Here is a 72,089-nt window from a genome sequence, read left to right on the forward strand (position 1 = left end):
TTTCTTTTTCTTAACAACAACATAGTACTAGAATCTTGGAACACTGCTAGGAGCCAGGAGAGGCCCTTGAAAAACTAGAAGGGGGCTGAAGTCTAGTTGTTGATGCATTTGTTCCTTTGATTAAATGAACACAACTTGTTAATATTTGCAAATGCCTGTCTGACTGCCAAGGCTACCAGCCAGACTTCAAAAGTACTTGCTCCATTGGTTAGTGCAATTGCAGTCTCTGTTCCCCATCTCAGATGGGGAAAATTGGTCCCCTTCCAAAGATCTTTGCCTCCAAGAAACCAAGCATCTTTATTAATTTATTTGTTTATTTTGTTAAATTTATATGCCACCTTCTGCAAAGAGACTCTGATGCCTTGCATTAGTGCGTTGTGATGCCTACATGTCTTCTAATACTAATCCAGTCAAGACCATAGGAACTTCTTGATTGATCTGTTTTCTGTGTGAGATTTAAAAAACAAGAAGACTAGGATTCATAATCATATGCAGAAACTACATATTCATAAAAGCAGAGATTATGCCTTGGTCATGAAGAGTGGAGGTCTCAGGCATAGGGTTAATTCTCTTCTGTCACCCAAGTTCTCTCTTTTTGGGTTGTAAAATATCTGAAGGGGCCTTAGAAAATTACTCTGATTACTAATTTCAATCATATCTTTCCCTCTTGCTCACACAATTAAAATAATGTGTATTTTATACAAATTATACTGTATATTTCCAGAACTTTAATTTCTTTAAATACTTTGTCTTCTATGAATAAAAGTTAGAAGATTTATAGAGCAGCTGGAATTTAAGCCAAATTTCCTTTGTGATTTTTTACAGGTTTTTAATTTGGAGAAAATTATATAACATTAATAAATAAAACAAATCAGGGATGGGGAGAGGCTTACTTTAAGCCAAGATGATAATGAGTTTAAGATAATACTGGCTGCATCCCAGTGAGGAATAGAATAGAATAGAATAGAATAGAATAGAATAGAATAGAATAGAATAGAATAGAATAGAATAGAATAGAATAGAATAGAATAGAATAGAATAGAATAGAATAGAATAGAATAGAATAGAATAGAATAGAATAGAACAGAAGCTGGAAGGGACCTTGGAGGTCTTCTAGTCCAGCCCCCTGCTCAAGCAGGAGAACCTATACCATTTCAGACAAGTGACTGTCTAGTGTCTTCTTAAAAACCTCCAGTGATGGAGCACCCATCCTCCATCAGGGTAAATGTCTTTTTTGCTTTGAAAGAGGTAAATACTCTCATGAAGAGAAGTTACTAACACTGATTTTCACAAGGAACTATGTACTTTGCCATTTTTACACGAATTAATCTTAGATGGTACTGAAACCAAATCATCAAAGCAAAACAATACCTGGACTATTTGAGGCTGATTAGATTAACATCTCAGAGTGGGTGTGTTGGGTTTATTAAGGGAATATCATGCACTGTCCCATACATGAACAGGCCTACCATCTTATCTTTTTACCTACGGTATCCCTGGGAATGGAAGTGGACCCCAAATAGGGAATAAAGCAATGATTGTCAACCTTTCCTTTGTGGTTGCTTCGCCTTAGCAGTGAAAAGAAGTTAACCAGATGCTACCCTAATGGAAGAACATTAAATATTACCATGGATCTGATTAAACTCAGGTGTTAAAACAATAATTGCACCCAGGTTGTGCTTTTCTTAGTAAGAATACCAACAGTTATATGCTTTCTCTGTAACAGCAGTACCCTGTCTTTTTCCTCAAACCAGCTGAACTTTCATAAGATTTCACCTCTAACAAGATACAGCAAGGTTTTTACAAAATTGCTGCAACGCTACATAAGATTTGTGACATTTCAGAAGGGGAAAGGTTGGGGCACTTTACCATTGTTATAGTACTCAGACTATTTAGCTAATCTGATTAACAGCCATTCATCTATATTTAACCCTTTATCAAAACCAACTAAGTTTGTGGCCATTACCACACATTCTGAGTTAGTTAGAAAAGGATCAAAATTCAAAAAAGGATCAAATGCTTTGTGGATTTAGGTTTTCATACTTAATTTACAGCATGGCCATTGTTGTTGTTGTTAGTTGTGAAGTCGTGTCCAACCCATCGTGACCCCATGGACAACATTCTTCCAGGTCTTCCTGTAGATCTTCTGGAGTCCATTTAAGCTCCCGCCTACTGCTTCATTGACTCCATCCAGCCACCTCATTCTCTGTTGTCCCCTTCTTCTCTTGCTCTCAATCTTTCCCAGCATTAGGCTCTTCTCCAGTGAGTCCTTCCTTCTCATTAGGTGGCCAAAGTATTTGAGTTTCAACTTCAGGATCTGGCCTTCTAAAAAGCAGTCAGGGTTGATCTCCTCTAGGACTGACCGGTTTGATTGCCTTGCAGTCCAAGGGACTTGCAGGAGTCTACTCCAGCACCATAGTTCAAAGGCTTCAATTCTTTGGCGCTCAGCCTTTCTTATGGTCCACCTTTCACAGCCATACATTGCAACTGGGAAGACCATAGCCTTAACTAAACACACTTTTGTTGGCAGGGTGATGTCTCTGCTTTTTGGTGTGCTGTCTAGATTTGCCAGGAGCAAGCGTCTTTTAATTCCCTGGCTGCAGTCCCCATGTGTGGTGATCTTGGAGCCCAGGAAAATAAAATCTGTCACTACCTAAATTTCTTTCACATCTATTTGCCAGGAATTGAGAGGGCCGGATGCCATGATCTTGGTTTTCTTAATGTTAAGTTTCAACCCAACTTTTGCACTCTCCTTATTCACCCACAATGAGATGCTCTTTAGTTCCTCTTCACTTTCTGCCATTAGAGTGGTATCATCTGCATACCTTAGGTTGCTGATATTTCTCCCAGCAATTTTAATTCCAACTTTTGATTCATCTAGACCTGCCTTTCTCATGATGTGCTCTTATAAGTTAAATAAGCAGGGCGACAGCCTTGCCGGACTCCTTTCCCAATTTTGAACCAATCAGTGGCTCTGTGTTCAGTTCTCACTGTCGCTTCCTGACCCGCATATAGGTTTCTTAAGAGACAAATGAGATGGTCTGGTACTCCCATCTCTTTAAGAACTTGCCACAGTTTGTTGTGATCCACACAATCAAAGGCTTTAGCATAGTCAATGAAGCAGAAGTAGATGTTTTTCTGGAACTCTCTAGCTTTCTCCATGATTCAGCGTATGTTGGCAATTTGATCTCTAGTTTCTCTGCCTCTTCGAAATCCTGCCTGGTAGTTCTCAATCCACATACTGCTGGAGTCTAGCTTTTTTTTTTTAATTCCATTTATATCCTGCCCTTCTCCGAAGACTCAGGGCGGCTTACAAGCTTAGCAGTAGCCTTCATTCTATGTATAAGAGCCTTGGTGGAGCAGTGGGCTAATGCCTCCTTAAGTAACACCAGCTGCCTGCAATTAGTGCAGGTTCGCATCCCACCAGGCTCAAGGTTGACTCAGCCTTCCATCCTTCCGAGGTAGGTAAAATGAGGACCCAGATTGTTGGGGGCAATTAAGCTGACTTTGTAATAATGCCGCTTGGGTGTGTGTGTGTGAAAGCCCTAACAAGCAGGCATATACATAGAATGAAGGCTACTGCTAAGCTTGTAAGCCGCCCTGAGTCTTCGGAGAAGGGCAGGATATAAATGGAATTAAAATAAATAAAAATAAATAAATAAATAAATAAATATATGCCTGCTTATTAGCATGTGAAATGAGTGCAATGGTGCGATAGTTTGAACATTCTTTGGCATTGCCTTTCTTTGAAATTGGAATGTAAACTGATCTTTTCCAATCTTGTGGCCACTGTCGAGTTTTCCAAATTGAGTGTAGCACTTTTACTGCATCGCATCGTCTTTTAAGATTTTGAATAGCTCAGCTGGAATACTGTCACCTCCACTAGCTTTGTTGTTGCTCAGTTTTTCTAAGGCCCACTTCACTTCACATTCTAGGATGTCTTGCTTGAGGTCAGTGACCACCTCATCGTGGTTATCAGGGACGTTAAGTTCATTCTTGTATAGTTCTTCTGTGTAATTTTGCCACCTCTTCTTAATCTCTTCTGCCTCTGTTAGGTCCCTGCCATTATGGTCCTTTATGAACTGAGATCATTCTGTCATTTTGGGGATTGTATTCCAGTATTGCTTTTCCTACTTTTTTATTGAGTATGAAGGCTACTCCATTTCTTCTGAGGGATTCTTGCCTGCAGTAGAAAAGTGACTGTGTAGACATTTTTAAAAAATCTCCAGTGAAGGAGTGTCCATGATTTCTGGGGGCAAGCTATTCCACTGATTTATTGTCCTCATTGTCAGGAAGTTTCTCTTTAATTCCAGGTTGCTTCTCTCTTTGACCAGTTTCCAAACATTGTTTCTTGTCCTGCTCTCTGGTGCTTTGGAGAATAATGTGACCCCTTCTTTTTTGTGGCAGACCCTCAAATACTGGAACACTGCTATCTTGTCTCCCCTATTTCTTCTTTTCCTTAGACTAGCCAAACCCAAGTCCTGCAGCCATTCTTCATATCTTTTAGTCTCCAGGCCTCTGATCATCTTAGTTGCTGTTCTCTGAATGAAGCTAAGATCTACTTAGCTTCATTGAGAAAACTGCTTCATGAGTCCTTGGCTTAGACCATTCTACAATACACCAGTGCATTTGCCCAAAAAGAGAAGCCCAACTAAATCTTTAAGTAATTTCAGCAAAATCTACTTACAAGTCTAGGTTGAAATTACACTTTCCCCCAATAATATTTTCCTATTAAATACAGTGAACAGATTAAAATTGCAGAAGTTGATTTTCTAATATTTCCAGATTAGATTGTGTATGAATGCCTACATTAAATTTAATAAATATTAAGTTGAATAAATGAACTCTTCTGAATGAAACTTTACAACATAATAATAAGTAGCTATCTAAAATTTAATAACCTTTTTAAAAACATAAGCCTGAAAATGCCAAAGTTTATAAGATTAGATAGGCTCAAGGTACTGGAAATAAACTAGGTAAAACCTGAAAGTTTTACAAAATGAACAGTTTCATTGTGATTAAGAATGATCTATGAAACTGTTTCAGAATCAGAGGGAAGATAAAGAAATGAAGTATGGTATATAACAATTAATGACTGGAAGGATGGGATTGCATTCTTGCCCTGTTGCAATTTGCCAAAAGGCATAGATTAACCAAGAGAAGACAATTATGTTGAATACATCTCTGTCTGCCTGTCTTCTGGATGAAATGGTTGGGTGTGTATATATCTATACAAAATTATATGCTGCACAGTTCTATTTTCCCCTTTCCCATATCTTTTAGTTCTCTGTTGTTAGGGTCTAAATAGATTTGGATTCTCACTGGAATTCATAAAATGGATTAAGACATTATATGAGTAACCTACAACTAAAGTGTAGGTTAATTGCATATTTTCTCTTACTTTTCTTACAGTTCAGAGGAACTAGACAAGGATGCTAGCTTTTATCCTTGCTTTTTAATATCTGTGTGGCTTGTGCTACTAGATAAAATAGAGAGATGTATGAAGTACATAACTCAATTGAATAGGTTTCTTTAGCAACTCTGTTAACTGGTCCAAATTGGAATCGATGCCAATGGGAGAAAATTATGTTTCCCATCCATTTAAGGATTATCAGTTCAGTATTTATACCAAATCTAGCAAGTATTTTTGTAAGTATATAACAAAGGATATAAATCAGTAACATGTAATATCAATGATATATTTTGGGGAAAAAATTGCTCTATTTGTTAAGGACTTCTAACATACTATGATCTTTTTCAATGCCAGAATTAAACAGAATCCCCAAAAGGCCCACCAACACGATGTTGTTTAAACAAGGTGTCAAAAGGGAAGATTACAAAAGAAGCCATAAATAGATATATAATATTGTGGGTATACATACATACATACAAAAATGTGATGGATGGATGGATCTAGAAAGGAAAATGAAGAAAAACCTTTAACTCTCTTGCCATATAGAGTAAGAAAAACTGCCTTGTATGACTAATTTCCCAGTTTGAAGCTCTGCAGATGTTTGACTACCAGTCGTTGGAGGTTATGGAAACTGTTCTACGGTACATCTAGGCACAGCTTCAAGAGGGTGAATTTATAATAGAAGACTGTGTCTCAGCTCCAAAAACAATACTTGCTCTGCTTTCATGAAGTTGATGTAATACAATTCATGCTAATTCCTAAGGGATGCCTTAATCATAATTAATTAAAATGTCCTCAGGAGTTTGTTACAAGCATAAAGGCTGAAATTATAAAAATAAAGGTTCTTCCAAATCTGTCAAAAGGCTTTTTTTCCCCATCAATACAGAAGCTGTTGACATTTTAATTCACTTCTACAAGTGCCCATTTTAGGTTTTCTTACCAGTGCTATTGCTTTTTTAAAATAATAATAATAATAATAAAACATCAGATGCTTTTAAAAGTATCTCTGGAAATCTAGCCCTCTCTTCAGATTCATTCATCAGATTCTATAAAAAGGAGACACACTTCTTGTTTTATGTTTTCAATATGACAGAACTTCAAAGGGTTTGCATATTAAAAAAAAACTTAATTACAGATGATAGCTTGCTTTTTTAAAAAAAACCAAAACCTCTTCTGAAGTTAGTTAAACAGGAATTACTGCTCTGTTCCGTTGGATAGTTTGCAGCAATTACTGTAACCCTGAATATCAAATTATTACGTTTGGCAATTGAAGATAATACTTTTCTCACTTATATACTTACAAGATACAACTTCAAATTGCTAGTTTCAAGACCAGTAGTTTTATAGCACTTGAAAATTATGCCTCGTGTCAATAAATTTAGCACTGACTCTTACTTTGTTTATGAAGCTACAGCAGTTTTAGTGAGCATGTCTTTAAAAGTCCTATCTTACACTCTACAAAACCAATTTTCCAGACGTGAGCACAAATATTACCCACTTGGGTTTGAATGTTGTCAATAACATTAGGGGAAGGGACACAGAGGTATTGTGGGATTGAATGAGATATCTGCCTATGGCAGGTGAGTGTATGTTTGGACTTTGGGAAGGAGACATTGTAGAAGGAAGGAAGGAAGGAAAGAAGGATGGATGGAACAAGGAAGGAACAAGGAAGGAGAAAGAAAGAGATCTCCTGCTATTTCTCCAAGAAATCAAGGTGGCTTATAAAGAGCTTCCCTTTCATTTTGCCCCCAGAACAACTATATTAAAAGGCTGAATTGGGAGAAACTGACTGTCAGAAAAATCACTCAGTGGTGTTTCTATGGCTAAGGATAGATTTGAACAAGTATCTTCCTAGTACTAATCCAACTCCTTGGCCATCACATTCCATTTGTTTTCATCAATTAAGACTAAATATTTCAAGGAAGATTTTTACAAGGCAGCATCAGAAATAAAGTTTAGGGGGTTGGTAAAATCCATCTGAATAATGGATCCAAGCCTTTCTCACTTGTCTTCATTATTCCATCCCCATCATTCCCAGAATACGTGCTCATTTTCTCTTCCTTTTAATTAGCAGTTGTTAATGCAATATGCTGGGAAAGATTGAGGGCAAGAGAAGAAGGGGATGACAGAGAATGAGGTGGCTGGATGGAGTCACTGGAGCAGTAGCATGAGCCTAAGTGGACTCCAGAACATGGTAGAGGACAGGAAGGCCTGGAGGAACATTGTCCATGGGGTCACGATGGGTTGGACATGATTTTGCAACTAACAACAACACAATGCAATATCAGGACTGCAAGACAGAAAGATTTGGAAGAGTTTTCTATTTTTTCTTTCTTCCTTCAAACCATGAAAAACTCTGAGAGATACATTCTGTCATGGGCTCTGTTGACTTTCCTTTGAATTGACATAGAGAAATTATCCTCTTCCAATATCCTCTCTTTCTGAAAAAAAGAATTTGAGGTATTTCCAAGCAATTCAGAGAACTTGCCCATCATCTAACTTTGGTATATTTCTTTACCTGACTTCCTAAAACTTAACAATTGCTAGATGTTGCTGCTGTATGCCTTCTAATTAAACCAACATCCAAAATGTGTTTTCTCTTCAGAAAACAGAAATTATAGTTTGTAAAAGTGATAGATGAAGACCAACATATGGAGATCATTTTGTTTTGGTCTACTTGGTCAAGAAGAACACAACAGAGCAAAGGCAGGAGTAGCTCTTGGCCTGTGAGCTAGAGCAGGGCTTTTCAACCAGTGGTACGGGTACCACCTGTGGTACATTGGCACCTGGCAGGTGTTTATGCGACCATCCTAGAAAAGTGGTAGCAGGGGAGGGGAATGAGCTGAACTGGTGGCAGCACCGCACAAGGCTGGAGCTGCAGGGCTGTCAGGGCTCAGCGGAAGTGTGCAGATCAGCCCTTTTATGGGGCTGTCAGGGCTCAGTGGAAGTGCCAGGACTAGCGCCAGGCTCTAGCTGGAGCTTGGTGCTGATCCTGGCACTTCTGAGCCCAGAAGAAGCACCAATCAGCTGGAATGTTGCAGCATCTCCAGGGTCTTGTGATTTACATTCAGATGCTTGATTCATATTTATGATGGTCACAGTGTCCCAGGGTCATGTGAAGTGACCAAAACCTGCTGCAACCACCCAGCAGACAGGGGGAATAAAAACCAAACATCCCCCACCCCACCCCCACTGCCAATCCTCAACAGAAATGCTCACAACAATGAAAACCTCGGACAGGAGGAAGAGTGCCACCAGGCAGGCAGGCAGGTGTCTTGCTCAGCTGTGGCTTGGGGGGACTTTTTTCCGTGCCATTGTAACTTTGAACAGTCACTAAGTGAACTGTTGTAAGTCAAGGACCACCTGTACTTCATCACTTTTTTCCTTTCTTTTTTTTTTGGTCATCACGTTTTTGACACCTTGCTAGGTGACTGGTGGTACCAGATGTTGCCATATCCTAAAAGTGGTACAATGGGTGAAAAGGTTGAAAAGCCCTGAGCTAGAGTGTGATGCATGGACCCTCCTCATCTTGTCAAGGTACACTGCAGATATTTAGTCACTTGTGATTAGGCATAGTAGTTTTATTAAAATAATTGATTGCCTCTATTTCCCTCATTCTACAAATGCTTATCTGTTGTAGCAATATATTGCTATGTGAAAATATTTTCTAATATTCATTCCTTAAACAAATGATTAATATGGGACTTAGGAATAGAAAATAACTCCCAAAACTGAGCAAGTTTAAGAGAGAAGGATAAGCGCAAAAATGCTTAAAATGCAGTTCTAAATCCAAAACTTGGATTGCATTTTTGTGATCCATGCAGAAATCCAGAGTCTGTATTGAAGAATGTGACATGAAACCTCTTTTTTATAATTCTTTCATATACCTACAAGGCCTGGAGAAGACTTCAAATGAAATGTATAGGAATCTGGGCAGGAATAAATAGATCGAATGAAACTGATTAACTGTATCAGCTGATTGAAGGAGAAGTTAGTCATTACTATCCTATTGAACTGAATTGGTTCAATAGTTCAACAAACAAAGAAAGCAATTCTTGAGTAGCAGCAATTAGTACACAACATAGCTCAAAAGTACCAAAGGAATAAAACAGGGTAAAGGCTTGTATGCCTCTGACTCATTAGTTATCTAGGCTATCCACCTTTTAACCTGAGATGTCAGAAGTGAAACATGGAACTTTCATCATGCAAAACATGTGGTCTACCACTGAACTATGGTTCCCTCTCAACTGTTTTTTATTTGTTAAGTAAATTCAGACTGTATGTATAGTTCTGCTGACCAGAATTGCTATCATGCCACTCACATTCAATATCAAGGTCATTATTATGGTTTTGTATCCATTATTGTAGAAGGAGCTTTGCATCTTGTCCTGGTTTGCTGGCACATAACCATGAAACTTTAGCTATAGAGTTTGAGTCAAAAGTGTTCTGAGGTTTGGAAAAAACTATCTAATTCTTGCCATCCTAATTTTAGCTGAAATCATATGCAGGAAAGCTGTCCTACAAATGTCAAGATGTTCTTATGATTTTTCCAACCCTGATGAAAGAAGAAATTGTTGATTATTCCTGAAAGGATTCTATTCTCAGCCTGATAAATGCTTGCAAAAGTATTTTAAGTGGAAATACTTAAATACTTCTGATGTTGTTCACTACTTCATATCAAATGTTCCAACTGTTTTGGAGTTGCACTCTGATTTTTTATTCTGAACTTTAGTAGCAGAAATAGTGCAGTTGGGAAACAATGATGAAGAATCATTCAGAGATGAGGTCTGACTAATTATACTTGCGTGTGACAATAATTACTACCTAGAGCATTTAGCACTGAACTCAGGAATTACTGAAATTTATACAAAGTAGACAAGTTCAAGAGGACCAATCTGGTTTGGAGCTTCTCATGAAAATGTAATGAGTAGCTATTCAAGGAGACATGATTTTTGCCTTCTTTAATCCTAAATATGGTTTGAAAACATGATTAATCAACAGAGCTTAGATCATACAGACTGCAACAGGAGCAGTCAAGAGTTCAAGTTTCCTCTGTAGCATACATAGAATGGCTGCAGAATCTACCAGGAAACAGGTTCATCTCCAGTCCCTTAAAATGCACATATTTGTTTGGAAGTACATTGCAGTGACAGAAACTATGTTTATAGTTTATTAGCAAGCATGTGTAAGAATTCAACCTTATGGTAATTTTGCAATTTTTACCAGATGCAATACTATTTGGCTATTTGGAAACTAATATTTAGTTTCTTTCCTTATCTATGTGTGATAAACAAGACTCACTTACTTCTTTTTAGGACATTTCTCTAAACAAAAACAACAACAACAACAACAACAACAACACCATGTCAGATGTAGCCAGACCAAACTTTTTATCAATAGGGATCCCAGAAAGACTTCCCTCTATCTCAGCCTTATGCGAGTACTGAAGAAATCACCTAGGTGTACCCTTGTAGATCATTCAAATTATTTCTCCCCCACACACACACACACTTTGTAAAGGATCTTGTCTTCCCTTAAATCCTTTCTTTAGTGAATCTTTGTTTTCAACTGGCTGCAAAAAGAAAAAGCCTAACAAGCTGTGAAGGCATAGGGAGCAGGCCTATAATTGTTCTGTGTGTGCTTGTCTGTATGAGAGAGACTGTTATTAATAATATGAAATAGAAAAGTTATCCACCCTGGGGGCTTGAGGGGTGGGGGTGGAGTAGAAAATGTCAGAATATTAAGGTTTATAGTATTATTACGGTACTATTTATTTATTTTAATTCCATTTATATCCCGCCCTTCTCCGAAGACTCAGGGCGGCTTACAAGCTTAGCAGTAGCCTTCATTCTATGTATATGCCTGCTTATTGGGGCTTTCACACACACCCCAGTGGCATTATTACAAAGTCAGCTTATTGCCCCCAACAATCTGGGTCCTCATTTTACCTACCTCGAAAGGATGGAAGGCTGAGTCAACCTTGAGCCTGGTGGGATGCGAACCTGCACTAATTGCAGGCAGCTGGTGTTACTTAAGGAGGCATTAGCCCACTGCTCCACCAAGGCTCCATTATTCAGCATAGTGAACATAGTGCCATATTACCAAATAGCCATGTGTGTGTAAATAATTCTTTTGCATCTCCAATAATATTGTCTGTTACAAGCGTCCTGCCTGGGAAAAATTGCAGGTTAGAGGGGTAAAAATCCTATTTTAAAAACTGAAAGGAATTCAAATATAGTTTATATTTAAAAAAAAAAGAATGAAAAGAAAAGCAGGGGGAGAAATCTTTGAAATCACTTCAAGGAAATCTTGAACTGTCTCAAGGTATTCATTCTGCAATATTATTAGGACATTTATTTATTGTAACATTAAGCCTTTGTTTTAGCATATATTGAAACAACTGAAATTTTGTTTTTATCTATATGCAGCCTAGTGAGATGCAGCATAACAGAAAACAAAGTATTAGTAAAAGGGATTCTTGCTTCATTCAAGTTCATTACATCTTTTTATTGCAAGAATAAAAGGCTTAATGTTATTATGAAATTTTAAGTTTCATAATGGTTTTTCTTAAATTGCATCCTCGCATCAATACTTCGAAGTGACTTGGTCTGACAGTGACTGCTCAGAGATTTCTTAATGACCAGCAATTATTCTAATTCCCCTGGTGGACTATTATATATCACCCTACCTATCATCTCAGTCCTGGAGTGTCAATCTTTTTTTTCACACCACAGCTTTCTCTTTAATCGTGTTTCCACTAGATAGAAGGCTATTCCACATGTACTTTCTTTACTTTCCTTGTTCTATTCAAAAACTTGAAAGGGTTCTGTTATGTACTGGGCTTTTGGAATATCACCACATGCATTGCTGGAGAACTAACGGTTTTCCAGCAACCCAGTCTCCGGTCCTGCCATTGGTCAACTTTGGGTGGCAAGTATAGCTTCAATCCGATTGGTTAATACCATAGGGCCTGGCTATGTATTGAAGCAGGGTGACTCCAATCTCTCAGTACAGTTTCTGCTTAAATAAAGTATGAGTTTGTCTGTACTCATCAGCGTGTTCTCGTTCCTGCTCATCAGAGCCCACAACATAATAGTGGCGACGAAGGTGGGATCCTGCTTCTCCGCCTGAGGGCTGAAGTCACGAGGGAATGGCATTACTTGCTGGAGGGAAGAGGCATCTTTCCCCCCCCCCAGCTGGCTAGTAAACTACGCTAGCGGCCGTGTGCTCAGAGGAAGCGTTCCCTGAGACTAGAAGCAGGATTCAACAGCAGCGCAGGAATTGAGGAAAAATGCCAAAGGTCAGCAAACTCAGAGAATTTGACATTAAACACCCAGAAGATTGGCCGTCTTACTTCTCACAGGTAGAAAATTACCTACGAGCTAACCAGATAGCAGAGGAAGGCCTTAAAGCTGTGGTGTTGCTGTGTGTATGTTGGCCAGAGACTTTCGATCTAGCTGAGAACCTCTTCACACCAACGCCCATTGAAGCAGTATCTTTTGCTGACCTGAAGAAGAAGCTGACCAGGAATTTCCAGCCCAAAATGTCAGAGATGGCCTGGCAGTTTAAATTCAACCAATGAGTGCAGCTTCCCGGTGAGACAGCATCCAAGTTTATCGTGGGCCTAAGGCAGGCCGCACGTCTCTGCAAATTTTTGAATTTAGAGGAGCGCCTGAGACACCAACTCGTCTGTGGACTGAGAGACAGAACCTTGCAGCAGAGATTATTTGCCAGACCAAATCTCACATTTGCTGAAGCACAAGACGAGGTCATGGCTGACGAAGCAGCTGGAGGTGCAGTACAAACAGTACAGCCCACCAAAGCCCCAAAGGCAGAAGATTCTGTCCACCACGAGGTCGCCATTTGCGGCGGAGAATCATCAGAAGAAGAGGAACCCGAAATCAACAAGCTCCAGAGACAGTCAAGCACACAAAACTGCGGAAATCAACAAAGAGAACAATTACAAGGCAGTTCTCTTACCTAGATGTAAAGGGTGCGGAGGCAACCACTCCCGTGCAAACTGCAGATTCCGTTTGGCCACATGTAGAGCTTGCAGTAGGACCGGGCACATCGCGGTGGTATGCAGAGCTCACCAGAGAGACAGGCCACCCAAGCACCAGTCGGAGGAACCGACTAGGAAAGGTACTGGGGCCCTGGGTCCAGTCAGTGTGGGGTTCTTCAGGAGCCGGAGAAGCATTTGTTGCACCAGGGCTCGTCGTCCCCTTAAGCCTAAACTTAAGCTCTCAGTAGAGCTACAAGGAATTCCAAGCAAAATGGAATTGGACTCTGGCTTGGCTGTCTCAATTATTTCACATGACACATTCAACCTTGTGTGCAGACGCAGCAGACAGCGGGCCACATTAAGACTGTCAGACATTATTTTAACAGATTTTCAGAATGCTCAGGTTAAAGTTAAGGGTGAAGCCACCTTATTGGTGAAATTTAAAGAGTTTTGGGGGCACCTGGATGTCATAGTAGTAGAGGGCCCAAGAACAAGTCTTATAGGACTTGATTGGTTTGAGGCTTTGGGCATTCAAATAACAGGCATTAGCCAGACAGACAGCAGTCCTCAAGGTTGTTTGTGAGGAATTTGCTGATGTTTTCGAGTCAAAACTAGGAACTTATACTGGGCCACCCATCTCTTTTAAATTAGATCCTAACATTGTTCCGATAAGAGTCAAAACTCGCAGAGTTCCTTTCGCCTTAAAACATAAAATCAATTCTGAAATCGATAAGTTAGTAGAGCAAGGTGTATTGCAGCCTGTTGATGGGGGGAGTGGAAAACTCCTATTGTCACCCCACTAAAGCCCAACGAGGAGGTTCGCATTTGCGCAGACTACAAATGCACATTAAATAAAGCCTTAAATCAACATGCATACCCGGTCCCGATAATCAGCCATATTTTAGCCTCTTTGCAAGGGGGAACCATTTTTGCTAAACTTGATTTAGTTCAGGCATATTAGCAGCTGCCGGTAGACGAGGCCACAGCTGCGGCTCAAACTATAGTGACTCATAGAGAAGCATTCAAAGTCAAACGCTTGCAATTTGGGGTTAGCGTTGCACCGGGCATTTTCGAAGGAATTATGGAGCGCACACTTAAAGGAATTCAGGGTGTCTGTCCTTACTTTGATGATGTTCTCATTGCCGGGGAATCCCCAAAAGTATTGGCCAATAGGCTCAGGGCTGTGTTACAAAGGCTACACGATGCGGGCCTCAAGTTAAAGAAAAACAAATGTAGTATTGGGGTTTCTTCAATGGAATTCCTAGGTTTCCATATCAATGCTAGTGGGATTCACCCCGCTGAGTCAAAAGTTAAGGCCATCAAAATGGCTCCTAGCCCAAAATCAAAAGCAGAGCTGCAAGCATTTTTGGGCCTCCTGAATTTTTATCACACATTTCTACCTCATAAGGCTGCGATAGCTGAGCCCCTCCACAGGTTACTTGATAAAAAAGCCCCTTGGAAGTGGACTGAATTACATGAAAAAAGTTTCCAGGATCTAAAGGCCCTCCTTTCAGAAAAGTCCACTGTAACTCATTACATTGAGTTTAAACCTGTATGTCTTGCATGTGATGCATCTCCCTACAGGGTAGGGGCAATCTTAAGCCACATAGAGAAGAATGGGAAACACGTTCCTATTGCATTCTATTCTAGAACCTTATCTGCTGCTGAGCATAATTATGCACAGATCAATAAAAAAAGCCTTAGCCATAGTGGCTGGAGTCAAAAAATTTCATGATTATTTATATGGCAGGGATTTCACTGTCTTCACTGATCACAAACCCCTTTTGGGCTTATTCACCACAGATAAGCAAACTCCCCACATACTGTCTCCAAGAATGCTGAGATGGTCTATATTTTTGGCTGCATACAAATTTAAGTTAGTTCACAAACCTGGAAAGGAAATGGGCCATGAAGATGGCCTCAGCAGATTACCACTGCCACTGATGGATCCTGATCCAGCTCCTGCTGCTAAAATATTGTCTATTCAGGATTTACCTGAGTTTCCCCTCCATGCTGGGGATATTGCTGCTGAGACTGCTACAGATATAACTCTGAGCAGAGTATTGTCATGGGTACACACGGGCTGGTTAGAAAAAAGTCCAGGCCCTGAGTTCCAAAGTTATTTTGTCAGGAGACATGAATTGTCTGCACATAAGCAATGCATATTATGGGGCAACACATCATTGAGAGACATTCCTTACATGAAGGCCATCCAGGCATTGTACGGATGAAATCTTTGGCTAGAAGCTACCTTTGGTGGCCTGGCCTGGATAAGGCTGTGGAGGATCAAGTCCATGGTTGCTATACCTGTCAGAGGTCTAGGCCTGAAATGCCTCAGGCCCCAGTTCATAAATGGGAAGAAACACATACCCCCTGGTCTAGGGTTCATATTGACTATGCTGGGCCCTTCCAAGGACAGCTTTTTATGATAGTAGTGGATACCCACTCAAAATGGCTGGAAGTAGTTCCAGTCCCTAATATGACTACTGCTAGGACCATCCAGGTGCTGAGAAAACTCTTTGCAAAACACTGATGTTTTGGTTTCTGATAATGGGGCTCAATTCACTGCTGCTGAGTTTCAGGCTTTTCTCAGAGCTGACCTCATCAGACATGCTACATCTGCACCATTTCACCCCTCTATGAATGGACAAGATGAATGCATGGTGAGGACAACAAAGGAGGCACTCAAGCGCATCATCACAGGTGACTGGCACCATAGACTGGCAGATTTCTTGCTCTGTCAACACACTACACCCTGCACAGCCACAGAAAAAAGTCCTGCTGAGCTTCGTTGGGGAAGACAATTAATTACTAAACTAGACAGGTTGCATCCAGACAGAGTGGCATCCGAAGCCTCTAAACCAAAACCCCGAGGGGACTGCAAACAGGTGATTGGGTTTGGGCCAGGAACTATGGGCCTGGAAACTTGTGGGTTCCTGGTCAGGTGGTCAAAGAATCCGGACCCCTATCTTACAAAGTGGGGTTGGAGGGAGGGTGACTGGTCAGAAGACATATTGACCAACTTAGAAAATGATTCCCAGAGCAGTCACTAAGTGAGGACTATGGCACAAGTCCCTCCCGAGGTCCTCAAGCTGGCATCCAGGCCAGCTCACACCAGTACCACTAGGGTTTTCCTTCTTCAGTGGAATTTGATCCAGAAGAGGAACATGGCAGCTCAGAAGTACAACATGAAACCCCTGACCAGGCAAACCAGCCGAATCTCAGTGACTGTTGTGCCTACTCTGCTAAACAGTCAGACTCTGGGGTGGGCCCACCGGAAGAGGCCAGCCAGAGGAACTCAACTCCCCTGGACATAGGAGCTACCCAGCCCACCGGGTAAGCTGGTAGACCACAAAGTGACTGGAACCCCAAGGCGTTCGTCCAGACCACATAAACCCCCAGCATATCTTAAAGACTATGTTGAAAAATAAAGTGATGTGTAATTGTATGACATTTTGCCACTACCTACAGAAATTGGGAGTAAATTGTAACTGCTGTAAGGCATGCTCACTGAGACGTTGTTTTATCCCTTTCTAGTATATTGCATTGACATATTGTTCTTTAATTTCATTGTAGTCCACTCTACAAGGCATGTCTGAGAAGGTCGCGTAATGACTTCTAACTACCTTGGCTTAACAAAACATCACATTTATTATTGTTTAATATTATTTTAGTTTTGAGCCTTGACAATTGTCAAGGGTATTATAGCCTGATCTTAGGAGGGAGGGGTGTTATGTACTAGGCTTTTGGAATATCACCTCGTGCATTGCTGGAGAACTAACGGTTTTCCAGCAACCCAGACAGGACGTCTCCGGTCATGCCATTGGTCAACTTTGGGTGGCAAGTATAGCTTCAATCCAATTGGTTAATACCATAGGGCCTCCAAGATTGGGTGACTCCAATCTCTCAGTACAGTTTCTGCTTAAATAAAGTATGAGTTTGTCTGTACTCATCAGCGTGTTCTCGTTCCTGCTCATCAGAGCCCACAACATAATAGGTTCAGTAGTTGCAGATCTGGGTAACACCACAGATGTCATTTAGCTACAAGCCTACCACTGTGTACATTCTGCAATGAAAGATAGGAATTTTTTGGCAGAATGTAAATTTCACCCAGGATAGAACTTTTTCATAGAAGGTAAATTACACTCCCATACCATAAAGATACACATGCTTGTTTTGTTAACTTTTTAATATTTTTTAAAATATATTATTTATGTGGGAGTGCACTTTTAACTATGTATAGTTCTGATAATAGTTTTGCTGGCTGATGATTACACATGGACAACAAAAAATAACATTTTATAATACTCTTGATGCTAATGACTATTTTGCCCATTTTAATTGGTTGCATGGAGTTTTAATTTTGCTTTAAAATTATGCATAATATTAAACATCTGAACATTTGGATGCTCAAAACCACACTGACAAAAGGAAAAAAAGGTTAATTATAACAGCATATAGCTTTTTAGATTGCATTGGTGCATTTCCATTGTAATATAATCCACAAGGCTCAGCCTAGAGACAATTAGGTGTGCTTATGTCTCATTGAAATTACTGAAAATAAATGGCATAGTAAAATACTTCCTCCATTGATTTCAATGTAATGTTAATATGTTTAATTTTCACTGGATTGCAACTAAAGTCTTCCTTGAGGCAATAACTATCTAATTTCCACAAACAATGCCATTATTAAAGACATATTCCATAAACTGGAGCTGAGAAGGCAGGCAGAAATCATAGGATCACTTTTACAACAAAGTAAAAGAAAAACCTCTTGTGGCCTGGAAGCCACTCTCAAGGGAAATGTTTTCCAAGTTCAGCTGCTGATCAAGTTTTGCTTAGTGCCCTGTAATCTATCTGGCTGTGCTGTGACCAAGAAGCATCAACTTACCTACTTCACAAACCAACAAGGAAAGGAGGTGACTGCTTTCCAATTGATGGAAACAGCAGAAACACAATGTCCTAGCAGTGTATAATACACAGAAACATTACATACTTGTTTCATCCATTTCTTTAAAAAAAGAAAAAGAAGAGTAGGTAATTGGAGTGCAGATAAAATGTTATAACTTTTCCCAATTGATCCCCTCCAAGGCACCAAGAAATAGAATGGAAATTGAATATACTCGGAAAGGTCAGCATTGGACAAGATTGAACTAGACCTTCCTTTCTCTAATTTAAATAACATTGGTAAATTGGACATAATCGTTTGTGATTAAGACAGAATGGGGAGAGTAAGTCACAAGTCGGCATTCACTAGCTCTGCTTTCCCCACACCTAGAGAAGCATCATTTCCTTCTTACCCCACATAGTCATATTCATGCTAAACAGGGAATCCTGACAAGAGTTACTTCTTTTACAGATTGTTTGTCTCAGCAACTTCTGCATAAGAATATAAGAGGGTTTCTGCTAGACTAGAACCAGGTCCAATCTTGTACAGAAGCTTTTTTCCCATCAGTCAGAGTTTAAGGAAATGGACCTTCCTTATGTTTTTTTTTCTCTCTCAGCAAATAGCTTTACTTAAATGTTTTTGAATGTGTAGATTTTATATAGGACTTGAGGTTTAGACCATGGAAAATTAGCTTGAATGTCCATATTACTTTTTTTAAAGGGTGGTGGAGGAGGGTAGGGAGAGATTTAGCATTTTTCAATAGTAGGTATAATCACAGAATGGGCAGACGACAGATCTCATCAAAATTCCTTGTATATGTTGACCATATTCCCTTCCCTTCCCCATCTTCTTCAAAGCTCCTGAAATCAGCAATGTGTGATGCTCACTTGTATAAGGAATGTCCTGAAAAAAGTTGAAAACAATTGCTTTAATAGGAAAAAAAACATTTATTAGAATGCTTTACTCTATAGGAAAGAAACTTTGTTGACAACAATAAGCTTTAGAGATCTTATTGCCAGACTTTGCCAGGGGATTTTAGTATCTTTTTTCTAATCAAAAAATATCCAAACATTACCACCTTGGAGAAGTTTTAGCTCACCGTAACCAGCATTAACAAATGGTTGTAGGAGCATGGAAGACAAATAATTAGTTGGCATTTGACATTTAGATATTCAAGAGTCATGGGAATAGCATGAATATTGCATAATTTGATTTCAGCAAAGTATTTGGAGCCAAGGAGCCAAATGAACTAAAGTTCATCTTGTAAATTTCTTGCTCTAGTTTTGGTACTTCAGGCTAACCTACAACTTTGGAATAAGGTGCAGAATAGATTCCATTTCCCTTGACTTGGCTGATCTGCTTGGCTTGGCTGATTTGGCCTTGCTGGCCTACCTTCTTTTATGAGATAAACCTACCATAATATTTTTGCCTACCATCTCCAAGATCTGTCTACCAGCACATTTTCATCCATCTGTTGCTGACCTTTGGATCCTTGCATGGCTATTGTAGAGTCTTTGTTGTTGTTAGCTGCGAAGTCATGTCCGACCCATCGCGACCCTATGGACAATGTTGCTCCAGGCCTTCCTGTCCTCTACCATATTCTGGAGTCCAAGCCTACTGCTTCAGTGACTCCATCCAGCCACCTCATTCTCTGTCGTCCCCTTCTTCTATTGCACTCAATCTTTCCCAGCATTTGGCTCTTCTGCAGTGAGTCCTTCCTTCTTATTAGGTGGCCAAAGTATTTGAGTTTTAGCTTCAGGATCTGGCCTTCTAAAGAGCAGTCAGGGTTGATCTCCTCTAGGACTGACCGGTTTGATCGTCTTGCAGTCCAAGGGACTCGCAGGAGTCTTCTCCAGCACCATAGTTCAAAGGCCTCAATTCTTTGGCACTCAGCCTTTTTTATGGTCCAACTTTCACTGCCATACATTGCAACTGGGAAGACCATAGCCTTGACTATATGCAGGGTGATGTCTCTGCTTTTTAGTGTGCTGTCTAGATTTGCCATGGCTTTCGTCCCCAGGAGCAAGCGTCTTAATTTCTTGGCTAAAGTCCCCGTCTGCAGTGATCTTGGAGCCCAGGAAAATAAAATCTGCCACTACCTCCATTTCTTCCCCATCTATTTGCCAGGAATTGAGAGGGCCGGATGCCATGATCTTGGTTTTCTTAATGTTAAGTTTCAAGCCATGTTTTGCACTCTCCTTCTTCACCCGCAACACGAGGCTCTTTAGTTCTTCTTCACTTTCTGCCATTAGAGTGGTATCATCTGCAAATCTTAGGTTGTTGATATTTCTTCCAGCAATCTTAATTTCAACTTTTGATTCATCTAGCCCTGCCTTTCTCATGATGTGCTCTGCATATAAGTTAAATAGGCAGGGCGACAGTATACAGCCTTGCCGGACTCCTTTCCCAATTTTGACCCAATCAGTGGTTTCATGTCCAGTTCTCACTGTTGCTTCTTGGCCTGCATATAGGTTTGTCAAGAGACAAATAAGATGGTCTGGTACGCCTATCTCTTTACGAACTTGCCACAGTTTGTTATGATCCACACAATCAAAGGCTTTAACATAGTCAATGAAGCAGAAGTAGATTTTTTTCTGGAACTCTCTAGCTTTCTCCATGATTCAGCGTATGTTGGCAATTTGATCTCTAGTTTCTCTGCCTCTTCAAAATACTGCCTGTACTTCTGGTAGCTCTCGATCCACATACTGCTGCAGTCTAGCTTGTAGGATTTTAAGCATAACTTTACTAGCATGAGAAATGAGTGCAATGGTGTGATAGTTTGAAGATTCTTTGGCATTGCCTTTCTTTGGAATTGGAATGTAAACTGATGTTTTCCAATCCTGTGGCCACTGTTGAGTTTTCCAAATTTGCTGGCAAATTGAGTGTAGCACTTTTACTGCATCGTCGTTTAAGATTTTGAATAGCTCAGCTGGAATACTGTCACCTCCACTACCTTTGTTGTTGCTCAGCTTTTCTAAGGCCCACTTCACTTCACATTCTAGGATGTCTGGCTCGAGGTCAGTGACCACCTCATTGTGATTATCAGGGACGTTAAGCTCATTCTTGTATAGTTCTTCTGTGTAATTTTGCCACCTCTTCTTAATCTCTTCAGCCATTTTGCTTTCTTGCATTTCTTTTTCTTTGGGATGGTTTTAGTTGCTACCTCTTGTACAATGTTGCGAACCTCTGTCCATAGTTCTTCAGGCACTCTGTCTATCAGATCTAATTCCTTAAATCTATTTGTCACCTCTACTATATATTCAACAGCGATATGATTTAATTCATACCTCAGTGGCCTAGTGCTTTTCCCTACTTTCTTCAGTTTAAGCCTAAACTTTGCAATGAGAAGCTCATGGTCTGAGCCACAGTCAGGTCCTGGTCTTGTTTTTACTGACTGTATAGAGCTTCTCCATCTTTGGCTGCAGAGCACATAGTCAATCTGATTTCTGTGTTGACCGTCTGGTGATGTCCATGTGTAGAGCCGTCTCTTGGGTTGTTGGAAAAGAGTGTTTGCTATGACCATCATATTTTCTTGACAAAATTCTATCATCCTGTGCCCTGCTTCATTTTGTACTCCAAGGCCAAACTTGCCTGTTATTCTGGTTATCTTTTGGCTTCCTACTTTAGCATTCCAATCCCCCATGATGATAAGGACATCGTTTTTTGGTGTTAGTTCTATAAGGTGCTGTAGGGCTTCATAGAACCAGTCAATTTCATCCTCTTCAGCACTGGTGGTTGGGCATAGACTTGGACTACTGTGATATTGAATGATTTGCCTTGGATTCAAACTGAGATCATTCTGTCATTTTGGGGATTGTATCCCAGTATTGTTTTTCCTACTCTTTTATTGACTATGAAGGCTATTCCATTTTTTCTGAGGGATTTTTGCCCGCAGTAGTATACCTGATGGTCATCTGAATTAGATTCACCCATTCCTGTCCATTTTAGTTCACTGATTCCTAAGATGTCGATGTTCAGTCTTGTCATCTCTTGTTTGACCATGTCCAGCTTTCCTTGATTCATGGATCTTACATTCCAGGTTCCTATGGAGAAAAAATCTTTACAGCATCGGACTTTCCTTTCACCACCAGACACATCCACAGCTGAGCGTCCTTTCAGCTTTGATCCAGTCGCTTCTTTCTGGCACTACTAGTACTAGCCCTCTGCTCTTCCCCAGTAGCATATTGGACACCTTCCGACCTTAGGGGCTCATCTTCCAGCGTCATATCGTTTTGCCTTTTGGTACTGTCCATAGGGTTTTCATGGCAAAGATACTGGAGTGGGTTGCCATTTCCTTCTCCAGTGGATCACGTTTTGTCAGAACTCTCTGCTATGACCTGTCCATCTTGGGTGGCCCTGCATGGCATAGCTCATAGCTTCATTGAATTATGCAAGCCCCTTCGCCACAACAAGGCAGTAATCCATGAAGGGGATTGTAGAGTCTACTAGTGATCTATTTCCAAACCTGTCATCTCTAACTTTCCCCTTGACCCTTGTCTGCCTTCTTTGGAACTTCCCCCATAATCAGATCTCATGTGAAGTTTGGCCACGTCCCAATGGATTGTTGGTAATCTTAGGTTATGAGGCCTTTGACACAAAGTGTGCATCATATGTGCATGCTACTGTGCACATAGAGTCCTTCCCAGCATAATGAAAAATATTGTGCTTCAGATGTGTGCTGGTTTAGCTATGAGTCATTCATCCAATTGTTTTGTTAGGAATATAACTTGTGATTCCCTGAATCACAATTAGAATTCTAAAAGTACTCGGAACCAAGAGCATGTTGACCTTCACAATCATCTTGTGTTAGCTTTGGCTCCTGCCCAGTCGACAAGTTTGCCAAGGAAGAAGGTAAGAGAATGGTGGTCAGGCCTTGTTGAGGCAATCTTTTTGAGGGAAATGGAAAAAAAGGGGGGTATGTGTTAAGGAAAGTTATATCAGCAAGAAATGTATTCCTTTTAGCTCGAAATAAAGAAACAACTCCTGTTCCCCTCAAGTCAGATAATCATATCTTATGTACAAATATCCACCAAATTAGATTTCCTTTTACATTTACACAATGTTTGGTGATAACTTTAAGTCTGAGATCCTGCCTGAGATTCTTGTGGCTTCCAATTCAAGTTATTGTGTAGGCTTTGACCTGACCAGGAACCAAACAATGATCGCATGATAGATTCAGTGCTTACTATGGATACCAACAGCACCATGAAAACCACTGACTCTATTTGCTTGATGAAAGTCAATTAACCCATTATGTTGGCAAGCATCTCTGTGATGGTTCACTAAGATTTAGGGCCAATTTAGCAACCACATACTGTATACTGTAAATCTGTGATCTGACAAAATGAATTGGTAGTCCTGAGGAAGTCACTTCCCATGGAATCCAGTTGGCCTATAGTATGGAATTATAATTCAAATGTTACAAGAGCTATGAAAAAGACTTGATGCATGAAAATGATTTTTGCAAGACTATACTATTCAAATTGAATGCAGACTGATAGGCAAGCATGTTTTCGTTTTGGGGGAGAAATTTCTGACTCACTAAATTTTTGATACTGTACATTTTGTTATTGCTTACAAAGGATTCAATAAAAATGGATCATATTTCCCTACAGATCTTTTAATATACATCATAGAAAGATCAGTCTTAAGTACAATTCACCCATCCACATATATCCCTTGATCTTTCATTATGCATCACAAACACATGGGTGAATGTCTCTTGAAAACAAGTATGTTTGAGATAAAATGAGGAGTTGCACCTTTCTTTGTGAAGTCCTCTTCACATATCCATATCATCATCAGCAGCATATGTGAAAACAATTAAGGAAAATACCTACTCAATGTAACAAACCTCAATGAGAAACTCATAGTTTTGAGCTTAGGGGTTTTTATGAAACCTCATTTCAAAAATTTCATTACCTTTGAGGATTCACAGCATGAACCAGAGTCTGTGGGCCATCAACTGACCGATCGCGACTAAGGTCCTTTACGAGGTCTTATCTCGCGGTGTTGAGGAGGGCAAGGTCTAATTACTTTGCTACCCTTATCGCGTCCGCAGATAATCGCCTGACCACCCTGTTTAGGGTGACCCGCTCCCTCCTTAATCAAGAGGTGAAGGAGGATCCCTTACAGTGTCGTGCCGAGGAATTTAGCCAACATCTGCTGGACAAAATCGCTCGGATCCAGACCGGTCTGGATTCCGACTGGGCAGAATCTGACGATGAGAACATGGACAGTCTTGTTGATGTTATCTGGCAAGAGTTCGATCCTGTGACTCTGGACGAGGTAGACAAGATCATGAGGAAGCTGAGCTCCACTACATCCTTATTGGACCCGTGCCCCTCCTGGCTGGTTTATGCGGCTCGGGATGGGACACGAGGCTGGATCCATGCAGTGATAACTGCTTCATTGAAAGAGGGCAGTTTCCCCGCAGCCTTGAAAGAAGCGGTGGTGAGACCCCTCCTCAAAAAGCCTTCCCTGGACCCAGCTGTTTTAAACAACTTTCGCCCAGTCTCCAACCTTCGCTTTCTTGCGAAGGTTGTTGAGAGCGTAGTGGCGCATCAGCTTCCTCTGTTCCTTGAAGATACTGATTATCTAGACCCGTACCAATCGGGTTTCAGGCCCGGACACAGCACGGAGACGGCATTGGTCGCTCTGATGAATGATCTCTGGCGAGCTCGGGACAGGGGTTGTTCCTCTGTCCTGGTCCTATTAGACCTCTCAGCGGCTTTTGATACCATCGACCATGGTATCTTACTGCGGCGTCTCAGGAGATTGGGAGTGGGAGGCACTATTCTCCTACCTTCTGGAACGTTCGCAGTCGGTGTTAGCGGGTGGGCAGAGATCGACCCCGAGACCTCTCATTTATGGAGTTCCTCAGGGGTCGGTCCTCTCACCTCTCCTGTTTAACATCTATATGAAGCCGCTAGGTGAGATCATCCGTGGTTTTGGAGTGGGATATCATCAGTATGCTGATGATACCCAGCTTTTCATCTCGACCCCAAACCACCACAGTGATGCCCTCGACGTGATGTCCCATTGCGTGGAAGCGGTCCGGGTCTGGATGGGGAGAAACAGGCTTCAACTCAACCCGGACAAGACTGAATGGCTGCACATACCGGCATGTCAGGAAATTCAGATTATTCCATCTCTTAATATTGGGGGTGAGTTATTACCCCCCGTAGATAAGGCTCGCAATTTGGGTGTCCTCTTAGATTCACAGCTCTCCTTAGAAGATCATATAGGAGCTGTGACTAGAGGGGCCTTCGCCCAGGTTCGTCTGGTGCGCCAGTTGCGACCCTATCTGGACCTGGATGCCTTGCGTACAGTCACCCATGCACTTGTGACCTCTCATCTAGACTACTGCAATGCTCTTTACATGGGGCTGCCCTTGAGAACCACTCAGAAGCTTCAGCTGGTACAGAATGCAGCTGCACAAGTTCTTTTGGGGGTCTCCCGATACTCCCATATTACACCTCTGCTCCGTGAGCTGCACTGGCTTCCAGTTGCCTTCCGGGTGAAATTCAAGGTGCTGGTGATGACATACAAAGCCCTACATTTCATGGGTCCGGATTACCTACGGGAGCACCTACTGCCGGCGTCAACTTCCCTCCGTCCTGTACGTTCCCACAGAGAGGGCCTCCTCAGGGTACCACCGGTCAGAGAATGTCGGCTGGTGACCCCCAGGGGGAGAGCATTCTCGGTGGGTGTACCAATCCTTTGGAACCGCTTACCGGCTGAACTCCGGATGGCCCCCGACCTTCGCTCCTTCCGGCGTGATCTAAAAACTTATCTATTCGAACAAGCCGGACTGGCCTGATGGGTTTGGGTTTTAACATTATTTTAACTAACCTACAACATTGGGCAGAATCATTTAACTTTAAATCTTGTAACCTGTATTCTTATTTTTATTGCCCTGTACACTGCCCTGAGTCCTTCAGGAGAAGGGCGGTATATAAATCAAATAAATAAATAAATAAATAAATAAATAAATAAATAAATAAATAAATAAATAAATAAATAAATAAACATACTTACTAAAACTGATTAAACCATTCAGAAATGATTTGCCTATCTTGAAATCATCCATGGTGCCTGAGAAGAGCACTTTCTAGCCATGTCTCTAAGCTTCAGAATTCAAGGTTGTCCTCCTGGACAGAACAGGACAGGAAAACAGGTAGAAAAGTAGTGTAACAAGAAATTTAGGCAAAACTATGGGATCCCAGAGTGTTCTGCTGCTACCAGATATTCTAAGAATCCTTCACGTTCAAGAGGTATCACAGCATCAACCAATGACTATGCCAGTTAAGCCACAATTACATTTTGTGTATTTCTACCCATCTATCTAGGATTTTCATCTCATTTACTGTAAGTTAAATGGTTTCAGACTGAACTGGTCATACAAAATCAATTTATCAATTCCTTATTTTCACCAGATCAGAATCCTTCCTTCCTTCCTTCCTTCCTTCCTTCCTTCCTTCCTTCCTTCCTTCCTTCCTTCCTTCCTTCCTTCCTTCCTTCCTTCCTTCATAAGCTAACAACAAGCATAAAATGTTCACTTTAAATAACACTAATATGTAAATATAATAATAAGCCAACTATAGCAATCAAACAAAAAACAGACCAGAAATTCCAGTTACTTTCAAAATGATCCCTGGAAAAGCTCCATTTTTGCCAATTTCTGGAATGCTGTTACTGTAAGAGATGATTTGACTTCCATAGAGATACTGTTCCACAAAATTGGTACCATCACTGAAAAGTAGTGCTCCAGGACCTAGACCAGGGGTAGGCAACCTTGGCTCTTTTATGACTCATGGACTTCAACTCCCAGAATTCCTGAGTCACCTGACTCAGGAATTCTGGGAGTTGAAGTCCATGAGTCATATAAAAGAGCTGAGGTTGCCTACCCCTGACCTAGACCCTCTCATCTCATGAAAATAGTCAATTATTAGTAGCTTCTTTCAGAGAAAGATAGGTCCCTTCTCATTGGAGGAAATAGTTTTGAAGGTACCTGGGAGCCAAGCCATGTAGGGCTTTATAGATAACCAACCCTTTGCATTTATACTCAAAAACCTATTTTAATCCAGTACAGAGTCTGTGATATGTGTGTTTCTTATGATGGCTGTAACCCACAAAAATGAGTCACTATATTTTGCACCATGAAGTTCCTGAGTGGTCATCAAAGGTCATGTAATTTAATAATGTAGATGGGTGATACGGTCATGAGTTATCATTACTAGGTTTTCCACTCCAGATAGGACTAGAACTGGCTTCGTATGATGAGGTATGATAAGGTTTGATATATACATTTAAACTGGTTGAACACAATAAAGGAGGTCCCTCCCTCTGTTATCATATGACTTCAGTCATAATAAAAACAATCAATCACCTACATTATATTATGGGAAACTAGCAAAGTTGTAAACACTATGCATAGAATATGTATATAAGATATATTAATAATGTCCTTGTTTTATAAAATGATAAAATGTATTGGTTTAAATTTGTGAAATGTTATGATTGGTATATCTTTTAATATAAAATAATCTTCCCACAAAACAAACATTTGGAAATGGAATCCAGAGAAGGCCTCTTAAGCACTGGACATACCATTGCCCCATCTAAGGCTACTAACATCCCCCTTTCCCTAACAAGATGTTGGCTCCCTTCCAGACCCAATCAGTCACATGCTTCCAACCCACAGGAGCCAGGAAGGCATGGGGTTATGCAATGTCGCGTGGTCGCACAGAGAGACGGACACTTGAGCTGGGTAGTAGTTCTTTAATTGGATCGTGAATGAAGCTGGGGAAAGGGGGTTTACCTGGCGTCTCTTATACCTGCCCAGGTGAATGGTGACCAATAGATTTGAACCTGGGCTTCCCGCCAGTGCAGGTGGCCAATGGATTTAAACCCTGGCTTCCCGCCAGAGCTGACCATGCCTGGGGCTGTCAACGACTCGCTCTATTCAGGCTTTCCCGCCAAAGCGGTTATAGCCTGGAGCTGTCCAGCCCCCTGCTGTGCTGGTATTTCCTGTGTGTGCTTAACAGCATACACTACACCCCTTCCCCCATAGTGAGGACTTTCCTCCATCATTCAGTTTCCATAACTATATACACTTATTTACAATATTTACATACACAGGGTTACAATTGACAAACCTTTATTGTTCTGCCACCCCCCTAAGAACGCACATAGTCTGCGAGGTAGCTTGGCTCCTTGTGTGGCCTGCTTGATCTTCTTGGGACTAGTTCTCCTGGTGGTGTGGTGTTGTGTCTCTGCTCTCCTTCCTGTGGCTCCTGTTGTGGTGGATTGTTGTGTGTCTGTGTGTGTGATTTACTGGGTTCAGGGGACTGTCTGTTTTCTCTGTCATTCTCCTGCCTGGGGTGAGGTTGCCACTGAGCACCTCTGGTAATCCTCCTAGGTGCTTGTGTTTGTGTTGGCTCTTGTGTTGGCTCTTCCTCCTCAGCCCCTAGTGTGTCCTCTACCACCCTTTCAGGAGCCCTTTTCCTCAGCTGGTCCAGGTGCCTTTTCCAAAGGAGTCCCCCCTCCACCCTTACTCTGTAGGAAAGGGGTCCTGTCTGTTCTAATATCTCCCCTGGCACCCATGGGTGACCTGTGCTGTAATTCCTAGCCCAGATGTGGTCTCCTGAGTTGAAGCGTGTTTTGATGTTGGGGTTCCCGGTGTCTGTGGCCACCCTGTCTGGGTGGAGCCTGTCTAATGTTGTTATGAGGCGTCTCCCCCATCTGAGTTCCGCTGGGCTTTTGCCTGTGGTGGTGCAGGGTGTTGCATGTTGGTGAAGAAGGAATGTGGCTAGTCTTTGCTTCCAATTTCCCTGTATTATGCGCTTGAGAGCATCTTTGGTTGTCCTCACGAAGTGTTCTGCCAATCCATTACTGGCAGGGTGGAAGGGAGCCGAGGTGGCGTGCCTAATCCCCAAGGTCCTCAGGAACACCTGGAAATCCGAGGAGGTAAATTGTGTTCCATTATCTGACACAATTACATCAGGCAACCCATGTGTAGCAAACATTCCCCTTAGTGCTTGGATGGTTCCTGCTGAAGTCATATTGCTCACGGGCACCACCTCCAACCATTTGGAATGGCTGTCTACAGCTACCAAAAATGTGTGACCTTGGAAGGGGCCTGCATAGTCTATATGCACTCTGGACCATGGTGAGTGTGTTTCCTCCCACTTGTGGACTGGTGCATGTGGTTGTTCTGGCCATGTCCTCTGGCATGTATAACACCCTGCTACCAGTGCTTCTATCTCCTTGTCCAACCCTGGCCACCACAGGTAGCTCCTTGCCAGAGCCTTCATTCTTACTATCCCTGGGTGTCCTTCGTGTAGCGATTGGAGAACTCTTTCTCTGAGCCTCGTGGGAATGATGACTCTATTTCCCCACAAAAGGCATCCCTTGTGTGTGGACAGTTCATGCCTTCTGGTAAAGTAGGCAGTGAACTCTTGCCCTGGTGATTTGTCCTGCCACCCACTGCTCACCCATGATTGTACCCTGCTCAGAACCTTGTCCTTGGGGGTCTCTGTGGCTATATCCCTTGCATTGAGGGGGCATTCTGGCAGCTCCTGGATTGCCAGTATCTGCACAGCTGGAGCTGGGTCTGGCTCAGTGTCCTTCAGGAGAAGTCTGCTGAGGCCATCAGCGTGCCCCATCTCCTTCCCTGGCCTGTGTACTAGTTTGCAAGAATATGCAGAGAGGAATATGGACCATCATAACATCCTAGGCGACAGGATCTGTGGTGTTTGCTTCTCTGTTGTGGATAATCCTAATAGTGGTTTGTGATCAGTGTAAATTAGGAATTCCCTACCATAAAGGTAGTCATGAAATTTCTTTACGCCAGCAACGGGCTGCCAGTACATCCATTGAGCTAGCTGCGATTAGGACGTCATCAAAATAAGGACAAACCCCTGGTATTCCTTTGAGAGTCCTTTCCATCACCTCCTGAAAATTTCCAGGAGCCACGCGGACCCCGAACTGCAACCGGTCTACCCGGAACGCTCCCTTTTGAGTGATAATTGTTTGTGCTCTAGCAGCCTCCGGGTCTACCGGCAGTTGCTGATAAGCTTGAGCAAGATCTAATTTAGCAAACACCGACCCGCCTTGCAGGGACGCCAGCATGCTGCTGACCGCGGGGACCGGGTAAGAGTGGGCACTCAGCGCTCGGTTGATTGTCCCCTTATAGTCAGCGCAGATCCTAATTTCGCCGTTTGCCTTGAGCGGCGTTACGATGAGAGTTTCCCATTCTGCTCCATCGACTGGCATTAGCACCCCCTGGTCTACCAGCTTATCCAGTTCCCGCTCTATCTTATGCTTTAGCACGAACGGAACCCTCCTTGCCTTCATCCTTATAGGTTGCACCTGGGGGTCTAACTTAAATGAGATTGGGGAACCCGTGTACCTTCCCAGCTGCCCATCGAACACGTCCGCAAATTCCTTGCAGACAGCTTCGAGAGAAGGGCGGCTCTGCGTATTGTGAATCCCCGTGATTCCGATGCCCAGTGCGTTATACCATCCTAACCCAATGAGGCTGGTCCGCTGGCCCTCGACGACCAGCACATTTAATTTACCCTCGAACCCCTTGTACTGAACCTTCACCAACACCTCCCCCCGGACATTAATGGATGAGTTTTGGAAATCAGAGAGGGTCAGTCTGGATGGCCTCAAGGGAACCCGTTGGCCGCTCCGCTTGCAAATTTCCTTAAACGTTCCGGCGGAGATAATGGACACGGCTGAGCCTGAGTCCAACTCCATTGTGCAGGGGACCCCTTGCAGCCTCACCCTCAGTTTTATTTTTGGGGTTAGCACCGCAGGAGCCCCCATTAAGAAAACGCTCGGCCGTCCCGCCGTGTGGCTAACAGTCAGTCCCGGCAACCGCTTCCCGGTACCTGTAGCGCACTGGAACTCAGCTTCCACCTCGTGTAGACTGTCCCGCTGCTTGCTTCTGCAGACCGCCGCAATGTGCCCTGTTTTTCCGCACGACCGACACTTTGCCGTCTTGAAATGGCAGGGGGTGTTGTCCTCTGCAGCTCACACAGTGGGTAGACCGGGAGCTGTTCGTGCCGCAGCTAGAACACTGGGTAGACCGGGGTTGTCCGCAGCCGCTGTGCTGGGTAGACTGGGGACCGCAGCCGCAATGCTGGGTAGATCGGGGCCGACTTGCGCTGCTGCCGTGGAGCTGAGTAGACCGGGGGCTGTTCGCTCTGCATCTGCACTCCTGGCCTCTTTCATCCGCCGCGGCTGGTCTTGGCTCCCTCACGTTGTCTCGGTTGGTATTGAAGGGTCACTATGGTCGGTGGATGGTGTCCACTTCCAGTTCTGCCCCATCTGCGTCGCTGTACCCTCTCAGCTGGTGAATGGATCCTTCTCTCGCATCGGACTCCTCGGCTTCGTCCCAGGCTAGGAATTCTTCTTGGACATCCCTCAGGGACAGCTTCTGTTTGGCAAAAATTTTCTGGCACAGCTTCCTGTCCCTCAACCCACAGACGATTCAATCCCGTAGCCGGATCTCTAGGTTTTCAAAATTACAGAGGCGAGCTGCCTGCCTCAGGGCTGCCATGTACTGTTTGGCAGACTCACCCGGTCGCTGGTCCCGCTTCTCGAACCAGTACTGCCAGGTGATTTCGGACGTCTCGGGCTTGAAGTGCTCCGTTAGCTTCGCCAGTAGCTCGTTGTAACCGACAGAGTGGATGTCGTCGGGTGCGCAGAGACCGACCGCCAGCTGGTACGTTTCCATGCCACAGCTGCAGAGTAGCGCCACTGCTCTCTGCCGGTCATCCTTCACCCCGTTCGCCCGTAGGTAGCACTCGAGCTGCCCCACGATCGCTTCCCACTCCTCCGGGTGGTTGCTGTGAAAAAGGGGATACTGACCCAGTTGTGCCATTCCGCCGTCTCGGTCGTCCTGCGTCTGGGTCCGGGGCTGCCGATTGGATTCCGTCCGCAGCTAGCGTTGACCGGTGCAGGATCCCACCTTCGTCGCCAGTGCAATGTCGCATGGTCACACAGAGAGACGGACACTTGAGCTGGGTAGTAGTTCTTTATTTGGATCGTGAATGAAGCTGGGGCAAAGGGGTTTACCTGGCATCTCTTATACCTGCCCAGGTGAATGGTGACCAATAGATTTGAACCTGGGCTTCCCGCCAGTGCAGGTGGCCAATGGATTTAAACCCTGGCTTCCCGCCAGAGCTGACCATGCCTGGGGCTGTCAACGACTCGCTCTATTCAGGCTTTCCCGCCAAAGCGGTTATAGCCTGGAGCTGTCCAGCCCCCTGCTGTGCTGGTATTTCCTGTGTGTGCTTAACAGCATACACTACAGGTTATGTTATAGAATACTCTATCCACTTCTACAGACTAAAAAAAAGTCCTAGATGAAAACTACTTGCAGGCCCTCAGCAAAATCCAACACTTAACTATTGCTTTTTGTAAGCTTTGGGTGGCGTCATGGATGATTGGTTCCATTCATTGAGTTGTTGTTCAATAATAAAACTTCATGTAAAGAAACTTTTCCATCTCTGCATGGTAGCCAAGCATCATTTTAAGAGTCTTTCCACACGAATAACCAACAGTGGTCAGTGGCTTATTGCTGTGATAGTTAATGTTCTAGGATTTATCCCACTGAATGAATACGACATTGAATGGCTAACAATCTCCACATGTTCAATTATCTGGAACTTTACTATAGAACTTTTGCTAGCTATGTTTAGGGTTAAGGAACTGAGTAAAAGGAACTAACTATTGGTTTTAGTGCGAACCTTCCAACTTCACAGCAACACTGTGGAATAAAATCATGGAAAATGATTCCCATATAGCCTTGGTAATTTGAAATTAGTTGTACAAGTTCTCTAAATAAATCTCAAAATGCTCATCTTCAGCAGAATGAAATGTCACTTGTTATCTACAGGAAGTTTGTGGTTCTTCACACCGTGCGTAGTTAACCTAGGAGATTCATCAGCACAGCATAGGATGATAATCAGCTTGGGCTACTTTAAAAAGCAGATTTTTAAACCATGAACTGGAAGGTAAGATTCTCAATAATAATCTTGCTATCAAATCCTGGAAAATGTTGGCTAAAATGCACTATTGCCTTCATGTACAACTCTGAGGTTCCTGCTGGCATCTGGTGGGCCACTTGACAAAAGAATGTTAAGCTAAATCCACTATGGCTCTTCTTTTGATTTTAAATGAACATCTGTTTACTATTTATGGAGAAAAAGGATCTTTGTAATACAAATGAAAACTGTAGCCAACGTTTTATAATATTGCAAATCATTTGAAGAAAGAACCATTTTTAGGCTCCAAAATAGTTTTGGAAATATTCAATATGCCAGACCCCTAGGATTATTGCTAGCTTGGTTAAAAATTAAATATGCCACAGGAACTTTAATTACTCCTTCAGGAAAGAACCACTGTTTTATATCTCAACTGGAGAATTATATTTCAGACTTTCAGGGACAACAAAAATATCTAAGTGATAACAGTTAATAAAATATTTACATCCTCCCCCTCCCTCCCCCTCATTGTTCAGATAATTCTGGTTACACAGCTGGGATTTTTGCTATATATGTGATTAGTTTATTTCCAAATATTCTGGATAGAAGCTTTGTAGATCTTGGTGACTATTATGACTACAGTAAACTTCCTCAAATTTATTCTTTTCAGTTGGGTTGGGACTTCAACTCCCAGAATTCTTGGAGCCTGGGGAAGTGATAACTTGGGAAAGGAAGGTGTAATTGCATTGGAACAATTATGATCTACAAGCATGATTACAAAAGGAAAACAAAGGTATTGGAGGAATAGAGCAGAAGTATGGTTGGTATAGAGTGTATAACCTTCTCTTATCTCCCACTGTTTCTTGGCTTTGTCTAAAAACAGCTCCTCACTGTATCAGAAATATTGGGGAACAATACTCAGTTCCATTCAAGAAGGTGCAAAACTGGGGTTTTTTGTTTGTTTATTTCCCCATTAAAAGGATTGGAATTAAGTACTGCCTTTTCCTGAGCTTCAGGTCCTGTTTTAATGAGTTGCAGAAAATGGTTGCACTCCCATAAGGTCCAAGCCATATCTTCCGAATAATTTTTGAAGCATGCACAGCCCTCTAATACTGCTTATAGCCAAAATAGAGTGAAAGAGCTAATGGTATCAATTATAGTTCCACAAAGATAATTCAGGAATAAAGAGTTGGGACAGTGCTACAGAATCTGAAATGTAGCCAAGGAGCACTCAGTTGTGAAGGCAATGCCTTAAAGGTACTAATCTAGCAGACTTCTCCGGCACTGCATGTGAGGGAACATTTGAGTCTGTCATTCGGAGACAGTTGCATAGCTGTTCCTTTTATACATTGGAGAATTTTAAAGTTTGGGCTAGGGGGCTCTCTAACAGCGAAGCACAGAACAGGAAGTTAAGCCAACCAATCAGCAAGCAGGGCACACACCTCTGTTCACCACCATTTTCAGGAATGGTAAAAAAAAGCTATAATTCAAGAACTATAATTCAAGCCCTATCCTTTTGTATGTATATTGGTTGACCTTGCACACAGTTTCAAAGTAGTGGGGTTTCAATTGGGTTGTTGCAGCTTCCAGTCTCTTTTTTGGACGTCTCCTGTGGATACCAGTGGTCCTGTTTCATTCAGATACTTTTATATAGGATTTGGATATTAAAAACTTCTATTTATAGCAACCCCATGTTTTCGCACATTTTCTGCTAAAGTCAGAAAGACTAGCTGAACAGGATCTTTTGAATGGTAATCATCTGTCCAGCAATATCCCAGAAATTTACAATTGTTTTGTTTGTTTTAAAAAGACAAGCAATAATATTATTCAGTATCCAATATTGTTATCAGGGTGATTACTGTCAGCCAAAATATCAGATGCAATTAAAAATACATTTCTCTGTGTATTTGGAATAGGAAGCTGGAAGCAATTTCTGGCTGACTCATTCATTTATTTGGCTTGGATCCAACAGCGCTCTTCTACCAGCAAAATGAACACAACTGCCAGATTAATTTCCTTCTTCCATTCAACTGCCTCCATGCACTCCAATTCTATTTCAGATTTGGGATCCAAAGCATATTTAGGAGGTCAGTAGAAAAACAAAGATAAAGGTCGCCCTGCTGTACCCTTGAGATTAGCATAATTCAGCCTTCAGTACTTGCAGCTGTCTCAGTGTGTTGGACTATAGTGCTGATAACTGTTTTTTCCCCCTGGATGTTTGTTAACTATGCTGAGGGATTAAGGGAGACAATGTTCAAAAATCTAAAGACATCTAGTTGTAGAAAGCTAAAGTTCCATTTTAGAGAGGTTTGGTTCTTGGTTGGCTTCAGCCAACAAATATCCTTTGCTTTGTACCTTGTAAATATCCAAACAAAAGGGAAACAGGGAAGGAATATAATCTAAAAGTAGGCATGAGTGAATTCCAGACTAGAGGTTTTTCCAAATACAAAAGAATTATTTGGTAAAACACAGAATGAATGAAATTTATAGTGCCATTATCATTGGAGACTTGATATCAGATCTCAACTGTGATGAGGCACTGGAAGTTCATTTGTATATAGTGTTTTGTGATTTACTTATTCTGCCCATCTCCCAGCTCGTTTATTAAATTTATATGACCACCCATCTCAAATGCATGATTCTGGACAGCTAATACTATTCAAAAACAGAATAAAAATAACCTAAGAAAACTATAAATAATATAAACAGCAGCTCAAAAAAACCCCGAACCAATAGCAACAATTGATATAACCATGAAACAAGATCTCACATGTCTTCAAGACCCCAAAGTCAAGAGCAAACCTAAATCTTCAGGGCCTTACAAAAATGACAAGAGAATTAGGGCTAGTCTAGGAAAATGGTAGTCTCCATTCTGTTCTCTAGGAAGAGAAAAAGCTCTCTTCCTAGATCCTATTAGATTCTACCAATGCCTAGCAGATAAACCAGGGAATGCCTATCCTGCCAAATCTAACAAGATTGACCAATACAACTGGGGAGAGATGGTCCCGTAAATAGCACCAGTGTTCTGGGCTTCATAGTATTTACTCTTGGCAGCTCTTCCACCAAATGACTTCCACCAAAGTCATTTTCTCATTTTCTTCTCTAATCTTCAAACTGGGATGTAAACTCCTGTCATCCCTTAACTGATGACTTTGTGGGAGGTTCAAATTATTATCTCAATTCTTCAGGCAAGAGAGACTATGAGGAAAGCATTTATCATTATAATTAAGTCACACCTGGCATTGTTCTACCTTGCATAAACAGACTGTCAGCTGACTTTATATTGTAGTTGATGTTCAGATGATACCTGTACATGCAAATCTGAACAGGTGGGAGGCAACATGCAGCCTCTTCCCTCTCCAAATCATGTTCCCAAAGTCAATTAAACCAACCACCCATGAATCGATTGTTGTTGTCTATAGAAGGGGGCTTTTACAAACATATGAAGTCTATTATGAGACAAGAACCTTAATTGTGAAGAGTAGAACTTTCAGTGACATCACCAGTACAATTTGGTAATATTTCAGCTACCGTTTTTAGCTAATCTTTAATTGCAAGTACTATGCTAACCAGCATCATTCCTTGCTAATGTGGAACTAGATTAAATATAAACCTAAATTTTATCCTACCTAGAGGATGCCCCAAATAATAAATGGTGTATGTATATTTATGTATATATGTTGTATATATAGACTAGAAATTTAAGGAAATACTTGATTCCTCAATAAAATACGAGATAAAACTTTCCTAACATTTTTTTAGGTGGGTGTTTTTTTCCTTCTTGGGTCCCTTATTAATTTGTGCAGCAGCTAATTATGATCCCTGCAGGCTAAGTAACTGTGCAACTGTAATAGATGAGTGGGTACACTATGGCAATAAGAGAGGCTTTTTTCTGTGTGCTTATTACATGTATTGTTTTAGGTAATTAACATCCACTTTGTAGTGGCAACAGAGACGCCTTGCTGTCTGTACAGTTTCTTGGCACAAAGCCTTTAAAATTTTGCTGGTGCACTCCTTGCTATTCATGTTATATAATTTCCCAGGTTGAAAGCAGTTGTGCCCATCCAGGTTCAACGAAAGTGTGCATAGGTCCCTGTGTATACCCAGGGGCTCACCATTTTTCCCTATTTGAAGCTGAAAAGTTCTAAGATTTTGCCATCTTCCAAAAGTCTTAGAAGTGACATTTTATTCATACATGTTGTAGAATTCCATATATGCCTTCATGAAAATCCAGGATAGTATGAATGCTACTGTAGGGAAGTTCTTATAATGCACACAAACACAAATGCTGAATAATTCTCATGCAAGAAACCAGTGCCCTATTGTAGAACCAGGAGGCGTCTAGTGAATATCAGAATAACAGAGTTGGAAGGGACCTTGGAGGTCTCTAGTCCAACCCCCTTCTCAGGCAGGAAACCCTATACCATTTCAGACAAATGGTTGTCTAATCTTGTCTTAAAAACTTCCAGTGTAAGAACATTCACAACCTCTGGTGGTAAGTCATTCCACTGATTAATTGCTCTGTCAGGAAACTTCTCCTTAGTTCTAGGTGGCTCCTCTCCTTGATTAGTTTCCATTCATGCTTCTTGTCGAGCTTTCAGGTGCTTTGGATAATAGCTTGACTCCCTCTTCTTTGTGGCAATATTTTAATCCAACTCCATGATCCATACATATTATAAAAGGTAAAGGTTCCCCCACACATGCATGCTAGTCATTTCCGACTCTAGGGGCCGGTGCTCATCTCCGTTTCAAAGCCAAAGAGCCAGCGCTTGTCCGAGGACGTCTCCGTGGTCATGTGGCTGGCATGACTAGACGCCAAAGGCGCACGGAATGCTGTTACCTTCCCACCGTAGTGGTCCCTATTTTTCTACTTGCATTTTTACGTGCTTTTGAACTGCTAGGTTGGCAGAAGCTGGGACGAGTAACAGGCGCTCACTCTGTTACGCGGCACTCGGGATTCGAACCACCAAACTGCCGACCTTCTGATTGATAAGCTCAGCGTCCTAACCCACTGAGCCACCATGTCCCTCTATACATATTATATCTATCTATATTTATCATACCCCATGCATTCAGTTGTTATTGAATGCACAGGCTAGAAAACATAAGAAAAATCCTGCTGAATGCTAATTTAGTCCAGCATTCTGTGCCTGGTAATCAGAAACTTTCAGGAATCTTCTTCTTCTTCTACCATCCTTTTATGACAGCCAATATCTAAGATGTGTTATTGGTGATGCAAGATGTAATATATGGCCATCAAGACTAGTAGCCATTTTTATTCTGACCTTCCATGCAGTTCCTTTTAAAGCTATCTAACTAGTGGCCAGTCTTCTAGCACTAAAGATGTTATATAACTGGGTAATGAAATGTCTGCATGAAAACAACTAAGCAAGCAGCAAGGACACCACAGTTCAAACCTGAGCTACATACGTCTCACTTGTAACTGAGGGCAAGACTAGGTATTCAAGAACCTCCTGGCTGTTTGAGCTATCAGCTAATGGAAAAGGCTGCCATGTGAATTAGCGACTTATTTTTCACTGTAGATCTTCAAACACCTGTCAGAAATGATCTAGTGGATGCTGCACTAAGTATGTGGTTTGACTAGATCATCTCTAAGACCATTTACAACTCCATAATTCTTCTAATAGAAGAGACTATGTAGCTCAGGTTTTAACTGTGGTGTCCTTGCTGCTTGCTTAGTTGTTTTCATGCAGACATTTCATTACCCAGTTATATAACATCATTAGTGCTAGAGGAGAATGGGGTTTGCTCACCGTTTATGTTCAGTAGCTTGCCCTTTCAGTTGGTGAGGTATATAGTTTTCTCCTTGCCAATTCTTTAACTAGGTTTTTGTTTACAGCTAGATTGTGTATCTAGTGTTAATCAATACATATCTGGGTATCTATTACTGGTGATGAAATATTCAGGTTGTTTTCTTTCCTTTTTATCTTGTTTATTGTCTCTGTTTAAAGGTATGTAGATTTTGCAGATCTCTATGTAGCTGCTGATGGCAAATTTGTCTGAGTGCCAAGCTTCCAGGAATTCCCTAGCTTTTATGGATTTAGCTTGGTCTAGGATGCTCATAGTTTACCAAGTTGAAACTATGGTGAGGTCTGTCCCTGTGTGGTGAAATTAAGGAGTTTTCATAATGTCTTCTGACTGATCATGTTTATGGATGTGCTCTGTTAATCTTCTGCTTGTCTTTCCTATACAGTGGCTATTACCATCCTTACACTGTATGCATCTTGGTTGTACATTGTAAAAGCAGTCTGTTTTCTCTTTCTGGGATTCTGGGTTGCTGGGGGTATGTGTACTTTTCTGAGTAATGTTCTTTCACAGGTCATCTTGTGGAAGGTTGGGCTGTCACTTTGAAAGTGGAGCATTTGGTTAGTATGGGTGGTTTTATGATAGACTTATGTTTCTTATTTGCCCCCATTTCCACTGCTGATGAGGATGTCCTGGAAAGATATTTTGTTATTGGTTTCTTCTTCCATAAATCTGTCATCCTATGCGATCTGCTGTGCATTGTGTAAAGCGGGGCTTCCTGAATCTCCTGCATATGTTTTAGTGGACAGTTTGAAGTTCTAATATTACAAGACAGTCAGAAAGATTCTTTGTCTCTATACTTTCTATGTGATGCATTTTTATAAACCTTTACTTTGGCTTCCTACTTCCCTTCGATCTCAAATGACATAGTTTTTCTTGGGGGGAAAAGAAATTCTATTTCATTTCTTCTCTAATCTCAATTTTAATCAACGCTAGAATTCTTATTTTTCTGTCTCTCTCATACCCAGAGTACCTCATTGCAAGGCTCCTCTTGAATAATGCCCTAGGACCTACTGTGTGTTCTGGGAAGCCATGTCATCCACCTTTTTCTTGTTGCAGAAGACTACTATCCAGGGTGCTCTTCCTCGTTCTAAAAGAAAAAAAGGCATTGAGACAACATGTGTCTTGGAGAGCTTTCCACACAACCCATACAACTTTATTATTGAGGTTACAAGAGAGAGTTACCCCCTCACCAGATAGTGGTTCATGTATTTCAGAACCCACTTTGGGTAGGGTGCCTAATTTTGCTGTCAGGAACTGAACTCTCTTCATGTACTGGTATAATAAATAATAAGGGAAACTGCCAGGTCCTGAAAGGTGCTGATCAGAATGCAGATTCTACATCTACCATGCCTTCTTCAGGGGACAAAGTGGGCTGTGGCCAGTAGCATAGTGACATTGTCATAGAATTTTTGTGGACATTTTTGAAAACATTTTTAGAAGAATAGATGCATTAAGGACCAACATAAAATAAAGAGTTAAACTTTGCAGTGGAGTAATTTAATGATTTTAGTTCTGATTTCTGCAAAAAGAAATAAGAGAAGAAAGGGAGACTGTGCTGCCAAAAATGGGTAGTTATGCTATTTTCATAACATAATTTCAACAGTGTGATTTCATTTTGGTGTGGGAGGTACAGAAATGAGGCTGGGTGAGTGTGTGAATTAAGCCATTGTTCTACAATAAATTCAAGTGACTGGCAGCGGTTTCCAGGGTTTCAGGCAAAAGTCTTTCTTACTCCTACCAGGAGATAATTGGAATTGAAATGGGTACCTTAAGTATTAAGAAGCCACATTTGCTCCTGAAGTTGCTCAAGGCACTGTACATAAACTTCCTCTTGGTGTGATTTTTCTCACAACAAACCTGTGAGGTGGGTTGGGCTGAGAAAGAGTAAAAGACCCTATGCTACTCCCTGACATCCCATAATTAAGAATGAATTTGAATCTGAACTTCCACATGCCCAAGTCCACCTTCTTAACTGTAACATGTGACTGACCTGTTAGTATTTCCAAAGGGAAAGATAGTCAAAGCAGAATTTTTAGAAGGAGTAAATCAACAAAGCCCATAGAATTATCCTCATGTCTTAAAGAAGAGAGCGGTGACTTCAGAGAAAATGGGAACAGACCTTCAAACATCTTTAAGGAGAAGGCATTTAATTAGGAGGCTCATTCTAAATCTGGTTAGTGGCATATATTACTTTGGGTTTTTTCCCCACTTGTTTTGCTTTTTTTTTTTAAATGGCTGGAAAATCGCCATCAAGCAGACAATAATAACTTGCAGTCCAAATAGGTGAGCACACCTAACCAACTGTGCCTAGTCCCTCCAAAACTGAGCAGAGTTAGTACTTGAATGGGAGGCCAAATCCCAAAAAGTTTAAAATGTCCAGAAAATGTAGTGCTAAATTATTTCTGTATTATTCCCAAGAAAACTACATGGATAGCTAACATAGTCAGTGGAAGTTGAACTTCAATGTAATATGGAGAAGTCTTTACTTTTTCCTAATATATGATTTATAAGCAACTTTGTTGTTGTTACTTGTGAAGTCATGTCCAACCCATCGTGACCCCATGGACAACGTTCCTCCAGGCCTTCCTGTCCTCTACCATCTTCTGGAGTCCATTTAAGCTCACACCTACTGCTTCAGTGTCTCCATCCAGCCACCTTATTCTTTGTCATCCCCTTCTTCTCTTGCCCTCAATCTTTCCCAGCATTAGGCTCTTCTCCAGTGAGTCCTTCCTTCTCATTAGGTGGCCAAAGTCTTTGAGTTTCAACTTCAGGATCTGGCCTTCTAAAGAGCAGTCAGGGTTGATCTCCTCTAGGACTGATCAGTTTGATTGCCTTGCAATCCAAGGGACTCGCAGGAGTCTTCTCCAGCACCATAGTTCAAAGGCCTCAATTCTTTGGTGCTCAGCCTTTCTTATGGTCCAACTTTCACAGCCATATAAGCAACTTACCCTTGTGCATAACTGATTCAAATATATTTAGCTTATACCCAATCTTTTTTCCTAAATGCTGTTTCACAAGTATCATTTTTGCATACAACTTCCCAAATGTACATATCTGACACATATTTTAAGAAGAGAATGACAGATGTTAGTGAACTCCATTGATTGTCCATGCTCTGAGAGGAATTTGTGGTTTGTGCTATTTTAATCCCATAATGAAACCCATGATCTTTTACATCCTAGACATAATCCTTTCCCACAGCATTGTGTCCCTGATCTAATACATTTCCTGATATTTGCTCCTCTCAAGAAAAAAATGATAATGACATATTGTGGGCATTTGTGGGAACTTTGGATGGAAATGAATTAGATCAAGATCAAGTTTTTTGGCTTTTAAAGAAATGCAAGGTCATGTAGAATAAAGTGCATCTTTGGTTTACATCCAATGGTGGGATTCAAATATGTGAACAACCAGTTCTCTGTGTGGATGCCACTTCCAGAAGTCCATTCTGGGCCTGGGCAACAAAAAATTAGCTACCGGTTCTGCTGAACTGGTGCAAACTGGCTGAATCCCACCACTGTTTACATCTTTCTCTTTAGGACTTCATTGTATATGTATGAAAAAAGCTAATAAACAGAACAAATGACTTGATTACACTTAATATTAGTAAGCTAATTTAGCATGATAATTGGCAAATCATGTCTCAGGCTTACCAGAATCATGACATATGGATGTGAGGTCTAAAATAGAGTTTGGTATGAATTAGAAGAGAGTTTGTCAACCTCGGCAACTTTAAGTTGTGTAACTTCAGCTCTCAGAACTCCTCAGCCACATTGTTGAGGTTGAGAAACACTGGATTAGAATATTTAGAAGAATGAAATGACATTTATTTTGGTTTCAGTTTTAGTTTTAAAAATGACATCATGCCTCTTGTTTCTGCAGTCCTTTTTTATCACAGTGTGTTAAGTCACCAGCTCATACATTTGGCAGGTTTTGCAATTGAAACACATGTAATCTTTGATAGCATAATTATTTCACAGCACTATTTCTTAAAGTGTGGTCCTAGCACCCCTTGGGGTCCCCCAAGAGCCTCTCAGGGTCTGTGAAATCTAAATTAGCTCCAGCCTATGTTAAAAAATAATGCAGTATTAATAGCTCATCAAAGAGTCCTAAAAACAATTAACCACAATGAAAGCATCACATTTAATTTTTAATATGGTAAACAAAAGCTCCTTGGGATCCTACAGAATTTTTAAAAGTGAGAAAGAGTCCTGAGACAAAAAATTAAGAACTACAGATAACTCATCTCCTATCAGTTGAGACTCTGATCTCCCCAAATCTTGCATCTTGAAAATTTTGTTTTTAAGATTTCCCAGTGGTACATTATTGGACTTCAAAGTTCTTCTAGTGACAGTCTGGAGAAGACTAGACAACTGGTTGTGCCATCAATAGTAGAAAAAGAAAAGGAAAAAATGTATTTGGAATTTTTAAAATAACTTCCCTCCAAACAAAGGTGGAGAGAGACCAGTGGAGCATCATTTTTTCCCATTAAAATTAGTCAGACAAGTATTTTTCTACATTGTATTTAGATTGCACTATTTGAACATGGTTTTTGCTAGGATAATCCTGCCCATGCTTTGGGTGCTTCACCTCCAATGAAAGGTGTTTTTTTAAAAAAAAAATTTAAAAAAGCTGGAACAATATCCCTATTGTATCTCATTCTAACAAGGTTTTGTTCTTCTATATGCCAGGATGAGGCAGACTTCCTTGGTAGTATTGTCTTCAGTTCATCCCTAAAGGCAGCAATTAGCCAATTATTTAGTTTATTATATTTACATTTATGCCATCATAATTTAGATGCATACCAAATTAGAATGCTGTCATTTGGATTTTAATTCTGGACACTAAAATATCTTGTAGTGACTCTGAATTAGACTTATATCCCTTATTTTCAGAATGTTTCCTACTTCAGTGCATTGCATCTCAATAGATGGAATGTCCCTCTTATTCTAAGCCATCATTCCCACCCTACTCCACCCCTCCTGCCATAGAATTTCATAGTATACAAATATATCTTCGCTCTTCCTCCTTTTTGAAATGGAATGTTGGCAGACATAGTAAAGACTGAGTAATTTGGCTGGGAGCTTTTTGAAACTGGAAATTAGGCAGATCAGAAGGTGAAAAGCAGAACAGAAGGGTCACACTGGCACAGAGTCACTCTGACAAATCCGCAGTATAGCTTTCTACTCAAAAAAGCATGTAGTAATTATTCTACAAAGAGCTGCCGGAGTTTTAATATATATTTATTATCTAGGAAAGAAGCTTACCTCTGTGGGGAGGACTCCAAGCAAAATAAAAAAGGATACAAAATTGAGAACTTGAAAAGTTTATAGAAGTAAACATTTATTTGGAACATGAACAGTTTCCAAAAATAGAACAGTAATATCTTGAATTTCGCTGAGTATATCTGTCCTGGAGTGCTCATTGGTCATTTCACCCTTCTGATCCAGAAGATGTGGGAATTCTTTCTCATGCTTGTCCTTTAATAATCCTAATGTTGGGCAGTTTTACAACCAACCAAATCTTTAATAAACTCACTAATATACCATGAAAAATTATTCATTGATTCTTTAAGTACTTGATTGCATCTCACTGAACTGAGATTTGAGGAGGGAAATTTTGCAGTTGGAGCATGAGAAGAAAACACATGGACAAAGTTTAGAGAACATAGAAATAGAGTAGCAGAGAAGATATTCCAATCCCAAAATTGAGAAGGCAGAACTGCCCAGCATTTAACTCACTTGTTGATTATCCCACCTCCCACATGAACTGTGACTCTTCAGGGACATAATGAATCTGTTGGATTTGCTGGAGATATATGCTGATTCACAGTTTAAAGCAAACCTGTCCATTGCTAAATCTGTATGCATACTCAACTGCTCTGAACATGCACATTTTGGAATTTTTTGTGATACAATTTGTGTGTGAATGTTTGTGTTTATGCATTTATATGCATGAGGAAAATGTGCTCCAAAACAGTATCTATCATCCATCTCTCTCTCTCTCTCTCTCTCTCTCTCTCTCTCTCTCTCTCTCTCTCTCTCTCTCTCTCTCTCTTCCATCCTAGTTTTATTATTTTTACTCAAAGCAGTGAACACGCACAATGTTCCTTCATCCTCCTATCTTTCCCACAACAATAATCCTGTGAGGTAATTGGACTAAGAGGGAGAACGACAGGCCCAGCAGCTTTCATGCCCAAAGTAGGACTACAATTCATAGTTACCCAGTTTCTAGCTGGATGCCTTAACTATTAGACCAAATTGGCTTTATATTAAAGAAATTGCTTACACTAGGTCAAAGCTGTTCAAGGAATAGCATTGACATGCAAGTTTAAATATAGTAACTGATGTAGAAATGGACGAAAATTAGCCAAATACTAAAATAATGGGAACATATGTTTTCAAGAAAAGGAAAAAATAAAGGTTTCCCCTATCCAGTCATATTTGACTCTAAGGGCTGGTGCTCATCTCCATTTCCTAGCTGAGGGAGTCAGCATTTCTGTGGACATGTGGCTGAGGCACACAGAATGCTGTTATCATCCAAAATGGTACCTATTTATCTGTTCGCATTTACATGCTTTCAAAACTGCTAGGTGAGCAGGAGCTGGGGCAGGAATGGGACCTCACCTTGTTGTGTGGCACTTGGGCCTCGAATCCAGGCTGTCAGCTTTCCAGCCGACAAGTTCAGCATATTTAACAGCTGAGCCATCATGCCCCCTTTTATGTTTTGAGATATGCCCACTCTTATCTGAATATACAGAAATAAGGTATTAACTAGGCAAACAACAGACAGTACACGAACCTGACCAGGTAGGCTGCCTTTAGCTTGCAGGTCACAAGTTAGAATGATGTGACCTATTTGCCCATGAATAACTCAGGGATGCCTCTGCATTAGTCATGGGCAGGGCAGTCTCCTCAGACCAGTACTTCTTACACCTCCTTTAGGGTGTAAGAGCCCTTCCTTCTGCCGCCTACATTTTAGGCACAAATCTTTGCAAATGACTTTTTACTCAGAAGCACTTGCTTTTATACATGCCACTACATGATAAGGCTGTTGGCAGAACCATTTTCTCAAATCTTGTGTCAGCTTTTACCATGGACATGTTTTGTAGGGGGTGATATTATTGTTTCAGGGCTGCAAATCCTTGGATAACTTTCAGATGCCAACATATTTAGAGTTAACTCTTTATTTCTCTCTCTCTTTTCTGATGTATAGTGGTCATCTAGATTTTTGCTATCCAGATTTGGTGTGGTTAGCCTACAGTTGGGGGATGCAGCTCCTGTCATATTGTCAAGGTAAGGCTGTGAACAGTGTACAGCCTTCGTTCTTTGAACCTATGCCACAAATAGAGATATACTGTAAATAAGATAGAAATTCGATATGCTATATCTGTTGGTGTTAGAGTAACTTCAAAGTTGACTTTACTTGTTAATCATAACTTCCTCTTCATTAGGAGCTCAAAATGGTTTCCAGACAATTGTTTTTATCTAGGAATTTTAAGGCCTGCTCATATTTCATTTCAACAACATATCAGGGGAGACATGCAAATCACGCAGTATTACTTTGTGGTCATGCCCATTTCTGGACAATGTTTTTATTATTCCCACAAATTTACAAGTCTTAAATTGATGAACAAATTGCAGTTTAAAATTTTCTTCATCTGATTTTTTGCTACTTTTAGGCCAACACAATAACAAAAAGCATTCAGTAAAATGGGATGAGGATCAAGAGCGAGAAAGGTTTTCTTTTCATTTACTTTTACTAGCTTTCATCTTTCAATTTGTTTCATGTGTTTCCATTTCTTTTCTTCTTCTCTTTGAATACTAAAGAGGTTCCTTTTTTCTATTTTCAGAATTACAATGGATACGCTAAATTTATTTCCTTGATGAAAATTATTGCAAGGCTGCTTTTTAAAAAAAAACAACAACAACAGCTAAAACCTCTCTCCCTTATTTTGTTTATGAGCCTCCTAGTGGTTTTGGCCTGCTTCCTAGAAGAGCTACTATGAGAACCATGTAACCTCAGAGAGAATGATGAATCTGATTCGAAACATCTTTCCAAGGTAGGAAAAAATGTACCAGACAATTTGGATACAGGAGAGGTTTACAGCATATTTTTATAGCTAAGTATTTAGTGGTCAACTACTTCAGATATATTTCCATATGCCACACTGTTACAATATGATTACTATACACTCAAATAAGTATTTATGTATTTATTAGATCTTTATCCCACTTTTATTACTTTATAAGTATTTCAAGGTGGTAAGCATATACAATAGCTTATAAGTTCTAGTCCTGCCTTAGGCATGAAAGCCAGCTGGGTGACTTTGGGCCAGTCACTCTCTCTCAGCCCCCATAGAGTTTTTATTGTGGGGAAAAGAGGAGGAGGAGGAGGAAGAGGAGGAATAAGGTATATCAATACAGAGTTGTATATACTGAGCCATCCTTCTTTAAGAGAACATGAGTAGAACTTATCCTAACAAACAAGATCAACATTCATGAGGCAGGGCCAAAACCAAAACTAACCCATGGAAAATGGGATGGAAGAGGAAACTAAATATATAGTTTCCTATTCTTATGCAGTTTTGTAAGACAATATATTGCACCAGAGACTCAGATATACCTGTTATGAAAACAGAGATGCAAGGAATGAGATTTTCTGCATACAATCCTTTCAGGATTCAGAGAAGTCATAGAAAACAAGCTTAAGATCTCTTTCTAGGAAAGAGAAGCTATTCTAAAGCTTCTGAAGAATCATGGGATTATGGAAATTAGTGCTGTGCAGAAAAAAAATATTTTATGGAGGAGGAGGAGGAGGAGGTGGTGGTGGTGGTGGTGGTGGTGGTGGTGGTGGTGGTGGAGGAGGAGGAGGAGGAGGAGGAGGAGGAGGAGGAGGAGGAGGAGGAGGAATGAAAAGCAATTGGTGAAATTTCCATGAATGAAGTACAGTGTTATCACACTTAATGTTTTTTTAAAAAAATGTGTGTGCATGTCCATTAAACACCAAATAAAGACATCATAAGAGAATTCTCTTATCGCAGACCCAAAGTGTGATGAGAAAATTCCTCTGGAAATGGAAAGAAAATGGAAGCCAAGTAACACTTTGTATAAACTGGAGAGGAGATTTAGCATTACGGGAAGAATCTGACCATGGAGATCAATTGGATCACCAGGCATTTAGAAGTGCTTCTTTCCTTATCTGATAGCTTAGTGTCAGAGGGCAGCACTAGAGATTCTGCTTAAATTTCCTAAACTTTGCTCTTTAAGAGTTCACATGTGCCCTGAATTCTTTCATCCCCCCCCCCCATGAAGTTACGAAGATTTTTCATAGGTCTAGAGTGCAGTGTCAACAATCACTGAGCAACATTTCTTTAGTTACATCCAAGACTCTGAATGAAAGTTTGGTTATGTCTAAAGGTTGAGCAAGATCTAGGACCTGACAGTTAATGCAAAAAAGGGAAAAAAATGCTTATATTGATCATCTTTATTGCCTTTGATGGACACTTAGCCTAAGAAGTGAAGTTAGATCATCTGGGACAATAGCAGAAATGGCCTTTGTTAGTCAGTTTTATTCATAGTTTTCTAAGAATGATTTGAGTGCTACCATATGTTTTTTTGGTAACTTCTCTCAGCACGCTTTATTTGGAATTGCATTTTAAGATTATTTGAAAGTGAAAACTGCATAGTTATTCACTTCCTGAGTTGGATCCTAAGAACCATATTATTTCTACTTTGATTCAACTGTTGGAATTATTAGTTTGTACACCAGACACAAAAGTTTGGGTGAAATCAAATATAATTATAATTAAATCCTTATACAGTATGGTTTCTCTAGGAATGCAAGACACCACATAAGGGGATTCTGCCTACTTTTATCCCCATAACAACCACATAAATGATTGGTCCAAAGTCATACAGAAAGCTCCATGATCAAGCAAGGGCTTGAATTTGGGTCTCCATAATTCACACCCAACTGTTTAGTCACCAAACTACAGTCTTTCTATAGAAGACACAAAACTGTCGTATTATTTTTAGAATAATATTTGGAGACACTTTCCATGGGTTTATCACTTATTTTGTCATTTTTTTTGTGATTGACCAAACCACAATTCTTTTTTATTCATTTATTCTCCATCATATCCCCTGCCTTTCACCTAGCAACTTAGGGTGGCCTTCTGGCACTTCCACTTTCAGTTTTATCCTCAGAACAACAACTTTGTGGTACAAGGTGGGTACTGAAAAAGTGATTCACACAAAGTTACACAATGAACTTCTATGGCAAAAGGTGGAACCTGAATCTTCTAAATCTTTATTGAGATAAATGCACAATGTGCGCAACCAGGGTTCATTTATTTTTCACATGCTTCTCCTTTCTTAATGTGGATCTCTGTTTATAGACTGGGTTAGAAATTATGGACTGAGTAGACCTGAACAAGATAACATTTATCTATTTTATAAGTATAATATAGTTAATAAGCACTATAATGAAAATTGCCTTTACATACATATCATGTACGTTAAGTTCTTTCATGGGAAGAGTTCTTTCATGGGAAAATAGAGTTCCTGATTATTATAATGTTCTCTTGACACGCTGATTTTCTTTGAAGAAAAGGCAGCTGCTTGATCTGACATACAAACTACATTGGTATCTGCATCTGCATCTGTAAAGGTGCTGGGAATGATTTGATCTGTTTCTTCATGTACACCCAAAACATTAAGGAAAGGAGACCTACTCTTGTCTCTTCACACTCAGCTCCTTTCTACAGGTTTCTTAAAAGAAGTACTCACTATTATTGCAACCACAAAAACAGGTAATATAAGAAGAGAGTTTTTTTGAAGACAGTCTCAATTCCCTTGAAAACCCTTTTGTTTATCCCAAATGTTCTCATTGCTCTAAGACAGGGGTGTCAAACTCAATTTCACTGAGGGCCGCATCAGCATTGCGGTTGCCCTCAAGGGACCAGGTGGGTGTGGCCAGGGTGGGCGTGGCCTACTGGGTGGGTGTGGCTAGAGTGCGTATGGCCTACTGGGTGGGCATGGCCAGCTCTACATCGTTTGCATCAAGGGTGCCTATGGGGTCCTGGGCAGGAGTGGGACAGATCTGAGGGTCTCTGGCAGAAGGAGGGTCTCTGGGCCAGGGCCAAGGCAGTGTGGGCTGTTCCCTCACTGTTTCCAGGATGGCTTCGCGGGCCACATGAAACCACTTTGCGGGCCAAATCTGGCCCCTGGGCCTTGTGTTTGACATGTCTGCTCTAAGATTTCCCACTCATGACAGAGGTGCACGATGTTCCCCTTTCTGAAGTCAGGTGCTCAGAAGCACAGCCAGAAAGCAGGAAACCCACAAATCCTTCTTGTCAGCCACAGCGGTAGAAGAACAATCCCAAAAAAGTTTATTAATATCAGTAAGTTGCCCTTTCATGACATCCAGAACACGCACTTTAAAATGCCTAACGATAGGAATGGCCCTGTCATCGTTGAAGATTTATCATATTTTCAAACACTTTTCCCCTATATTTTATTGGAGATGAGGTCTGCCCACACACTCCTGGCCTTCTGGAAAAGCCTAAAAACATGGCTCTACCACTTGGCCTAAGGCCACGACAGGAACCTGCTATTTTGGGAGTCACTGTCCAGGTAGAGAAGATTCTTATTCCCAGGCTACCAATCATCTTGGTTTTTAATTTTTCCATTCAATTTTTCTAATTTTACTTGGGGTTTTTTAGCACTTTTTAACTTTTTATCATATTGTAAGCCACCCGGAGACATTGTATCAGTGAGATGGGTGGCATATAAATTTGCTAATACTTTATTTATTTATTTAATACGCCACCCAACTCACTATCCAAAGTGGCTCTGGAGTTTATAATGGAGCTATACAGAATTTTTAAACAGTGAATCTGTAACAAGGACATTACATTCCTCTTTCAGGTGTTTATTCTAAAGTCTGTCACCAATGTTTAACAAAAAAAAAGCATGGAAGTAAACTTTTTTTGAGTTGTGTTAAACTCTTCCAGTAAAAAAAAAAGACAGGCTTCCTTAGATGTAGGACTCCTGAAAAGAAGACATTTCTCATTCAAGTTCATGTATTTATGTATGCATTCATTCATCTGTAAGAATTATATGGCCATGTGTCTCATATAATGGCTCTAGTTGGCTCTAGGTGGTTCTTAACAATCTAACAAAAAGGTTCATAGGAGACAATTTCAGGCCTATGTTCAGAAAAGAAAAGGCTATACCCTCAAGAGGCCTGGAGGAGGAGGGGTTCCCCCGCCCTCTTTTAAAAATCTCAAGCACCCATAAACATTCTGGTTCTAAAGAGTTTAAACTGAGGAAAAATCCCCTTAATTTAGGATTTAGCTCTGGCAGAACCTAATCTTAGAGAAAAGGAGGAGAAAACTGATTAAAAAGGGGATGATGGCAAGCATTCAACCCCCTCCTGAAAGCATCTTACAACACAAGCCTGCTAAGAACAGAAAGAGTCTGCTGAACAAGAATACCTTTTATCTCTAGTCTGTGGGCCAAGACAGCTGCCAAACACAAATTAATGTGTAATTATTTTTTCTTCCCTGAATCGTTTTCTTTCATGTGTCATAACATGCAGGATAAATATCACCACACCTTTGACTTTAATTGTGGTAATCTGATCTGTCAACCACAAGAAAGCATTTTCTAATGCTCTCTTTAAAATGGACTTTCAAGTCAAAGCAACAACAGGACCGTGATTGTTCCTTTTTTTCTTTTTTTCTTTCTTTCTTTTCTTTCTTTTCTTTCTTTCTTTTTTTCTTTCTTTCTTTTTCTTTCTTTTTTTTTTTTGAGTCTGGATTGGAAGGCAATGATGAAAACATAACCAAATCTTGGCCCACACAGCAAACAGGCAATGTCTTAAAAGATACAAATGGCTGTGTGTTTGACAGGTGACTTAAGGTGATGATGGGATTCCTTTTTTGTATGTTTGGTGACTAATTATTTGCCTGGTAAATGTAAGGCTACCTGGCTTTGTGTTAATACTATAATGGGAAGTAGGCTAAATTGCTTATCTGTTCCAATTGTTTAAGCATTTGGAGGAAAAGACACTGAGAGAAGCAGGTGGTTTGATCACTTGGGATCTTTTGTATAAGAGAGATTGTGAAAACAAATAAGATTGTTCTTGGTGGGGCTTTACCTGTGATTAATGTAGAGACCTGTCATTTATTTGCTAATGCAGATATGTGATCAAAAGGCTAGGTTAAAAATGATCTCTCTCCCCCCCCCCTCTCTCTCTCTCTCTCTCTCTCTCTCTCTCTCTCTGTGTGTGTGTGTGTGTGTGTGTGTGTGTGTACTGTGTATTCTCAACATTAAAATTGCCCTAGTTCTGTCACAACTGCCAACTTAATCTCAAGATAAAGCCATTTTGTAGAAAGCTGGGATGAAGGCAAGGCAAATACTTTGTGTTTTTCTTGGCAGAATTCATCACGATTCTTTTTTTTTTTGCATAAACGTATTTAAGTTAAATTAAGTTGTACATAAATTCTTATCCAGATCTTACTGCTGCTTGATGATATGCAGAAAATGAACAATTATATGTCTCACATTTTTTAATTTAATTTGAAATGTGTGTACCAATATCCTTTGATATCAGTATGTATGTTTTACTTGTAGTGGTTTTGGTGTCATATTCTAAACATAAGTCCAGTCATGTTGGAATAAGTCTTATCAGAACAATTTGACTTGAGACAAAAATTTAAAATATGGTTTCAAAAGTAGTGTTCAACCAAACTGGGTATTTAATGTGGGAGAGGAAATACCCTATATTGCATGCATGTTCATTGATAAGATGCAGCTAACATCTTATGTTAGGTTCAATACCAAATGACCATATTTGATCAGAGCAGATGTGCAAAAGATTTATCAAAACTATTAAATCATTCATTACTTTAATATGATACGATCTTGAACCTTGCATTGTTTTCATATCTAGGAGGCAGAACAATAGGGTTTTGTTGGTCTTCTCTGTGTACAATGATCACTCTTGTAAGTTTATTCCTATTAAATTCCAAAATAACTCTTGAATATTTAAATAAATTCGTGTCTCTAATAAGTTCATGTGTCCCATTTATCATCTATGTCCATTAAACTCATATACCAATTTACAATGCCAACCTAAAAATGGAGCAGATTACACTTATAACAGAATATAAAACAATGGAAGCAGTAAAGAAGACAGCATGCTTGACTTTATTTCCACATTTACAGCTGTAGCTTTAGAATGGAGTTGAATTATTTCCAATGAAAGACAAGAATATAACTATCAAAATGTATCATAGTACATGTGTGCAGTCTGCAGGTTGACATACATATGATTCTGGAATTAACAGCCTGGAATATCTCCATGTATGCAAAATCCAAGTTTATAATTTTTAAAAAATAAATTGCATGGTAATATAAACACTCTTCTCCAACTTCATCTTAATCTTGTACTATTACTTTCTCCTTCTGTTATTTAATATTTGATTGTGCTAAGAATACTTTATTGAAGATTGAATAATGATGATGATGGAGAAGTAAAGGAGGAGGAGGAAGAGAAGGAGGATACATCTATTATTAAACCAACTACTGTTGTGTAAAACCTTTTGATCTATCAATGATCTTAAACATTTGCTAAGAGTTTCCTACATTTAGTAAAAAAACAACAACCATACTTCTGACATGGCTTGGATCAAAGTATTATCATTCTATATAATATAGAAATGTATTTTATTTAACCTCTCTAGAGATTAGCTGCAATTATCTTTCTAATATTTAAGCTTTTCTTTAAAGTCTTCAGCATTAAACCTGGAGATCCACTATTCAAATGGACAGTGAAGCAAACAAAGTTATAACCAGTAGCCAAAACAGGTTTGTCAAAAACAGATCATGCCAAATCAATCTTATTTCATTCTTTGATAAAGTGATTAAATTAGTAGACCAGCAAAACACTGTGGACATAGTATACTTAGATTTCAGTAAGGCATTTGACAAAGTAGACCACAACCTGCTACTTAGTAAGCTAGAAAAAGATGGGATAGACAACATCACCACCAGATCGATTTGTAGCTGGCTGACAAACCGTACTCAGCAAGTAGTCCTCAATGGTACTACATCCACATGGAGAGAAGTAAGCAGTGGGGTACCACAAGACTCCCTCTTAGGCTCAGCACTGTTTAATATCTTCATTAATGACTTAGATGAGGGAATAGAAGGAGAACTCATCAAATTTGCAGATGGCACTACATTGGCAGGAATAGCCAACACCCCAGAAGACAAACTCAGGACCCAAACAGATCTTGACAAACTTGAACAATAGGCCCTATCCAACAAAATGAATTTTAATGTGGAGGAAAGCAAAGTTTTACATTTAGGCAGGAAAAATCAAAGATATAAGTACAGATTAGGCAAGACCTGGCTCAAAAACAGTAACTGTGAGAGGGACCTTGGAGTCCTAGTGGACGATCACTTGACTAGGAGCCAGCAATGTATAATCCTGGGTTGTATAAACAGAGGCATAGAATCAAAATCACATGAAGTATTGGTACCGCTTTATAAAACCCTAGTAATGTTTTCCAAATTAAATTTTGCAATTTTATATCACCACAATTAAACACAACTTATCAACTCCTTTGCTTTCTATTATTACCTTTTTATATTGCTTGGTTTGAACTCAGCAGTGTGTGTGTGAGTGGCTGTAGAAGTTGAACTTCTGACTAAGTCACTTGATTGACTATGTTTCAGGTCAAATTTGGATAACGCATGGAAGGGAAATCATTGAAGAGCTAGTACTGCATTTAGAAGTTAGATTATGAGAGAATTCCTCTTTTCAAAACTGCACATTTTATTTGGCCATTTGTAACACATATTGCACCTTGAAACCTCCACTAGGTTATCCATGTTGGCAAATTTCAAAGGATGTTTTGAGCAAAGTACAGTATTGCTTCAAAACTGCTTCATGTAGCAAAGTGGACCCCTTGCTTATAAGAAGAAAGCAAAGTATTTCTGTTGCTCATCGGGTAACTTTCAGCCTTTTTCTGCAACATAGTCCAAGAAGGAATTTCAGTAAGTTGGGGGGTCCTGCAGCATGAACTGACCAACTCCCTCAGCAAGTGCCGCAGTTCCTTCTTACACAAAATCACCCTATTTGGAAACACATTGTCCAGGGATGATTTTTTTTAAAAAAAAGGGTGAAATGAACTGAGTAGAAACAAATTGCTTTAGTGAGTTGAGGAGAGACAATTGCTTTGCAGAAGTGGGTCACACTGCTCCTTTGCAACAACAAAATAAAGCCTGTCACGTCTGTAGCACCCTAACCTTAACCTTGTTTACTCCAAAGTTTGCTGCAATTACGGAGCAACCATTTTCTGAGCAAACATGCTGAAAAAGGGAAGGTTAGCAACAGAATGGCTGTTGTCTAAAATCACTGGAATCAGAAGCCAGACCTCCTGAGGAAAGGGTACACCATTACCTCCTTCAGTACTGAAGATGTCACCCTTTTCCTCAATGAAGCCAACCTTATAGCATGTGCCAAACTATAGATCTCTTCCTTGACTGCCTTATTAACCCAGGAGGGAACTGGATCCAGGGGGCTGAACTAAGCTTTGTCCAGTTCCTCAGAAGTAACTGACTCATGCCCTAAGACTGACCTGCCTAGAGCCCAACTCAGAGATATGAGTGATTTTATAAGAGTATAATACACTATATGCATAGTGTTGTGTTGTGGGTTCTGAAGAGCAGGAAAGACGCCAGGCAGATGAGTACAGAAGAAACATAGCTTTATTGTAACTCAGCCTGTATTGTACTGAGGCTTTGGGGTACGTTGCACCATATATATAGTCCACATGCTCTGAACAACCAATCAGATTGAACCCATTATTCCCGCCACGTTAACTGCTGCCAGGACTGGAGACACCCTGTCTGGGTTGCTGGAGAACCGTTAGTTCTCCAGCAGCACACGTGATTAAGCTCCCAAAAGCTCAGTACATAACAGATAGTATAAATAATTCTCAGTATAAGTGTTTTCCAGCAGAAGGATCCATGACTCACCTTTTCTACCCTCTGTGTACTGTCTTGGTCAAGCTGATTCCCGTAGGAAACCCGGAATGCTCTTAACAGGAATTCTGAGATTGTTTTTTTTAAGTAAACACACATACTCTATCACACAAAATTAAAGAATGTTCTGTGTATGGAATAAATGAAAGAAATCATAAACAACAAAAAATACTGCTAAATAATCTATTTCCCCAGGCAGGAAATTGTACTTGCAATTTAGAATTACTTAAGTGCAGGGTTCAGGCAGACATTTTGGATTGATATTACTTATTATGTTGTCTTATTTGTTATGTGTAAATAATCTGTAATTAAGTTGTAGAGCATTAGTTGGCATTTTTGAATAAGATAAAGATCGTTACTGAAATGGTTTCAAGCAGGGAGCCTGATATGTATTTCATTATTTGGTTCTGTTTAGTTTGATAGAAGAGAACTATCAAAAACTTCTTTAATCATTGCAATCAGCCACTTGTGCATTTGTGGTGTTATAAGAGGTAAATGCCTATCAAGGAAAGAACCAATAATGGATTTGAGCATGAATGTCTGGTCCAGAGCCGCCAATCTAATCCAAGCAAAGAACCATCTTACCATTTATGGAGAGTTTGTTTTTACTTGTCTTCTTTTATTTGGATCAATACCAGGTCTGTCAAGGGAATGCAACATGTTGAAGGCATGGTCAAATCTGGCTGATAATAACAATTCTTTAAAATATTAATTTGCAATCAGCTATGTGTTATGTTGAATTGAACTTACTTGTGCCTTGGAACACATTAAGCAAAGTCCCAAAGGTACTTTTCCATAAGGCTACTGGACTTTCTTGGTTGTTTTCTTTAAAACATTTCACTTTTCATCCAAAAAGCTTCTTCAGTCAGAACTGAAGAAGCTTCTTGGATAAGAAGTGAAATCAAGAAAGCCCAGTTGCCTTTTGGAAAAGCACCTTTGGGATAACCATGACCTGGACGATTGAGAATTTGCAGAGACTTGTTAAACGAAGCTACTTACCTGCTAATTGTAAGCAGGAACTTGGAAATCTTAAATCTGCCTCACCTTTTCCATAGACTGTTGGATTACCATCTTGCTCTAGCTGGATGTTTAGCTTTCAACCCACACTACAGGTTTGACCCTTTTGGAAATGCACTTTAGTTCCTGAGACCTTTGACCAACTAAGACAAGCCATCTGCTGGGTTATAGTACGTTCCAGTGGAGAGACAAAACTAATTACTAATAGCAGTATTAAACTTTCAAGGAAAGTTTAAAAATAAAGTAGGGAAACAGTCAGACTTAACACTGCTGAAAGGTGTTGTGATTCAGGGTCAGCCTGTGGGTTCAGTATTTGGGTCGGACGACTCAGAGGAGGAGGAGGGGGGTGTTGGAGAGGTTGCTGAGGGGGTTGGAGAGCTTGCTGATGAGAGCCTTCAGCCAGGCCCCTCCCACCTGGTCACGACGCAGACCCAGCTGTGTGAGCCTGACAGCGTGGATGAAGATGACCCACAGCTGGCCCTCTTCAAGGACGCCCGACGCAGGAGGCAGTCAATCAGGAGTAAACAGAGGAAGGCAATGGGGCACCTCAGAAGGAGGCAGAGAGAAGCCATGCCCTGAACTGTATAAAAGGGGAATGCATGGGAGGGCTGGTTTGCTGAAGACAACCGCTTGAATAGCTCCTGTTTCATGGTTCGTGTCTTGTTCTGTTTGCTTTTGTATCCATAAATTTGGCAGGCTTAGTTCCAGCCTCTTGCCTTCTTGTAAAAGGGGTTGTCCCTGCCTTTTCTGCAGGGCTGGTAGCAGACTGGTACAGAACAAAAGGTACTTGGCAGATTTTAGATAATAGCAAGCATCTTCACTTGATTTCACTCCTCTAAATATTCCAAAGTTGATGTCATACAGCCATGTCTTCTTCACCCAGAAATTATAATGGTGATAAGGAAGCCCAAAGGCAATGCTGGTTTTGAGTTTATGAGTTAAAGTATTTCACAAAATACTGAACACAAAACAATTGTGCAATGCCATACAGCAGGCATCTCTAACAGGCAACCATCAAATTAATTAGCATCAGAATCCCTATAATTTCTTTGGCCATATTAGTTGTGAATTATAAGACTGTATATACAGGTAAAAAGTTAGGAGTGCTAGATTAGGAAAACCCAGTGTATCCCATATAGCCATCATCATTTAGTTTAGTCATCAACTTGAAATCTGTCTAGAAATTTTTTTTTACTGTGTGTTTGGTCCCTAGTAGCTATGTAGATTGTTTCTAATTGACAAATAAATAAGAAACCATAAATTCACAACATTCACTAAGTACAGAAGAGAGAGGATACATCAGAAACATATCAAAGTTCCATACAAGTCAATAGCCTTTTATTAAGCATTAGCTGCTATTATTTGCTATACATAGATAGTATCAGTTATAAAAAATAATGAGGGTGGAATTACTACTGAATGAGTCTATACTATTGTAAACTAGTTGGTAAATATATCAAAATTGCACAATTGTGTCCGCAATTTCCAAGTATACTGGAAAACATGAAGGAGTACCTTGGGTCAATAACATCACTTGATCTTTCTAATGATTAAGTGCTTGCCTTATTTTGTGATGTTGCTGAGAGATTAGCTAAGACCTGTTGCACACCCCATAATCAATTTTTATGGCATATGAGGATAGGAATATGACTCTAGAGCTCTAGATGGTGGAACAATGAGGAAACATTAGATTAGGTAGATAAACCACTCATGACTCTAATAACTGGTCATGAATTGAGAACTCTGAATAGTATGTCACCCAGGGCAATGCTGAATTACCAATTTCACTTTGCAGGTTATGTCCAGAATTAATCGTACACTGGACATGGTACATCTGATTGTGACATTTTCCTCATTTTAAAAGAGTAAGAGGAAAGAGCACAAAAACTGGACTTTGCAAAATTTAGGCATTTATGAGATGTTCCTGGTTTTGGATTTAATATTAGTTCTGCAATGGAGAGGAGCTTCACAATGGGACCTGAGCAGTGTCTATAATGAAATCAATGTAAACCAATTTAGCACATGTGACATAGATAGATGATATAGATGATATAGATATGAGAGGGGGGAGAGAGTGATGGAGGGAGGGAGAGAGAGAGAGATTCATATATATAGCTAGTCCCTGTTTTACAACTACACTTGAGACCAGAAACTTGGTCACTAAGTGAAACCACAACTATGATCTTACTTCAGCTTTCCTTTGCTTTGCATATTTGCAAAGGTCATAAATATGAGGACTAGTTGCAAAGTTACTTTTTCAATACTGCTGTTACTGAGCTAAAGGAAGCAGTCAATAAATAAGTCTACCAATACTAAATAAAAATTATCAATTCCTAATTTCTGAAGCATGGTGCTTTGCTTAACTTCCAGCATTCTAATTTTCATTATCTTGATTTTGCATTTGGTTTTTTGGCACTGAAGGAAAGACCCACGACTTGCCAGGTGACATTTGTTTTAGCAAAGTACAGAAACAAATATTTGCAATTTTATCCTATGATAATTTATATTGACAGACAATGTGGTCAGTTTAGCTCTAGGCTTATTGACCTAATGAAATGGAACAGTCATGGACATGGAGTATTTGAGTCCTGAGTTATAGGAGCATTGCAGTAAAGCTTTGTGGAAAGTCTTGTAAATGGGCCAAAGACAGTTGCTGAGGTAAAAAAATAAATCAATGTGATATTCAGTCTATTGCAAGTAATCTTGTCAATTACTCAAGGAAATTAAAAGAACTGAGATCTACTATACCACATTGGCAGTTGGAACAATATCACTAAGAGAATAAGAGCACTGAGAAATAGCAATATGCTTTTTATCATCAATGAATGGTTTGCAAAATGTTTCCTCAACTGAAAAAAAAGAACTAGTGCTAAACGCATATAATAGGAAAACTGCTTCATTCATTTTTCTTTCTTTTTTCTTTTTAAATTGGAACTGAGGTGAAAATTGGACAAATCAAATATCAGTCTGAAAAGCAAAAAACTGAGCAAACTCCAACTGGACAAATTCCTCAAATAAAATCTGAAAATGATTTTTTGCAGGACTTTCCCATGAATTCCATACAATCCAAATCTAAGGTCCTGGGCTGCAAAATCACACCATTTATGAGAAAATAAGATCGTTTGACAGTTCTAAGGTAGATTTGCCCTCACAGACTTACAGAGCTGAGGTTTATGGATATGGTTTTCTCTCATCTTCACTTATACATGTCCTTATTAATGCCACTATTGTAGCTGCACAAAAATTAAACTGCATTTAAAATGAGGCATAAATCCTTTGAATTACTACTACTCTTATTATAAGCAAAGCTAACATGCTAATGGATAGTCTCTCTCTCTCTCTCTCTCTCTCCTGGGAGAAGGTGGTGGAATTGGGTCTCTAAAATTTTATGAGAGGGAAGAGTAATACTTTGCCTCAGGCCAGACTGAAGAGTAATATTTTCAGACACTTTAAGCAGGCGCCACAAATTGTGTAATTTCTGACCTGCTGGCTTATAGCCTACTTCTCGTGATAGAGATACCAGATGGCTTGGCTTGGTCAAACTGAGGAAAAAATGTGGCTACGAACTAAAAGAAGCACAAATGATCTCCTGAAGATTTTTGGAAGAGGCAACCACAAGTTCTGATTGACTTAAGGTCAGGCAGAGAAGGATATAGACAATCGGAAGGGAGGATAAGTGGGGGGAAATTAGGGGAAAAGAAGGATACACTAACTATTTAACTGCATAACAAAAAGTGCTTAGGCCTACAGATAATCCTTGATTTATGGCCAGTCACTTAACAACCATTCAGAATTACAACAGGGCCACCAGGGTACTTTATGGTGTGTAAAACACTTCCGGCAGTTGTAAAATGCTGTGTCACCCACCCAGGGTGATGTAATTGCAATTCAGGTGCTCAGCAACTGGCTAGCCTTTATGACTGGTCTTGAGACTGAATTTGGGGCATTTTTTTGCCTTCTGGCAAAAAACTCCCATAGGGTTCATAGTTATGACTGTGTTATTCACTTAACAACTGCAGTTAATGACCACACTGATTTACTTAACCACTGCAAAAATGTCATAAAATTCAGTCTGTCATACAGGAGCCTCAACCTAATGATCATAAATCCAGTCCCTCAGTTGTAGCTTGAGGATTATCTGTACACGTATATGAAATTTCTTTTTCCAGCATCAGAAAGACTGGTTTTTCAAAGGCAGGAATGTGCTGCAGTCAGTTAGAAGGGAAAAGCTTTCAGTGTGTAATGAATAGAATAGAATAGAATAGAATAGAATAGAATAGAATAGAATAGAATAGAATAGAATAGAATAGAATAGAATAGAATAGAATAGAATAGAATAGAGTAGAGTAGAGTAGAGTAGAATAGAATAGAATAGAATAGAATAGAATAGAATAGAATAGAATAGAATAGAATAGAATAGAATAGAATAGAATAGAATAGGAGTTGGAAGGGACCTTGGAGGTCTTCCAGTCCAACCCCCTGCTTAGTAAGGAAAACCTATACCATCTCAGACAGGTGAATGTCTAGTTTCTTCTTAAAAATCTCCAGTAATGGAGCACCCACGATTTCTGAAGACAAGCTGTTCTACTGGTTAATTGTGCTCACTGTCAGGAAGTTTCTCCTCAATTCCAGGTTGTTTCTCTCTTTGATCAGTTTCCAACTATTGTTTCTCATCCTTCCCTCTGGTGCTTTGGTGAACAACCTGGCCCCTTTTCCTTGTGGCAGCCCCTCAGATACTGGAACACTGCTATCATGTCTCCCCTATTTCTTCTTTTCTTTAGACTAAACAAACCCAAGTCCCTCAGACATTCTTTGTATGTTTTAGTCTCCAGGCCTTTGATCATCTTAGTTGCTCTTCTCTGATTTTTTTCCAAACTCTCGACATCTTTTTTGTGATATGGAGACCAAAATTGGCTGTAGTATCCCAGGTGTGGTCTTACTAGGGTTTTATAAAATGGTACTAATACTTCGCATAATCTTGGTTCTATGCCTCTGTTTATACAACCCAAGATTGTATTAGCTTTTTTGGTTGCTGCTGCACACTGCTAGCTCATAGTCAAGTCCACTAGGACTCCAAGGTCCATCTCACAATTACTGTTTTTAAACCAGGTCTCATCCAGTCTGTATTTGTACCTTTGGTTTTTCCTGCCTAAATGTAAGACTTTGCTTTTCTCCACATTGAAACTCATTTTATTGTGTAGGGCCCATTGTTCAAGTTTGTCAAGATCTTTTTGGACCCTGAGTTTGTCTTCTGGGGTGTTGGCTACTCCTGTCAGTTTGGTGTCATCTGCAAATTTGATGAGTTCCCCTTCAATTCCCTCATCTAAGTCATTTATTAAGATATTGAAGAGTACTGGGCCTAAGACGGAACCTTGTGGTACCCGACTGCTTACTTTTCTCCCTGTGGATGTAGTGCCATTAAGGACTACTCATTGAATTGATTAACTTGTCAATTTCAGGTAGCAAGGGAAGCCCCCCCAAAGGGTCCTAATCAACTAATTAAGGTCACAAACTCAAACTGATTAATTGGCCATTAGGAGTAGCTAGAGAAGAGGCTGCTCATGAAAAGAAAAGCTTTTAGATACTGAAAAGGTTGGACAATATTTGATTTTAAGGCTTTGCCAGACAGACAGAGGACAGACAAAGGTCTGGTAACTCTGGACCACTTCTTCCTTCCCTTCACTTGGTTCACTGAAGGACAATGTTCTCAACCTATCAAAGTATAAGACCAGCTGTTCCTTCAGTGTTTTCAGTCTTTTGATCAAGGGCTCCAAGATGCAATCATTTCACATTAACATTCTAGATCAGGGGTAGGCAACCTTGGCTCTTTTATGACTCGTGGACTTCAACTCCCAGAATTCCTGAGCCAGCATGGCTCAGCTTGGAAACCTCTCTCTTTCCCCTCAGCATGGCTGGCTCAGGAATTCTGGGAGTTGAAGTCCACGAGTCATAAAAGAGCCAAGGTTGCCTACCCCTGTTCTAGATGATGAGAGGGAAGATTCCAAAAGTTGTGTTTTATTTTCACTTTGTTCTTTCACGTTTAGTGTCATCTATGTGTGAGTTGGGCAGCTCTATAAATTTGCTTAATAAATAAAATAAATTCACTTGAAAGGCCATTCCTAGAGTAAGAGAAATCTCTCCACTCCTTCCTGCAGAGGTGCACTTGGGTTTCACACAGTCCCTAGTCCTTATTTGAAGCTCTCTGTGTTCCCATCTGATTGATAGAAACTGACAGTATGATTTACAGCCTTTTTGTAGAAGACTAAAGCATGAAAACCATAACATGAACTCTAAAATAGCCATTTTAATTTTAAACCCTCTCCTCACCCCCCCCCCCAAATACTCTCAAACTCTGCTCTGTCCACTCATGACAAAAAGTTGCCCACTCATGCTTTGCTCATTGACTTGGCTCTCACTGGCTGGAATTCTGTAAATCGGGTTAAAGAATATTGTATGTAGCCCTCCAAATTTTGCTGAATTTCAACTTTCAGCATCCCTCCTCATTGGCCATTCTGACCTATTTAGGGAATGGTAGTTCTTATTTGCTAATGCATAAATCTAGGTTTGCAATTTCTAGATGATTTTGTAATCTACTAGTTGTCTATGGAGATTCTCAGTCACCTCAGTCATGATTGTCCCAAAGGTGCTTTTTCCAGTTGCCTCTTGAAAAAGCACCTTTGGGGTAATCTAGTAGTCTTACTTCTGAAGCCCCACTCACTAATTATAAGATTTAGAGGTGCATGGAAAATATTTCCCAAATGTTAAAGATCTTTGATAATTGGTTTAGATAGAGAACACCTTTTTTAATGAAATCAGTTTTTTTCTATTCAAATAGCTAATAAAAAGAAGTAAAAACCAGATTTTTCGGATTTTTTGGGGGAAAAAAATGCAGCCTATAAATTGTAAGACTCAGTTTAATCAAATGAAAAGACCAACAAAATAAATTCAGCAAAAAAAAAAAATCAGCCCCTCCATTAGTCTGGCTTCAGAAGTAGGGGACTCAGATGAAAGTCTCTGCAACTGTTTTTACAAAGTAGGCTGATTTCTGATTGAGCACAGATTCAATCCATCCATTAGCTATCTAGGACTTTTAGGCCACAAAGAGTATTTATAATTGCTTCTAAAGCAAATTAGTAACTAACACAGCTGAAACAAAAATAGTATTGTAACTGTGATATTTGCAGGGGAGGGGAATCTGATTTATATATTTAGGCCCAACAAAAGTTTCTGAAGTCTTCAAGGAGCCCCACTTAGAGGGATACAATAAGGTAGTTGTTGTGAATCACACTAGCGAGGTCAGCCTGCTCTAACATGATCCTATTTGGAGCACAAAAGAATGGTGATCCTCATGCCACAGAACCACAAAATACATCTGGGTATCAAGAAACAAAGCTTTAAAGCCACAAGCTACTATACCTGCTGAAATGTGGTTTGCAGTCTTTTCTTGGCTGCAGGAAAAAAAAGACTGACATGTTTATTTTGGAAGGACTTAATTACACAGATGGCATGGGGTTAAAATTGAAACACTAATAGACCTAACTAAAGGAGATGGGGGAGGAATTAGCATCCTTTTCCTTCACAGATGTGGTTGCTTTTTTATCCAATTCTGTCTTTTCCCCTAGCAGTACCTTCAAGTCAGGTACTGCTATACAGTACCTAAAGTATATATCAGGTTTATAAATATCATGAGCCAATATATGGAAATATCAGCCAATATCCAAAATATATCTATGTATGTGTATGTGTATGTATACACACACAAACAAACACCTCTTTCTGCCTGCTTCTGGCTTTTGAAAAATATATCAATAATTCAGTTTTCACTCTGTCAGCTTAAGTGGAATAAGTGGGCATTAGCATGAGCTCAAAGAGCAAGTGTTCTTTGTTATGTCAGATTGTTGATTAAATGGAATGTCACCATTGATGAATTAGGCTCCACTCTTTCTGCTGGTTGACCTAGCAGCTCAGGATTGCAGAAACTGAAATATTTACCTTACAGAAACACACAGTGACCAACAATATATGAATATAAAAATAGAGAAGCAGAGAATTCTTTATACTGCACATGTCTTCAAGGTATTTGTTCTTTATGGAGGTACTACACAAAGTATAAAAGGCATCAACTGGGGCATTACTTGTAAGTATGAAGGTACCTAAGTGATAGAAAACTGATTCATAGTCACTCATTCCTTAGTTTATTTGTAAGATTATTAGAACCAGTATCATAAACTAAAATTTTAGCACACATATGTATAAAGGTAAAGGTAAAGGTTCCCCCGCACATGCGTGCTAGTCGTTTCCGACTCTAGGGGCCGGTGCTCATCTCCGTTTCAAAGCCGAAGAGCCAGCGCTTGTCCGAGGACGTCTCCGTGGTCATGTGGCCAGCATGACTAGACGCCAAAGGCGCACGGAACGCTGTTACCTTCCCACTGTAGTGGTCCCTATTTTTCTACTTGCATTTTTACGTGCTTTCGAACTGCTAGGTTGGCAGAAGCTGGGACGAGTAACAGGTGCTCACTCTGTTACGCGGCACTCGGGATTCGACCCGCCAAACTGCCGACCTTCCGATCGACAAGCTCAGCGTCCTAACCCACTGAGCCACCGCGTCCCTTACACACATATGTATATAGTACCCCTAAACTGAATGGACAATGAGTATTTATTTATTTATTTTATTTTATTGCATTTATATACCGCCCTTTCCCTGAGGACTCAGGGCGGTTTACAGGGAATTAAAAATCAAACATACAAAAGTTAAAAGCCAAGTTAAAAAATATTAAATTAACCCTGTACTATTAAAAACCCCAATTAAAATAATTTTCTCCTCAGCCTGGGCCCGAGAGCTCAAAGAGCCAGGTCTTCAGGCCCCGGCGGAATGATTGGAGGTCGGGGGCAGTCCTCAGCTCCACTGGCAGCTGGTTCCAGAGGGCAGGCGCTCCCACTGAGAAGGCCCTATCCCTGGGTGTCACCCACCGGCAATCTCTTACCGGCGGAACCCTGAGCAGACCCTCCCTGTGGGAGCGCACTGGGCGAAGGGCGTTTGAAGCCGGCAGCAGGTGTTCCCTCAAGTACCCTGGACCCAGGCCATGTAGGGCTTTATAGGTAATAACCAGCACCTTGAATTTCACCCGGAGGGCAACCGGAAGCCAATGCAGCTCGCGGAGTAGAGGTGTTACATGGGAGTATCGGGAAACCCCCATTACAACTCGCGCGGCCGCATTCTGCACCAGTTGAAGCCTCCGAGTGGTCTTCAAGGGCAGCCCCATGTAGAGAGCGTTACAGTAGTCCAAACGGGAGGTCACAAGCGCATGAGTAACTGTGTGTAGGGCGTCTCGGTCCAGATAGGGACGCAACTGGCGCACCAGGCGAACCTGTGCAAAAGCCCCCCTGGTCATGGCTCCTATATGATCTTCAAAATTGAGCCGTGAATCCAGGAGGACGCCCAAGTTGCGAGCCCTATCAACGGGGGGTAACACCTCACCCCCCATCGTAAGTACCCTCTCCCCCCTTCCAATATTTGGATACTTTCACTGGGAAAGATATACAAGTTTTTTATTTCTCTGTTTGAAGATCATTTTGGTCTGGTGAACAATTAAGAGTGAACAACTCTTCTAAAACCTCAAATCACTAGTAACTTCCATCACTTATTTAATTAGATGTTTAACATTCCTCATCCTAAACCAATCTGTATGAGTTAAACCATACATAGTTAAAAATACAAAAAACAACTGTGCAGGATCAGACTAAAGCCCTATCTACTGCACCTTCTTCTCCCACATTGGCCAAGCTGATGTCTGTGAGAAGTCCCAAAAGACATTGGTACAGGTTTTGAGCAAAATCAGGATGAATAGATTATTTCTAAAATTCTTGTCTTTTCCATTGCCTTAGGTTGTTAGTGCTGTGGGTCATGAGTACCCCATCTCTTCTGAACTGAACTTCCACCACTGGTATTCTTGCTCCATGTATTGTTGAAGTCTGAATTGTAAAATTCTAAGCATTTTCAATCTAGCATGTGAAATAAATACAATTGTTTATTACTTTGTCATTTTATCACTTTTCTTTTTGGAATATACATATAAATTAATATGTTTGCCATACCTGCTTATAAGCCACATGTATCATCTTAATGGCATCATTTTACAAGATCTTAATCAGTTCTGTTGATCCTTCATCAACTTTCAGTTTTGTTGTTCCTGATATTTTCTAGGGGCAATTTAGCTTCACTTTTCAGGAGAGCTCTAGCTTAGTAATCAAACTTCTTGATGTGATTTGAGGATCCTTTTTATACAATTCTGAATATTCGTGCTGTTTGGTTCTGTAGAAGAGCTGTTCCTTCTTATCTTTTATCATATACTACTCTGGGTAAAAGTTTTCAAATCTTTGCTGCTGCCTAATGATTATCCATGAGGGGACGCGGTGGCTCAGTGGGTTAGGACGCTGAGCTTGTCGATCAGAAGGTCGGAAGTTTGGCGGGTCGAATCCCGAGTGCCGCGTAGCAGAGTGAGCGCCTGTTACTCGTCCCAGCTTCTGCCAACCTAGCAGTTCGAAAGCACGTAAAAATGCAAGTAGAAAAATAGGGACCACTACGGTGGGAAGGTAACAGCGTTCCATGCGCCTTTGGCGTCTAGTCATGCCGGCCACATGACCACGGAGACGTCCTCGGACAAGCGCTGGCTCTTCGGCTTTGAAACGGAGATGAGCACCGGCCCCTAGAGTCGGAAACGACTAGCACGCATGTGCGGGGGAACCTTTACCTTTACCTTTAATGATTATCCATAGTTGTACAAACCCTATGTAGTATCCCTAGAGTCTTTCCAAATTCTTCAATATTGCCTCCCTTTCTCTCTTTTCTTTTTATGTGTTGTAGTTCTCGGACTTATCATTTTCTTTCCCGGGTGGTTTCATCCTTTGCTGGGTCATTTCCATGCATTCCATTGCTATGAAAAATTATAAAGGTTACAGATTCAGGATATCTGGGAAGCATGAGATTTATTTAATGAGTGATTTATTAATGAATAATTTTATGCTACAGTTCTGACACAGACTGAGGTCATGCCATTCACAAGTTGTTCATACTTTTTGGTCCAATTACCTTTGAACTGAAATACACACAAAGACACTACAATTTATGTATACTGGGATATTTGCCAGTTGACCTTTTCAATCACAGTGGCCTCATTTCTTTGCTTTTATATTTTATTATATTTTATATTAATAAAATATAAATTATATTAATATCACTTCCTTTGAGCCCAAATGAAAATCTCCTCCCTAAGTATTCCATAAAAATGTGACACAAAATCTACGTACACAGAAAGAGAGGCCAGCAATTTCATTGTAGAATTTCCAATATAGTAGAACCTAGAAGCTTAAAACAGAAAAGAAATAAATCTAAATTATTTATTCACCTTAATTTTAGACATAACAAGTTTTAGACAATGCACAGTAGGAATATTTTTGGGGGAAAAAGGCATGAGGGAAAGAATCAACTTTATGAGACTGTATGTATATATGTAAGTATGTATGCATGCACGTATGCATGCATGTTAAAACTAGCTGGGAAGAATTCAATCAGCTGAATTTTAATGTCTGTGTGCATGTGTGTTTAGGTGTGTGATTTAATTTCTGCATGCTTGCAGATATGGTAATTATTTTTTGTTCTCAGTGCTGCTACTGTAGTTATATTACATATATGTACAGTAATGGAAGAAAACTGTCCTTTATTAATAGATGTCCCAATATGTCTATCAGCCAGTTCACATTAAAATTATTTTATTCTAACATCATTGAAACTGGACAGTTCTTCTATTTATTTATTTTTTCTTTGACTATAGAAAATAAGGACAGAAAAACAAGAAGCCAATACAGTATAAGCTCTAGAATATAGGTGGATAACCAACCAATTACAATTAACCAAAAGATTGAGGATGTTATATAGGGCAGCATATAAGTCCCATAATTAAATTAAATTAAATTAATATGTTCTAATACACTATTAAAGCCTGGAGTACTCTAAGACATTTTACACCCAATTTCTGGTCAAGACCTGTCTTTATTGAACTGTAAAAATATCTAGTTACACAATTAAAGTAACTAAGAGGAAAAAGAAAAGCTGTAAATAATAAATCATGCATTAAGAAAATACTGTAAATAATGTGCAATGCTTTATATATATATATAATTTCAAAGGTGTCACAGCATCTGGACCCCGTTATCCAGCTTACTCAGCATGTGCTCTTAATGCCTAAGGCAAAGCAGGATTGCTCAATTCCTAACACACTGGTCAAGCATGGCATTTAGACTTAACCAAATTATTCAAGTGTTTGGACAGTAAGTCCAGTTTTGTCTCTTCAAAGATATCCCAAATCACTTTCCTCCTTCTTCCTAATGGTGGGACAGATCTTTTTATTTCCACATCTTTGTCAGACCCCAAAAACCAAGAAAGACACATAGGATTACTTCCAAGCAGTTTCCTTTACTGTTCTTTGTCCAGACATCTTGCCAAACTAAAGCAACTTCTTGCATAATTAAAGATATACTCTGAGAATTGCTAGGGAGGATCCATCTTACCTCTCTTTCTCCCAACCAAACCATCTATACTTTGCTGTCTCTTGGTCCTCTGGATTTTTTCCCCTTGGGAATCCAGACAACATTCCATTACAATTACTTCCTTTCAGGAGGGAAAGAATGGAATGCAAATGAGCTGCCCATGGATATTTCAGGACCAGGTTTTCAGACCTTGGAAGGAAGTCATGAAGGGGAAAAAATCAGTTATAGTAGCAGCCCCCAAAACAGTCAGTTACATCAAAAAAGCTGCTAGGTCGTCATTCCACCTCTTCTTCTTCAACAATTTCTAATTGTTGATAGTACCCAAATCATGTTTAGTTGAAGGTCTGAACATCTATTTACACACAGTATAAATATGTCATATAAGACTAGCATGAGAGAGTTGATGGGCATTGTGAGCACATATGTCTGAAACACTATTGACTTTTCTGAATATGAAGTAAAGTCTGTTCAAGAGAACAGTACTGTTGTTACATCTGGATGAGAATGGGGACACCCAGGGCTTTTTTTCTCATAGAACGCTCAGAACGGAGTTTTGGCACCTTTTCTTGGATGGAACCTTGTAGGGTAGGCAAGGTGGGCTGTACGACATGTGTGAGTTCCGGCACCTTTTTCTTTTACAAAAAAAGCACTGGGGACACCTGTACTTCAACACATCCAGAGGACAATGTGTTCTACAGTAACCCAAACATTGATGGTACACCAGTCTAAACAGTTGGGTATAATCAGACTGGATATGCCACAGACTCTGCATCCATTAGTAAAGTTGAGTCCATTTAAGATGATTTTGTAAGGCTGGGAAGAAAGCTAAAACCAGAAAACAAACTGTTTTTCCAGCATGTCACCTACACTTAGGAGAGTTTCCTTCCAGAACATGGCCTGCCCATAGGTACTGAACTTTTGGAAGATGATGGAAATCTTTTTCCAGTGGGGCTTGGTGGACTGACGAATGAGTTAACCTATTACTTAGCTAATTGGATTGTATGTGATTTATTATAGTTTTTAATCTTTATCTCATGATAAATTTTATTGCACTTTATATTGCTATAATTCACTATGAGTTGATTACGATGAAGATGTAAATAAATAAATCTCTTTTTTCAGTGGATGTTAGTAACAAACACACCAGTCTGCTTGAGGAATATGCAGTGTTGAAGTAGAGGATGCTGTGTCTCATAAATTGGGAAATCTTTTAGTCTGCATTTTAAACAAATTGGTCTTTGTGTTTGTCAAACAAATAACATGGACTAAATGATATGGTCTTTCAGATTATTCACTCCTTTGAATTTTGCAATGAGGCAATTTGGCTCCTATCCATACTAAAATGAATATTTAAATGTGCACTGTACTTAAAATAATACGCATGCACAAAGGTACATTTAACTGAGCCTGTAAATACTATTTTTCTTTTCTTTTAAATTTAAAAAATGTACAGATGAATGCAGAAACAGGAAAGCACCAATTTTGGAATTACCTGTGTTTGTGATACTGCAGTCATCTGACCCCTCTAAGTTCAATGGCACTCATGGTGGAGTTTCACTTCCTCCTTTGCATTTCTAGGACCATCAAGATTTTCACCATGAAATTAGAACAGAACCCAATATTGTATTTCATATTCACTCCAACATTAAGAGCAAATAGACAGATGTGTATCTTAATAGAATGCTTATTAAAGATGGGAAAATGGAAGATTTTTTTCAGATATGCAAACATTAGTAGAAGGCAGTGAATACCAAAAGAAACCAAAATGGTTGTGAATAAGAGTGGGCTTATGTCTTCTTTGTAACATGGAAGTGTGAGTTAGGTATGTGAGGAAAAGCAACAATAAATGCAATTCATTGGGAATGGAATACGTAAGAAGAATGTGTAGTGCAATGGGGATATGAATAAAAAGAGTGGGTATTAAATGAATGTGAACTGAATGCAAGTATGAGTGATCAGAATCAAAGAAATATAGTGATTGCTTAGATAATATAGAGAGAATAAATGTTGATTGAATTGCAAAAGACATATATGACCCAAGAATGAAAGGGTCAAGAAGATAAACTGAATAAAGTTGTATTTGAATGGAGCTAGTGATATCCTCAAAAAGAAAGAGGGAACAATTTTAAGTAACAAAAGGCAATATACTAAGAACTCTAACGGTCATTAGGTTAGCATGATTTGCTAGCAAAAGCTTGCAAAGTTGAAAGCTATGGAGGAATATAGCAAATAATGTTGGAATAAATTAATTTAAGTGTATTTCTTTTTCTTATCTCATGTCTGTAATTTCTTGGGCTTATTATTTCTTATTCCTTTTCTGCACTCTGCT

Source organism: Vipera berus, assembly GCF_964194415.1.
Source record: "Vipera berus genome assembly, chromosome: 2".
NCBI lineage: Eukaryota > Metazoa > Chordata > Lepidosauria > Squamata > Viperidae > Vipera > Vipera berus.